Below are 72,089 nucleotides of genomic sequence, written 5' to 3'. Positions count from 1 at the left end.
TAAAATTGCACTGAAGTCTCTCATATGCACACTCATAACTGCTCTTTTCCCAGTTCCACCTCCACTTATTGTAATTGAGTCTCACTGTTATTGTATCTCCCAATGCTGATTTTGACTCGTGAGCCTTGTTTTCAGATCACTCAACACAGAAAGAAGAGTTGAAAGTTTTAAAGTGAATAGATATAGAATTATGTTGTGAATTTAAAGAGATAACAAGCCAGCTGTCATGTTGATCTGTGAGCCAAGTGGCCACTGTGTATCTCTTAGCATGCTTGCAGTCTCTTATTCCGGCATGGTATTAATGGGACAGTCATCGGAAATCCTCACTGAAATTGCAATTACTAAATACAGTAATCTCCCAGTGCAGTCCATTAGGGTCTGATTCCCATTTGTACAGAGCACTATAATAGGATGTGTCTTGAACCAACAAATACACAGCAGCAAGAAGACGGACCCCAGTGCACTGAGTTTTTTATTCTGATCGGAGGGAATTTGGATTCTCAACAAAGGAGCTTCTGGCCTTTCTATGTCAAAATAGTTTAAAGACAAAATAGTTGGTTGGTAGTGTTTACAGAAACTATTTGCTTTGGAGGGATGATCCTAAGGCTTAATGTTATCATTATGGTGAGGACCTTTCGCAGTGATGATAAGAAAGACTGTTCATATAAAAGGTCGTTAAAATCTTAAAATCTGGAATTTTGTCCCCACAAAGAGCAGCCCAAGTTGTTGTTGGACAAAGGCTTTATGTGTTTTGAGGGGTAGGCAGAAAGCTGAAGTAAATATACAGATATTCATGTTTGACTGATTGACAGAAAAAGCTCGAGAAGTTGAATGGTCTCATGTTAAAATATCACACAGTCCCTGTATTAAGCTGTCACTGAATCACTTCAACTATCAAATACATAAACCCTTCATCTCTGTGGCTGAAACTGCAGCTGAAAGTCACCTAGACTTGAACAACTGCTGTCATTCGTCTTTGTGTAATGGCCTGATTTGTATTGTTAGGTGATCTTTTAAAAAATTTATAGACATATTCAAAGGGGAGAAGGGATTTTTCTTGGTCACTAGATCAACTGAAGAAAATTAAAGAAACTTGGGCTGGTTATTTATGAATCGAGCCGGACCTGAACACTAGCGTTAGTCTATGCAAAATTATAAGGTAATTTATTCAGTGAAGTGCTTTGAGACATTTTGAAACTACAAGGTGCAGTATAAATACAGGAATTATTACCTGCTGACATTAAGCCTTATTTTAAAAGCCCATTTATTATTTATTACTCTCTGGAATCTGAGTACTGTAGATTTTTTGATTCATCAGAAAAGGTTTGAATAACACTCTTGGCAGGTATGTGGCAATTATGACAAGACTATATGTTAACAGTCAGCTTTGAGAGGCCTAATGAACAAGAAAGCTATTAGTTTCTTGAGAGACCCCATATGGAATTAGATTCTGGAATCAGTGTAGTGATACTGGAAAATCACAAATGTCTCCAAAAGGCATTGCTTTCTAATGGATCTACATGTCTAAATTTGTTTTCTTCAGCTTTTATGTTGAGAGCAGATTGGAGGCCACACACATTGCAGACTCCTACACCCCAAACAAATCAGTGTATTTTAAAGCTGCACTGCGAGAGCTTGATCTTACCTTACCCAGTTTTTTGCAACATAAGATTAACATTGTTGAATGCTTCATCCTTTGATCACACACACATTCACATCTATCCATGGCAGTGTTTTGTAAATGAGATTTACATTTTCAACTTGGTCCTGATTGGATTTTTTTGGCAAGTTGGAATGAATGGTCTTGTTGGACTTGTGTTGCACAGGTAATGATTCATCATCTGCTTCTTTGGTATTTTGTATCTTGGATGAGCAGTTAGTTCCTCTGATTCATTTTTGTGAAAACCAAAGTTGTTGATTTGAATGCTTGCTATAAATTCCATTTCCTGGCCCCTGGCTCTATTCTTCATCCTTGGCTGACATCTGAAACCAAACTGTTTCCCTCAGTTCTTTAAGGCACTCTACATTTCTTCACATTTCACCACCAGGTTCAAGAACAGTTACTACCCCTCAACCATCAGGTTCTTGAACAAAAGAGGATAACTACACTCTTGTCCATTCATTGATATGTTCTCACAAACCACTTTAAGGACTCTTTATCTCATTATCTCGTGTTCTTGGTATTTATTGCCATTTATTTACATTTGCAGTTTGTTGTCTTCTGCACTCTGGTTGATCTTTTATTGATTCTGTTACTGTTACTATTCTACAGATTTACTGAGTATGCCTGCAGGAAAATGAATCTCAGGGTTGTATATGGTGACAAATACGTACTTTGATAATAAAATTTACTTTGAACTTTTAAGTGGTTCCCTAAACTTTCAGTAATTCTCCTCATGTCTCTTTATCCATGTCAGGGTCAAATTTTAAATGATAGCACTTCCATGTGTTTGGTTTCTTGTTATATTAGTGGTGTTTTTTTACTTATAAGGTGCTGTCACTTTCAAGCTCCATCATGAATGTTGTCAATAGATCTGGGTTTGGCTTTTATTTTCTCCAGCCTGTGAACTTGCACTTGTCATGTTACCTCTGGACCACTAGTTGGAGCTGTTGTGCTATCTGCAGACTTCACCTTCAGTAGCCGTGGGAATATTTAACTTTCCGTATTTCCCATAATCAGACTGACATTCACTGAACTTAAAAATAGTCCTGAGTTGTATCTTCTTCACCGTTAATTTTGAGTTGCACATCAATAGCTATCAGTCTCTTGCAGAACGCAATTTTATGTCAGCTCCCTAATCTAGCATGCTGCTGATATTGTGAGGTAGCTGTGCTTAATTTGGAATGAGGGCCACATTATATCCACAACGTATGCTGCATTCAGTACATTTAATTGTGCAGTGAGGTTCCATTTCTGCACTAATTGCACAGGGATCATTAGATCAAATCTCACCATTAGCATTTGAAGAATTTGAATCCAGCTAAACATCTGTGACTGTGACATGAAACTGTTGTAAAAACCTAGTGTGTGCAATAATCTTGTTTGGGGGAGAAAAAAATCTTGAGAGTGCTCATGAATAACTCCAGTCCTACACCATGGTGATTGAAATGATCTGGAAAATCCTCACTTATAAAAACAGCAGCATTCATTAACACTACAAACATCTCACGGTATTTCATGATTCAGTACTTAAAATTTGGTGAGGTTTAGGGAGCAAGTTCCAGCAATTATGGCCAAGTTTTTAAAGGATGGCATTTATGATGGGGCGATTACATTCCTTGCTTTGTCATGACATCCACCAACAACACCCTGAAGTCGACATTTAGGAACTTCATGCAGAAAGGAAAAGGTGTTGGTGTAGCACTATAAATAACAGAGGAATTCAATGCAGTGCTGAGAAGCAACATAGATTTGACAGATTCAGAATGGAGTTAATTTTGGTTAAGTACTAGCTAAGGGCTGAAAACAGTGGTAGGAGTTTCTCATAGCCCACAAAATAATAGTTTCATTATTATGCTTGGCATCAATCAGGAAACTGGTGCCAAGCCCAATTGGGGTACTACAGTAATCATGAAAAATTTTAACCTACATATAGACTGGACTAATCAAATTTGCTGTAATTGAATGGATGATGAATCCAAGGAATGTATATGAGAGGATTTTCTAGATCAGTATGCAGAAAAACCATCTAGGGAAAAAGATATTTTGAATCTCTTTCAAGTTCAAGTTTAATTGTCATTCAACCATACATGAGTACCCATGAATGCAGCCAAATGAGACAGTGTTACTCCAGGGCCCAGTGCAAAGCACAGTACCAGCAGTTACACACAGCACAAGGCAGATAGAGCACATATAAGATAGCAAGCACATAAAAAATATCAGTAAAATACAGTTACACAAAAAAATGTAGTCCAAAACCCTGAGTCCATGAATGTTGTAGCAGTCTGCAATCGAACACAATACAGCTTGTTTTCTGCTGAGTGGACACTGGGGCCAGCACCGACTCCGACGCCTCTCCCCTGGCGGCTGGAAACAGGTAACCATAGCTTGAGGCCACGCAGTTCTCCCACCTTCTGCCAATAAATCAGTGAATTGGACTTGCAGCATTCTACGTTAATAACGTCCGACAGGGTCTTGTGATCACAAGTGACTAAGATGATCACTTGCTGGTAGACTACACACTGTCTTTGTGCACTGACTCCTCCGACACCTCTCTGATGCAGACAGCAGACTGATCCACACCATGTCCAGCTCCTTCAGTTTCTCCGCCAATGAGCTACACGTTGATGGGGTCAACCTGCAGTACTTTGAGTTCTTAATGTCCAGCAGGGTCTTGCAATCATAAAAAAAACAATTATAAGACAATAGCACCTCTTATTGACCTGTAGAAGCCACTGCAATTGAATGTGCTTGTTTTGTGCTTTGCAGTAAGATTAATAATTGATAGTCTTGTCAAGAGGCATTTGGGGCAGAATGAATATGATATGATAAAATTTTACATTGAATTTTCAAATGATGCAGTTCAATGCAAATTGTAGGCTAAATTGTGCCATGGTAGCATAGTGATTAGCACGACGCTATTACAGCTTGGGGCATCGGAGTTCATTTCTGGCACTGTCTGTAAGGACTTTGTATGTCCTCCCTGTAGACTACATGGGTTTCCTCTGGGTGCTCACGTTTCCTCCCACAACCCAAAGACATACTGGTTAGTAAGTTACTTGCTCATTGTAAATTGTCCAGCGATTAGTCTAGGGTTAAATCGGGGGTTGCTGGCGGTGCAGTTTGAGGGGCTGGAAAGGCCTACTCTGTGCTGTATCTCTAAATAAAATACAGGAAATTTTAAAAGTACGAAAGGAGATTTGGCTGCAGTTGATTGGGAAAGTATATTGAAAGTAGACAAGCAATGAGCAACTACTATATAAAAAATTCAGCTTAAGTTGTAAAGAAAAAAATTCAGGCATGAATAGGCAAAAGGAATGGTGATTCATTCATGGCTATTAACTAAGATTAAAGATAGCAAAAAATCAAAAGAAGAGACTTAAAAGTTGCCAGAAATAGCAACTGGCTCATGAACAGGGAGCAAACACTGCAGAACTCAGCTGAGGAGATTTAAGAAACTGATGAAAAAAAGCAAGATAGACAATGGTGTGAAACATAAAATCACATCAATTCAATTCAAGTTTAATTGTCATTCAACTATACATGAATACTCATGAATATAGTCAAATGAGACAGCATTACCACAGGGTCAAGGTGCTAAAACACATTACCAACAGTCACACTCAAGAACACATTCACAGAATAAAAGAGTCCCGATATCCCCCTGCGAGACACCGTGGCGTGATGCCCCATCCTTTCACATACAAGTCAACAAACCCATATGAATATCAGTAAAACTCAACGATGCAGAATATGCATGTATATAGTACAGACACCCCCCAGCCCACCAAGATCATCTGTTCACCCAACCAGATGCTCGGCAACACTGCGGCTTACAGGCCCAGTCCTTGCAGTTACAAGTCCTTGCACGTATATAATTCCGAGCCCCCAGACGACCGAGATCATCTCTGATGCACCATCAATAACTCACGCTGAGACTTAGGAAGTGAGATATCGGCTTTTATTGACTGGAAGAATAAACAGCACTACATCCTGGGGAAAATGAGGGAGAGCAGCAGCCCACAGTCGCCTTTATACAGGGGTCTGTGGGAGGAGCCACAGGAGCAGTCAGAAGGGTCTGTGGGAGGAGCCACAGGAGCAGTCAGACAGGTATATCTAGTTCACCACATTCACCCCCCCCTTCGTTTAAAAAAAAATCCCCAAGTACATTTACAGGTTAAGTCTATCAGGTGGTCGAATCGTTCGCTGCGATCTACGTAGCTCCGGCTGCAATTGCACAGGTGCCGAAGGTGGTGTTTGCACCGGAGGCGGAGAGTGGGTTGGTTCTGTCCCAACTGGAGGTGTCAGGGATCCCTCGTGTGTGAGCGAGGTCCCTGGAATAGACGCGTACGAGATGCCCGGTACATGAGCGTCGTGAGGAGTCTGGGTGTGGCACGGTGTGTGCGGTGTCACCTCGGGTACAGGGTGCATAGTTACCGTGGAATGTTCGGGGTAGTGGTCTGCTGCTCCGGCGGGTGCCAGGTTGCGGACAGAGACCGTGTCCTCCCGCCCATCAGGCAAGACCACGTAGGCATACTGGGGATTAGCATGCAGGAGGTGAACCCTCTCGACCAGCGGTGAGTACTTATTACTCCTCGCATGTTTACGTAGCAGCACTGGCCCCGGGGACGTCAGCCAAACTGGTAGGGTGGTCCCAGTGACAGACTTCCTGGGAAAAGAGAATAGGCGTTCGTGAGGGGTGGCATTAGTGGACGTACACAACAGGGAGCAGATAGAGAGGAGTGCCTCAGGGAGGACCTCCTGCCATCGGGAGACCGGCAACCCTTTTGACTTAAGGGCTAAAAGTGTGGCCTTCCACACTGTGGCATTCTCCCTCTCCACCTGGCCATTCCCCCGGGGATTATAACTCATGGTTCGACTAGTAGCAATGCCCCTAGCTAGCAGGAACCGGCGCAACTCGTCACTCATAAAGGAGGACCCTCTATCACTGTGGACATAGCAGGGATATCCGAACAGAGTGAAGAGCTGGCGCAGGGCTTTTATGACCGACGTGGTAGTAGTGTCGGGGCAGGGAACGGCAAAGGGGAATCGCGAGTACTCGTCAATAATACTGAGAAAATAGACATTGCGGTCGGTGGAGGGAAGGGGGCCCTTAAAGTCAACACTCAGTTGCTCAAAAGGGCGGGTGGCCTTGACAAGCTGCGCAGTGTCAGGATGGTAGAAGTGCGGTTTGCACTCAGCGCAGATCTGGCAGTCCCTGGTCATCGTCCTGATGTCCTCCAGGGAGTACGGCAGGTTCCGGGCTTTAATGAAATGGTAAAATCGGGTGACCCCCGGATGGCAAAGTTGGGCATGAAGGGCATACAGCTGGTCGAGCTGGGCACTAGCACACGTTCCCCGGGATAGGGCATCAGAGGGTTCATTGAGCCTGCCAGGCCGGTACAGGATATCATAATTGTAGGTGGAGAGTTCTATTCTCCATCGCAAAATTTTATCATTTTTGATTTTGCCCCGCTGTTGGTTGCTGAACATGAATGCAACCGAGCGCTGGTCGGTCAGCAAGGTGAACCTTTTGCCGGCGAGATTGTGCCTCCAGTGCCTAATAGCTTCCACTATGGCCTGGGCTTCTTTCTCCACCGCAGAGTGCCGAAGTTCAGAGCCTTGAAGGGTACGAGAAAAAAACGCCACTGGTCTGCCTTCCTGATTGAGGGTAGCAGCCAGCGCGACGTCAGAGGAATGGAATGGAATGGTCTCGTCCACCGTATGCATCGTTGCTTTGGCAATGTCCCCTTTAATGCAGCTGAAGGCCGCGCGGGCCTCGGCAGAGAGGGGAAAAGTGGTAGACCTGACCAGGGGGCGGGCCTTGTCTGCGTAGCACTACATCCTGGGGAAAATGAGGGAGAGCAGCAGCCCACAGTCGCCTTTATACAGGGGTCTGTGGGAGGAGCCACAGGAGCAGTCAGCAGGGTCTGTGGGAGGAGCCACAGGAGCAGTCAGCAGGGTCTGTGGGAGGAGCCACAGGAGCAGTCAGACAGGTATATCTAGTTCACCACAATCTCACAACTGGCCCTGATGCCCACTTGGCGATAGTGTGCCTTAGAGTCCCAGTCCTCGCACATAGAATATTAGTAAAAATACAACCAGACAAATGTATGTTAAGAGCCTTTAAGAGGGCTTACAACAGCAAATGTGGACCCTCTATAGAGAGAGATGAAGATATTTATAATGCCAAGTAAGGGTAGAGGCAGAGACATAAAGCCTGCTAGATCTATTAGAGAACCAAAGGTGTAACCAGGATGAGGAACTACAGGATCTATTAGTCATAAAATTTGGAGAGTTTGATAGCTGATGAATCTCAAGGATCTTATGAATTGAATTGACTTTATTTCTTACATCCTTCACATACATGAGGAGCAAAAATCTTTGTGCTACATCTCCATCTAAATGTGCAATGTGCAATCATAGTAATTTGTAATAAATAGTATGTACAACAGGACAGTCGATATAGCATAGAAATACAATTGTATCAGTGTGAATTAATCAGTCTGATGGCCTGGTGGAAGAAGCTGTCCCGGAGCCTGTTGGTCCTGGCTTTTATGCTGTGGTACCGTTTCCCGGATGGTAGCAGCTGGAACAGTTTGTGGCTGGGGTGACTCAAGTCCCCAATGATCCTACAGGCCCTTTTTACACACCTGTCTTTGTAAATATCCTGAATCATGGGAAGTTCACATCTACAGATGGTTGTCTGTACCACTTTCTGCAGAGTCCTGCGATTGAGGGAAGTACAGTTCCCATACCAGGCAGTGATGCAGCCAGTCAGGATGTTCTCAATTGTGACCCTGTAGAAAGTTCTTAGGATTTGAGTATGCGTACCAAACTTCTTCAACCGTTTAAGGTGAAAGAGGCGCTGTTGTGCCTTTTTCACCACACAGCTGGTATGTATAGACGACGTGAGGTCCTTGGTGATGTGGATGCTGAGGAACTTGAAGCTGTTTATCCTCTTAACCAGGTCCATTGATGTCAATAGGGTTAGCCCATCTCCATTCCTCCTGTAGTCCACAACTGGCTTCTTTGTCATTGAGGGAGAGGTTGTTTTCTTGACACCACTGCGTCAGGGTGATGACTTCTTCTCTGTAGGCTGCCTCGTTATTATTTGAGATTAGGCCATCAGTGTAGTATCATCAGCAAATTTAATTAACATATTGGAGCTGTGGGTGGCGACACAGTCATAGGTATACAGAAAGTAAAGGAGGGGGCTTAGGACACTGCTGTGAGGGGCACCTGTGTCAGAGGTGAGGGAGCCAGCTGCTGGCGATCTGACAGGAAGTTCAGGATCCAGCTGCATAAGGCCAGGGTGAAGGCCAAGGTCTCTGAGCTTTTTGTCAAGCCTGGAGAGAATTATGGTGTTGAATGCTGAACTCACATAAGCATCCTTCTTCTCCAGGTGTGTAAGGACAGTATGTAGAGCTGTGGCTATTGCGCCATCTGTCAATTAGTTGTGTCAGTAGGCGAATTGAAGGGGGTCCAGTGTGGATGGTAGCATGCCGCAGATGTAGTCCTTGACCAGCCTCTCAAAACATTTGCTTATTATTGAGGTGAGTGCGGCAGGACGCCAGTCATTCAGGTATGTTACCTTGGTCTTTTTAGGTACAGGAACAATGGTGGATGTTTTGAAGCAGGAGGGCATTCTACACTGGGAGAGGGAGAGATTAAAAATATCAGTAAACACAACTGCCAGTTGTGCCGTGCACATCCTGAGTACCCACCTTGGAATGCCATCCAGTCCCACATTATGATCTACATTCTGTAGATTTGAATGAGGTGACATTCACGATGGTGGTTGCTTTAGTTTTCTGTGAAATCTGGGATTGGTCTTATGGATTGGAGGATGGCAAATGCAACTCCGGTGTTTAAGGAAGGTTATAGAGAGAAAACATGGAATGTTAGAGCACTAGAGAAAATCTTTAATAAAGGTTTAAATAATAGAACTCTTTGAAAGGATCAGTGTTAACACAGATTAATGAAAGAAAAATCATGTTTGACTAATTTTTTGCAGGTCTTTAAGTGTGTGGCTAATAGAATAGATACTGTAAAGGAGAAAGCACTGGATAAGATGCCTTGGGAATTCTGGAAGGTTCCACATTGAAGATTCATCTACATTGAAATGAGAGGTATATATTGCTTTGGATTGAGAATTGTTTATCAGACAAAGAGTGGGGATAAATAGATCATCCTCATTTGGTTGGCTATGACTCATGAGGTACTGCAGGGATTAGTGCTTGGGCCTCAGGTACCTATGATCTATATCAATTATTTATTTGAAGGTAGAAAACATCATGTTTTTCAGTTTGTTCTTGATATGAAGCTATGTGTGTTGGGAGTAAGGAGACAGAGGTAAAGTATCTTCAAGGGGTGTAGCGGCAAAACTAATCCAAAATCAAAACAAAACAATTGCCTGCGCCCACCACAGGGTTGTTATATTTGCATGACGCACCCTGAGCTCCAATGAAATGATTGTTCCAAAGAGTCGAATCCTTTATTTATTTTTTATTGAAATACAACACAGAGTAGGCCCTCCTAGCCATGCTGCCCAGCAACCCCTGATTTAACGCCAGCCTAATTACAGAACAATTTACAATGACCAATTAACCAACCGACCAGCACGTCTTTGGACTGTGGGAGGAAACCGGAACACCCGGAGGAAACCCATGCAGTCACGGGGAGAACATACAAACTCCTTACAGGCAATGGCAGGAATTGAACCCAGGCCACTAGCGTTGTAAGGCATTTTGCTAACCACTATGCTACCATTTGCCCCAATTTCAATTCTTTATTACCAATTAGCAAACATACAATCTTGAAGCAATGAACTTAAGGGTACTTAAATGGAAGCTAAGGGTTATTCAGTGATATTAAGTGGTCAGCAAAGATATGACCTCCACCGGTCCCAAGCTACAAACTGCAATGAAAATAAGCAAGAATATGTAACTTATTCCCTTCACTTTTACTACATCTCCACTGATGTGAGTAGTTACCATAATGCACATAATAAACGTACACCACAGAATATAAAGCAGATAGAGAACAGATACATGGCTCCTACAAGAGTATATGGGCAAGCTAGGAGTCTGGGACAAGGATAGAAGAATGTGAGATCATCTACTTTGATGCACATAAAAGAATAATATTTGTTAAGTGGTGTGAGCTTGGATAGTGTTGATATTCAAATGGACCAAGATATGGTTGTATAAATTTGCAGAAGGCCAACATGCAGATGCAGCAGATGCATGGGGGGGGGGGGGGGGAACAAATATTCTGTTAGCCTTTATTCTGTGAGGATTTGAAACAGAAGGAAAAAAAGTCTAACTGCAAATGTATAGGGCTCTGGAGAGACTGCACCTGGAATGCTGAGTACAGTTTTTTTCTTACCTGCCATAGAGGAGTGCAGTGAAGATTCACTAGACTAGTTCCAGGAATGATGGATTTTGTGTAAGGGGAGAACTTAAACTGGGACTGTTCTCTGTAGAGTTTAGAAAACTGAGAGGAGATCTTATAGAAACTAGCAACATGCTTAAAAGGCTTGACAGGGAATATATTTCCCATGGCTGAGTAGACTCAGACTAGGAATGAAGTTTAAGACTGAGGTAAGGAGAATTTTCCTCTCAGAGAGGGGCAAATCCTTAGAGGCCTGGAGAGCTCAGATGTTGCATTGATTCAAAACAGAGGTCAGTAGATTTCTTATGGAATAAAGGGAAATGCCAACTGTGCTAGAGAATGGCACAGAGGTATAAGATTAGCCATGATTTTTGTGAACAGGAGAGCCAGATGGCCTAATGAAGCTACTATTGTCACATTCATACTTCTAATGGGCTTTAGATTTCTCACATAGCCAATACCACTCATTGCTTCACCTACCGCAATCCAAAGTAGTTTTAAAGACATTAACTGCCAATTTTCATTTTAAGTGATCCCAAATCCAGTTCTGGATTTCCAGGATCATGGAGCAAGCAATTATCACAGAGTTTGCCCCTGTGCTTGCCAACTATTTAGTATTTTTCGAAGACCTCTTCCCAGTGCACATGAAGTAGGAAGCAAAAATATATTGTGAGGAAAGTGAGTGGTACAGGAAGATAGGCATTTCTAAGGAATTGATTTTGCAATGTTATGTGTAGCTGAAGACGCGTTGTCTCTTCATCTGGTTATTTCATTTATTTATGTATTTATTATTTAGGGATACAGCATGAATTAGGCACTTCTGGCCTTTCGAGCCGCATTGCCCAGTAACCCTCAACAACTCCAATTTAACCCTAACCAATGTCCAATTAACTACCCAGTACATCATTGGACTGTGTGAAGAAACCAGAGGACCCAGAGAAAACCCATGTATTCCACAGGGAGAATGTACTGAGACTCCTTACAGAGGATGCAGGGATTGAACTTCGAACTGCGATGCCCTGATCTGTAATAGCAATGCACTAACCGCTACTGTGCCTTTGAATTTTAATTCTACGTTAATGAGTTGTGTAGAATTTTAATTCTCTTTACCTGGTGTGATATGAACCAGTTTTCATCAAAGTGGCATGAATTACGTTGATTATATCCTCTTACCATTTTAATCAAATACATTTTTATGATATGTTAAAAAGCAATTCACTGATGTGTTAATAAGGGGATGTTTATTGAATGTATTATCAGTCTGTTTACATAAGGCAACTGTATTGATGAATCTCTGTTATACATTGATTAAATATTTTAATCTTCTTTGTAAATTGTTGTGTAGCAAATGTAGAAATTGATTTCTTGTAATTAAATGTGTCCAGTACTTTTGCGTTACAAACACCACCCTGAATGCTTGGTGAAGAGCTTCTTACTGCCTATGTGAAGTGATGTAACAGAGGTGAAAAGTGCAGGACAGAGCTGCATTGAAACTTTGGATTTTTAGTGCATCTCCTCTCTCTGAGGGCAATCACCAATAACCATTTCTGACACATCCCTCCCCTTTCTCGATCTCTCCGTCTACATCTCTGGAGACAAAGTGTTGACCCACATCTTTTATAGATCTACCAATTCCAGCGATTATCTTGCCTATCCCTCTTCCCATGCTGTCTCTTCTAAAAATGCTGTTCTCTTTTCTCAGTTCCTTTGTCTCCACCACATCTGTTCCCAGGATGAGGCTTTCCTTGAAAGAACAGAATTTCTTTCCTCCACCGTTACTGCTGCCCTCACCCGCATCTCCTCCATTTCCTGAACATCTACTTTCATCCCATCTTCCTGCTGCCTTAACAGGGATAGAGTTCCTTTTGTCCTTACCTACCATCCCATGAGCATTTGGATCCAGCACGTCATTCTCTGCGACTTGTGCCATCTTCAAAGAGGTCCTACCACTAAACACATCTTTACATTCCTCCTTCTCCCCACTTTCCGCAGGGATCACTCCCTTAGCAATTTCTTTGTCCATACGTCCCCACCAACTAACCTCCCACTTGGCACATATCCCTGCAGGCAGCCTAAATGCTATGGCTGTCCATTCACCTCCTTCCTCATCTCCATTCAGGGCCCCAAGCAGTCATTCTGGGTGAGGTAACACTTCACCTGTGAATCTGCCGGGGTCATCTATTGTGTCTGATATGGCCTCCTCTACATCGGTGAGACCAGCAGAACTTCCTGGTGGCCAAACATTTGAATTCCGATTCCCATTCCTGTTTTGACATGTCAGTCCATGGCCTCCTCTTGCGCCATGACGAGGCCACCCTCAGCGTGGAGGAGCAACACCTTGTATTCTGTCTGGGTAGCCTCCAACCTGATGACATGAATATTGATTTCTCCTTCTGGTAAAAAAAATTCTTTCCCCTCCCTTCTTCTATTCCCCACTTTGGCCTTGTATCTCTTCTCACCTGCCTATTACCTCCCCTTGGTGTCCCTCCTTCTCTTTCTCCTGTGGTCCACTCTCCTCTCCTATCCAATTCCATCCTCTCCAGCCCTTTACCTTTTCCACCTACCTGGCTTCACTTATCACCTTCTAGCTATCCTCCTCCGCCCCCCCCCCCCCCACCTTTTTATTTTGGCATCTTCCCCATCCTTTCCAGTCCTGAAGAAGGTTCTTGGCCCGAAACATTGCCAGTTTATTCATTTCCACAGATGCTTCCTGACTTGCTGAGTTCCTCCAGCATTTTGTCTGTGTTGTATTGGATTTCCAGCACCTGCAGAATTTCTACTGTCACCAAAGACAGCCATACTTTTTACCCTTATGTCAACCCCTCAATCTTATTTTCTCCACCAAGAATATTTTCATTCTGATGACTACTCTTCGTGCTTTGAAAGAATCAAACAAAAAGTAAAAAATTATTGTGATATAGTTTTTTGTAATTGAGCACTATAAAAGAACTATTGATCATTGACTCCACCAGTCCTGCTCCCAGTATATATAGTTCGGACACTTTTATCATAGATTCTTTGATTTAATTTCTATCTGCAGTCCATTTACCATGTATCATTAATTCTAGCTAACCCTGAAATAATGTTGTTTGATTGCAAATACTGTATAGTCAACAAGATTGTAAAACATTCAGCCATCTTAAGAGATGCCAACTAATTGTCTAGAACTTGGGGCATTCCTCATAAGCCTAACAATCTTTTGCTTATAGAATATTCCACAGGATATTAAGAAATGTTGCAATGTCAACTTTGAAATTTTCTACATTGAGAGGAAACTGTCTGATTTAATTAGTTATTCAGTGAAAGAATTCTAATAAAAGATTCAAATATAAGAAGAATCAAGTTTAAAAACCATACTTATCTATAAGATATTAGGGAGCAACATTCTAAATCAAAGAATATTGTGATAATATATTTATACAGCCTACTCTAGTAAACCTTTGGTGAATGCTTTGTTTTTAAAAACAAGCTCCTCTCCCAATTCAGCCTTTTGTAACTTCTGTCCAATGGGAGAGGGGAGAAGAGAGAATTTCTGTGGTGGATGAGGTCTTTGATTGTGGTGGTTGCTTTACTGAGGCAGAGAGAAGTGTAGACAGAGTCCATAGAGGGGAGGCTGGTTTCCATGATGTTCTGATCCATGTCCACAGCTCTCTTGAGTTTCTTGTGGTCATAGGTAGAACAGTTGCCATACCAAGCTATGAAAGGTCAGGAACAGGCTGAATCAGGGCAGCATGAACCTGGCCTCAGAGCATATTGAAGCAAGTGGACCTGATTTTGGACAACGATTCAAGCGCTGGGCCAAATTGGAAATGTCGGATACAGGCTGAATCAAGGAACGTATTGAAGCAACAGAACCCGATGTTTGGCAGCAGGCCAGATAGAAAGGGTCAGGGTGTCGGGTCTGAGGTGAGGGACAGGCTGATTCAGCTTGCTACTCTATGATGTTTATTTGGCTCTGCACTGAACTAGGAGTCTCTCTTCATGGACTTCAGTTCAGAACATTATTTGCTTGTGATTATTGTTTGCATGATTTGTTTTTTTCTCTATCTCTCTCTGCACATTGGATGTTCGATGGTCTTTTTAAAACTTTTTTGGGGTTTCTTTTTTTTGGGCTGTCTAAGGAGACAAATCTCAAGATTGTATAATGTACACATACTTTGATTATAAATGTACTTTGAACTTTGATGCATCCAGATACAATGCTTTCTGTGGTGCATTGATAAAAGCTAGTGAGAGTCAAAGGGGGACATGTCAAATTTCTAAAGCTTCCTGAGGAAGTAGAGGCGCTTGTGAGCTTTATTAGCCACAACAACATGGTTGGACTAGGACAAGCTATTGGTGATGTTCACTCCTTGGAACTCGACCCACTCAATTTCAGTACCATTGATATAAATAGAAGTATGTGCATCGTTCCCCCTTCTTAAAGTCAATAATCAGCTTTGTTGTTTTGCTAACATTCAGGGAAATGTTGTCATGACATCATGTCACATGGCTCTCTTTCTTTTTCCTGTACTATACTCTGACTCATCATTACAGTGGTATCATCTGTAAACGTCTGAATGGAGTTAGAGCGGAATATGGCCACACAGTTGTTAGTGTATAGGCAGTAGAGTAGGGTGCTGAAGATGCAGACATGTGGAGTATTAGTGACGAGGATAGTTGTGGAGGTGTGCTTGTGCCCTGTTTGCAAGGAGGTCAAGGGTCCATTTGCAAAAGGAGGTGTTGAGTCAAGGTTTAGGAGTTTGGAGATGAGTTTGCTTGGGATTATAGTATCGAAGGTGGGTCTGTCATCAATCAACAACAATCTAACATAGGTGTCTTTACTGTCCAGATACTCAGGGATGACATCTGGTGTCTGAACTGCTAAGTGTTTCCAGCAGTTTTTTTTTTGTTTTTAAATTATTCAGAACGTTTTATTCCTGCCCTTTTATCTCATCAATGGAATTTAAGATGTTAAACATCTTTTTGTTTTACGGTAAATAATTCAAGCACATATTTTACATTTCCATTGTGATTTCTTACATTAAAACGCTGACTTCACTTCAAAAGTACTTCATTGGCTTCCTTTCTTCTCCCTTTCTTCCTTTCATATATTTAATTTGTTCTTTTTCTTCTTTTAATCTCCCTCATCTTAAAACTTAATTAGATGTTCTGTTTTACCTCCGAACAGTTTTCTGGTATTTTCAAACACATTCTGTCTATTCAGAGCTTGTGTGACTTGTTACAATTTCAGAGAATAAGTGGGTTTTGAAGGCTGGAAAATGCGACCTCTGTGGTTTTCCCAAAGAAAAGATGGGCAGTTGATTTGATTGACAATCATGTTTTCCACTGTTCTGAATGTCTCAGACAAAACTCACCTGTAAGATGCAGCACTTTCAATATATTAAAGGGTTCAACATTGTTGATCAAAGTGTTGCTGTATACAGAATAAATTGCTATCTTTTGCTGTTAAAGTATGTTTTCTTTTAAAGTGTCCCTCATCCATTTAAATGGTGAACTTTTGAACATTTTTATGAGTTAGTCCTGTGATTGTGGACATTTGTGTAATCTTTTTAAAGACTTTATGCAATGCTTACTACATTGCATTTTCCATTTGAAGTTGTTACATTACTTTTCTATTGCACCTACCAATACTTCTGTGGCAATCCTGCCTACTCATTTCTACAGCTTCTAAATCTCGGCTCACATTTCCATTTGAGTTGTAAATAATCTTAGCAAATATGATCAGAATCTTTGGTCGAGCATATGGAGGAAATTTGTTCCCGTCGTTCAGAAAACTGCTGATTTGAATCATTGCGCAGTGAAAGTCACAGTGCTGTCTTATCTTCATTGCTCCTGATGTTGACAGCAGTAACAGAATCCAGCATTGGGACACAGATCATTTTTGAAGAACTAATTTTCATTTCATTTTCTTCATCAATATTTATAAAGCTTTCAGCATTTTCACTATACCTTTTCAGTGTATGAAAAATAGGGGTAGGACTAGCCGCGGGGTCACACAAAACTGATTTTGAAGGCTGTTTTGAAAAGGTCGGGCGCAGGTTGAAATTTAGCGGCAAGGTCCAGACCCAGAATGTACTGAAGTGACAGGGCCTGGATCCGAGAGCAAGAAACGACCCAATGTTTGGACGATTTAAATGCCGGGCCAGATTGAAAAGGCAGGATGTCGGGACCAGAGGCAAGGGTCGGGCCTGTTCTGCCCACTGCTCCACAATGTTTCCTCAGCTCTGCGCTGAACTGAGGCTGTGGCCTGCTCCTGAATTGGCTGAAGTGATGCCTGCCTTTGTGAATGCCATTTGCTTACTTTTATTGCTTGGTTTGTATTGTTTTTTCTCTCTGCACATTGGGTGTTCTTTTTTAAATGGGTTCTTTTGGGTTTCTTTGTTTTGTGGCTGCCTATAAGGAGACAAATCTCAAAGTGTATAATGTATACATACTTCGATAATAAATGTACTTTGAACTTTGAATTGCTTTGGCATTTACTATCATGGTCAAATCTTCTACCACAGCTCCACAATTCCACAATTCCACTCTGTCCTCATACCCTATATACCCTTGGTATCCAAAAATTAATCAATTTCAACCCCTTGGGATTGAGTTTAATTTACAGTACTTCCACTCTGGTTTTGTAGTTAATGATGTGGGTTAATGAGGCCAATGTGGAAACTGCAGACTTGCTCACAGATCGGCCAGGTGGTGTCTGACAGGTAAAGTGAGTGGCTAGTTTGTAAAATGGTCTGCTCCTTCCACTGCCTACATGGGTCTCTCTGCAATCCCAACAAGTGGGCTCTTAAGATTGCAAAAAAAAAGTCCCAAATGCTGCTTCTCCACATTAAGTGGTCATGAGCCAGAGATTCCCAGGAGTCACGCAGAATGGACTTTACATTTCTTCAATGAGGCTTTTGACAGCACCTCTGTCCACCTCATAGTATTTTAGTATGCCAGAACTTAGAGAAGGATGTCAACTTTGGATAGCTGGTGTTGTCATGTGGGTGACATGACTTGCCCTTTGAGTGGAACTAGGATCTTGTTACTGGGGACGTTAGGCTGACCAATGACACTGAAATTAGTTTGTTTGCCCTTCCAGGATATTCTGCAGATGGTTTTGGTGTATGTTTCCAGTTCAATAACTTGCCTAAGTTTCAGAAGGGCAGGATCACTGATTTTGGTAGACCATGCTTTTAGTGCCACATTTGAGGTTTAGACTCAAGAATGAGCATTCACAGAATTTAGGGGTGGCGAGTTCTAAAGATTTACAACCTTAACAACATTGAGAAGATACTTCTGAATCTAGAAGTATCTTCTCAATGCAACTGTAAATGGCAAAATGTTTATCATGAGATTATGACCCTCATTTCTGAAATTTTCTCCCACTGGATACATGTTAAATCCAGTTAATCCTCTCAGATTTAGAAGAATCTCTCATCCTTCTCCTCCAGATAATTTTGACCCACATGCTCTCCTCATAGAGCAATCATCTCATTCCCATATTCTTTATCTGGAGAGTAATTTTGATCTGGAGCTCAACACCTGTAGGGTTTATGGAGAGATGTCAATAGTACCTTCATAAAGGAATTGGATAAGAATGTGAGAGAAAATGTTCTGCTGGGCATATGGAAAGAAGGAGAATGGGACTGATGAGACTGTTATAACATTATCAGTGTTTATGAGACCATTATGCTGCAAGTTGGCATAGGTTGGATGGGCCAAATGGCTACCTTCTATGTGGTAATAAATTGATGAATCTATATTCCAAGTAGGCCCCTTTCTTATCCAATCACTGAACTGGTTTGTAAATTTTTGTAACCTTCTCACATCCTCCTTGCACTTCATTTTCAGTTGACTTTAAGCATGCATTTTATCACCATAATTGAATATGTCCAATGAAAAAAACTCTTTCACTCAGATATAAAACTGATCATGAAAAGTTCTTAAAGATTCCCAATGAGCCAGCATTGATGTAACCAAGGACCTAATGCCTCTGCTCACTGGTTCTCAATCAATACTGGTTTCTGTCAGATATCTTGCACTCTGCATTGAGCTCCCAAAGAGAACAGACAACAATTGCAACTCAATCATTTCTTAAAGTTTCCAGTTTGTCATGGGAAAGAGAAGATTTCAAGTTGAAGAATCCATCACAACTCTGCTTGGCGCAGTGAGCCGATGAACTCAGTAAAATTTAGTTAGCAGTTACTCTTTGGGAAACAGATACAATAGTGTCACACATACAGCCCCAGGACCAAGGCAGCAGTCTTATCCCAGCTCATTGTCAGAAGGGCGATACATCAGCATGACGGTAAAACTGATTCCTCTGATTACCGACGACTCTGCACCAATAGAAACATAACTAACAACATCAGTGATTTATCAAGAGCAAGGAGCATGAAATTGAGTCTTAACTTCTAATAAGTCTGATTTAATTTGGAAGTGTACCACAAATAGTTTGCTTTTAGATGTTTGTTGAAAGTGAGGCAGACAAGAGAATTCTCAGAAGCTGAGGTGTAAGCATTGAGATAGAGGAAAAAATGTTGTTAGGCATTAGTCAGCAATGAACCTAAGGGATCTATCAGGGGCTAGTTTCAGACAATGTCATTTGATGCAGTTATGAATTTCAACCGATTTATCCCAGTGTTTCCTCTCATGTTATTTTCTATAATCCATTTTTCTCTTTGTTTCCTCAAAATGTATCATCTTTGTTTTCCTTTCTATTTCGGATGCAAGGCATGATCTAGTATAGTTTGATGGGGAACCTGAACCTAGAGGCTTGGAGGTTCCAATTTGTAATTGATTGTGGCGAATGTGCAACCTGAAATTGTCCACATCATTTTTCACACTCCCTTTCCTCCATTAAACTCTTTTTTAACCTGCTCTATATCCCCTTTGCTTCTTTCTTATCACCCAGCTTCTACCATCTTTCCCCTTTGAACTACTAATTCAAATTGGTGCATTCCTGCTCTCAATATCCTTCCATCTTCTCCATTCATTTTGCTTGTTCTTCTCAAAGATGGGTGGCATGAAATTCAGATCTCTCACACTCACCATCAACAGTTTCGCCTCTCATCCTGTTCCCTTATTTTTCCCAGGTTTTTTTTCAATTTTTAATTTAGTTGTGTTGCTTTAATAAAACACATATTCAGTGTGTGATTAACATGAAGGTAGCATGCACAAAATGCTGGAGGAACTCAGCAGGCCAGGCAGTGTTTATGGAAATAAATAAACAGTTGGCGTTTCGGGCTGAGACCCCTCATCAGGACTGGAAAGGAAGGGAAGAAGTCAGAGTAAGAAGGTGGGGGGGAGGGAAGGAAGAAGTACAAGGTGGCGGGTGATAGGTGAAACTGGGAGTGGCAGGGGTGAAGTAAAGAGCTGGGAAGTTGATTGGTAAAGGAGATAAAGGGCTGGAGGAGGGGGAATCTGATAGGAGAGGACAGAAGGCCATGGAAGAAAGGGAAGTGGGGGGATCAGCAGAGGGAGGTGATAGGCAGGTAACAAGATAAGGTGAGAAGGGAAAAGAGGATGGGGAATGGTGGGGGGGGGGGGTGTATTACTGGAAGTTCCAGAAATCAATATTCATGGCATCAGGTTGGAGGCTACTCAGACAGAATATAAGGTGTTGCTCTTCCACCCTGAGTGTGGTCTCATCGTGACAGTAGAGGAGGCCATGGATGGATATGTCAGACATGAAGGTACTTGGTTGTACTATTCTTTCTCCTCAGACAGGATGAAGAGGTCAATACTCCCCAATGCCATTAGGCTTTACAATTCAACCGCCAGGACTTAAGAACTTTTTAAAAGCTATTATTAATGCTTTTTGAGATAGTGATTTAGATGCATATCATATTTTTTTATTGAGTTAAGTATTGTATGTAATTAGTTTTGCTACAACAAGTGTATGGGACATTGGAAAAAAAGTTGAATTTCCCCATGGGGATGAATAAAGTATCTATCTATCTATCTATCTATCATTGCTGTGTGCTTTCTTTTCAGGGATATTAGCAGTCACATTTTACATTTTATAGATTATAAATTAAAGATCACTAATTGCAGAGGGTTTTTGTTTCAATATCTGGCAAAACTGAAATTACAAAGATTTTTTTCCTCATGCATTTTCTGAAGTTTGTAGAATGTCACGCCGGCTGTTGTGAAATGTGTAATATTTGGAAATCTTAATTGAGTTTCCTAATGTTTAAATTATGAGGCTAAAATTGACAATCTCCTTTTCCAGAAAATGCCTCAAGTGCTTGTGAGATAACACAATCTTATGTGATGCCTTGACATAGAAACCATAACGTTCTATCGAATCATTTACTGGGCACATTGTAGGGAACAATATCTTTGGCATTTTCATTTCAGGAGCCTGTACTCTCTCCACCTCTCCTCCCCTTCCCCCCAGCACTTTAATCCTAAACTAAAGATTGCACACACTCACACAACTGCCCCTAACCCTCCATGGGAAATTAACTCCAATGTTGTTTTAATATAACATTTTTATCATTACAGTAAGGTGCAACCTTCCAGGGACTGCCTCAGGGTCCTCAAAAATTAAAGAATAATTTCCCACTGTATGCCGATATCCGAGAGATATGTCATAAACTCAATTAAAACAAAAATATGAACATCTTTGCTTATCAAAATATCTAAAATGGGGATTAATGATTGTTGAATGACAGGAAAGAATCATATAAATTTAGAATTAAATTTTTATTGGCTAATCTGTGTAAGACTAATCTGTTGAAGATGGACCTGAATAGCAGGAGTGGGGAGTGTGTGAATAACAGGACATTTATCAGGAGCAGGGCCCTTAGTATTATTAAGGATCCCACCGATCCATCCAGCATCCTCTTTGACTTTCTACCATCAGGTAGGAGACTCTGATGCATAAAGACGAGAACGGTTAGGATGGGGAACAGTTTCTTCCCTCAGGCCATTAGGTTTCTGAACTCCCTGCTACATCGCATTTGAAGTGTCACTGGGTAATTTGTTCTGTACCCTACAATATTTAATTTATGCACTTTAGTTTGTTTATTTATGCATAATTTTTTTGTAGATTTTATCCTAAATTATTGTGTGTTATATGTATGTTATGTGTACTACTGTGCTTTACACTCTGCTCCAGAGAAACATTGTGTAACATGCTGTAGGGTTTCACTGCTGTGTAACATGCTGTAAGATTTCATTGATATGTAATGGTTTCTCTGTAGCACCAATGTTTGGGTTATGACTAGAGATAATGAGGTTTGGAATGCTGTTGTTCTTTCTTGTGAGTCTGGAAGAGAGATTTTTCCGGACTTTGGAGAAAGAAGGAAGTGAGATGGAGTGACAGAGTGCGAGGGTCCGAAGGGCAGCCACAATTGGAGGAGGTCGATGGTGGATGATCGACTTATCAGTGAGCTCGAACATTGCGCAACAGACTGATTAATAAGATTGGGACCTTTTTTTCTTTTTTTTGTTTCTTTACAAACCATATAGTCAAAGCAAGAATTATAAAGCTTAATTGTTTAATTGCATATTGTGTACTGTTTGTTATTTCAGGGTACTGATTTGTAACAGAGACACATCGTGCAGCATCCATCCAAACAAGATTTCTTAAGTTTGGCCGGGCCGGGGGCTATTACCCCCTCTATTAAGCTGCTAGCCAAAGCGAGAGTTACAATTGTCTCCTTTGACGGTGTACGTACAGGTATGTAGTTAAATGACAATAAACCTGACTTGACTTGACTTGATCATGTGATGAAACCTCCAGAAGTACATGCAATCAGAATTTATAACCTTACGTTACAAGTGTATGATATCATGCTTCGAGAACATGCAGATATCAAATAGCCTTCTGTGTTTTAACTAAATAATTCAGGAAATGATGGTATAGACTTCTTTCCCTGAAGCTTTTCACATTTTAAATCATTGAACATAATATGATTTTTAAAAATTACTTCTGAAAGCATAATTCTATTTATCTTAAATTATGCTATGACGCTGAGATTGTATGCTCTATAGCGCCAAAGGTAAGTTGCTTGTTAACATTCCCTCCCTAGACCTACAAAGAGAATAGGAAATGGAAGGGAAGGTTTTTTTTGTATTAAATTGCGCAATATAAAACTCCTGCAAATTTCTGCTGTAACTTGCTGCCAAGTAGAAATGAATCTCACGGCAGGCAGGCTTGCTGCCAAACATGAATTGGCTGCACTTGATCTCTGTATCTTTGGTTGCAACTTCCTGTCACCATGCCTGTGATTGAGCCTTTTGGAAACACTGCGCAGTTTTAATATTTCCTGCCTTCGCTACTGATTCTGTTGGCGATCAACAAGTGTGAATTGAGGTGTAAAAAGATAAATGTCAGTGAGGGCATAAGTAATGACAGAAAGCAAGCAAAGACTGTGACGGTCGTCAGTGGAATCGCTCTACATGAAACAGTGACGGCAAAATTGCTTGTAATTTCAGAGACGTATTCCAGTTTGTTCTGGATGATTCTACTGAAATTTACAGCAAACATTGAACTCATCAGAAGACATGAGGTACTGATGTCCTTGTTTGTCAAAAGAGCAAACATTCAGTGGGATACAGGGAGATTAGAGTTTTCCATCTCCCTGTTTCACAACTGCACAGATTACCCAAATGTTGAAAACACTAGACACTATCACAATTGGAACAGATATATTCAAGAGGTAACTGTACACAAACAAACAGGAGAATATCTCAAAGTAAATTTATTATCAAAATATGTATATGTCAGCATCTATTACCCTGAGATTTATTTTCTTGCAGGCATTCACAGTAGAACAAAGAAATACAATAGAATCAATGAAAAACTACATACATAGACAAGCAACCAATGTGCAACATGAAGACAAACTGCGCAAACACTAAAAGCAGATAACAATAATAATAATAAATAAATAATACTGAGAACATGAGATATAGATACCTGGAAAGTGAGTCCATAGGTTGTGTTCAGTAAAGTGAAGTTGTCCATGCGAATTCAGGAGTCTGATGATTATTTTGTAATAAGAGAAGAGAGCATGACCTTGATGATGGATACTGCTTACTTGTGGTAGCACTCCTTGTAGATGTGCTCAGTGGTGGGGAGGGCTTTTCTAGTGATGGGCTGGGCTGTGTCCATCACTTTGTGTAGGCTTTTTCCATTCTTGGGCATTGGTGTTTCCATACCAGGCTGTGATGCAACCAGTCAGGACACTCATGGAATGGAATGAAAGGATACATTGAAGGGATGACATAGAGCAGCACACAGCTAATTAGCAGCATAGGTCCATTGGATGATACACCCTGTCACTTTGCTCAAAGTTGTACAATTCCTTCATGGGAAGTACAGACGCTCAGGATGCCAAACCTCCAACAAGGTTCCTGAAACCTCCAAAAATTGACAGCTCATCTCAGGGCATACCAAGACCAAGGAGAAAATCAATAGGTATTAAACAGAATTGTGGGATGTGGCGAGACACCAGGATATGGAATGTTTTCTTTGGACCTTTTCATTTATTAGTCTAAGGTATCAGGCAGAGGGAAGAGTAAACCCTATTTAATCAAAAAACTGTGATTGATGCAAATTAAATATTGTCCTTTCCCTCTACAAATAAGACTCCTAGAAATGCTAATCAGAAGAAGATCACCCAGTCCCAATAAATCCGTGCCAGATCCTTGCAAGATCACTGCAGCTTATTCCATACCCCTGCTTTTCCTCCTTGGCACTCTTCTTTTAAATAATGATCCAATTCTCTTTTGAAATCCATACTCAGATCTGCCACACCCTTCTGAACACATTCAGAATACAGATTACTCATTATCCAAAGAAGCTAAGTTTTCTCATGTTACTTATTTATTTAGTGATACCAGGGAATAGGCCCTTTGGGCCCTTTGAGCCACACGGCCCCAGCAACCCCACAACCCCGATTAACCCTAATCCAATCACAGGACAGTTTACAATGACCAATTAACCTACCCGGTATGTCTTTGGACTGTGGGAGGAAACCGGAGCACCCGGGGAAAACCCACGCACTCCACAGGGGAAATGTACAGAGACTCCTTACAGAATGGTGCCGGAATTCAGCTCTGAACTCCGGAACGCCCCAAGCTGTAACTGCTATGTTACCGTGGTGCCCTTGCCTGTGGTTGTTTTGCCAGTCACCTGCAATTTCTGTCCTCTGGTTTATGACCTTTCATGTCAATGGGAAACGGTTTCTCTGCAGCCATCTGTGCCTAGACTTTTATTATTTTGAACACATCTATAACATTTCCATTCAATCTTCTCTCAGCCTCAACCTTTCCCTGTAACATCAATCCCTCATGCTTGTAAGTGTCGTAGTAAATCTTTTCTGCATTCTCTCCAGTTCCTTGACATCCTTCTTGAAGAGAGGAGACTAAAGTGGAGTTTTATAAAGGTTCTTCATAACTTTGCAAGACACACAAAATGCTTGAGGAGTCTCAACTGGAAATGTCAACTATTTACCCTTCTTCATAGATGCTACCTCCCTCCTGAGTTCCTCTAGTGTTTTGTGTGCGTGCTTTGAATTCCCAGCAAATGCAGATTTTCTCATGTTGTGATTTCTTCATAACTTTTCACTTTCATATTACCTGTCTCTATTGATGAAGATCGGGGTCTTGTTTGAGTCAGTCACAGAGAAGTGCAGCACTGAATCTGCACCAACCGTCAACTACCCACCATCACCCACCCATCCATGTTAATCCTTTAGTAATTTAATTTTTAACTTTCCACAGATTCTTATTAACTGCCCCCTGATTCTCCCTTTCACCTACCTGCTAGTGGAAATTTACAGTGGTCAGTTAACCTGTCAATCTGCATGGCTTTGAAATGCTTTTTTCAACCTACTGTGTCTTGCCACCATTGGAGATTTGTCCACAGCTGCACATTGTCCTGTATCTGCATCTCTCTGTAGTACTTAACACTTTATGTCATATTGCTTCTGTTCATTCTTCCTTCAACGAGGTGGTTAGCGTAATCGCTTTACAGCAGCAGTGATCACAGATCAAGGTTTGCTGTCTGCAAGAAGCTTGCATGTTCTCCCCACCACTGTGTGGCTTTCATCAGTTTCTTTCCACATTCTGAACTATACAGGTTAGGGTTAGTAAGTTGTGGATGTTTATTGGTGCTGGAAGCATGGAGACACTTGCAGGCTGCCCCCAGCACAATCTTCACTGATTTAATTTGACACAAGTGACACAGTTCACTATAATTTTTGACGTTTTGAATGGATGTGACAAGTAAAGCTAACCTTTATCTAATTTTTGGTGTTTTATTGTTAAGTTTGATCTGTGTTGTCTGCTTATTTGACCAGCCTAGCTATGTCTCCTTGGAGTTCAGATTTCTCACTGTTCACTACACTTACAAGTCTTGTATCCCGTGCACATTCTGAAATTATCCCCTTGAACATTGCTCTTATATTTGCATCAACAATGCAGTCTATCACTCCGAAAGGCCAGGGGTAGGAATTGAGCCTTGAGCATGAATCTGTGGCAGGGAAGTAGGGGAAGAGATGTATCAAGACAGGAGGTTCTTGATTTCCAGGAATGTGCCCAATTGCCATTGCCAACCCTTGCATGGATAGGTCAGAATGCAATCTGACCATCAGCGTTGCAGTCGCATACCAGGAACAACAATGTATTTTGAGGAATTCCTGAGGGCCTTGTATTAATATATCTTGTTGTAATGTTTAAATATTCAGACATCATTAACATATTGCATGTGGGAGGTTTAAAGTTGTCAGTGCAGAATATACAGTAAATTGAAGCTTAAGTAGCACAGCAAAAAACACAATCTGTACTGTGAAAATTAATTGGTATTTGAGTTATGATGATGTCATTTACAAAGTAAAAATGCTGCAAACCATTTTGAAATTCCAAACATTGCCTGTGATCAGTACCTAAAACAAACATTTCGACACTTCCATAAAATTGCATTACATTCTGTGCAGGCAGAGAATGCCTTCATTATTTGCACGTTAGGGCTTCTACTAATCAGACCCTCATTAAGGAAAATTTACATATTGAGAATCTCTGACTGGCTCACATATCGAACAATCAATGGGAAATGTCAGAGCAGTTCGTGCTCAGTGGGAGAAAAATTAACATTCTGCTCGAGCTGTTATTTTACAGAAGCAGACAATTTGTCCTCCCCACCCCTCCAACTATAACCACTGCCTCCACCTCACAGTCAGTACTTTTGTTTGTTCTTCAAACAGCAGCATCTAAATCCAAATGGCTTCCTCTTCCCATGCTACCTTATTCACCCTTTCCTTCAGCATTTCTAACCTCTCCTTAAATGTTGATGCAATCTGCTTCAATCACTATTATTGTGCACATCCTCCTGTTCTCCATTTTCTTACATTTTCATCTTGCTCCTCCAGTCTGTTATTCTAGACCTCTTGATTACAGGAAGCTGTCAATCCTGTTCTCTCGCTTCATAATTTCTAAAGCCTTATCAAATCACCCTGCAATTTTATTGAAACAATTTCCCTGTCAGCCTTTTATGTCTATTTTTAAAACAGCCAATATCTGCACTCCATTTGTAGCTATGGCTCTCATCAGTGCCTTGGTAACTTTCTTATAGTACAGTGTTGAAAATATCTTGTTGCTACCTTTACTATCCTATAGTGTCTTGAATAACTCTTCCTTTGTGATGACCTTACGTTAAGGAAGATGTTGTATAAATGCATTAGAACATAGAACTGTACAGCACATTACAGACCTTTCAGCCCACAATGTTGTGCTGACCCTTTAACTTACTCCAACATCAATCTAGTCCTTCTCTCACAGAGACCTGCAGTTTTCTATCATCCATGTGCCTCTCTAAGAGTCTCTTAAATGTTCCTAATGTATGTGCCTCTACCACCACCTCTGTTCCACGCACCTACCACGCTCTATGTAAAGACCTGCCTCTGCCATTCCCGCTAGATCTTACTCCCAATACCTTAAAGTCATGCCCCCTTGTGTTAGCCATTTACACCTTTGGAAAAAGATTCTGACTGTCCAATCGATCTATGCCTTTTATCATCTTGTACACCTCCATTAAGTCACCTCTCATCCTCCTCCTCTCCAAGGAAAAGAGCCCTAGCTCGTGCAATCTATCCTTATAAGACATGCTCTCTAATCCGGATTGCATCGTGTAAATCTTCTCTGCACACTCTTTAAAGCTACCTCATCTTTCCTATAATGAGGCAACCAGAAAGCAACACAATATTCCAAGTGTGGTCTAACCAGGGTTTTATAGGGCTGCAATATTAGCTCTCTAACACAATCTCATAACTAATGAAGGCCAGCACACCATACGCCTGATGAACGATTTCAGCCAGAAACATCGACTGTTTACTCTTTTCCATTGATGCTGCCTGAGCTGCTGAGTTCCTCCAGCATTTTGTGTGTATTACTTGGATTTCCAGCATCTACAGATTTTCTTGTCTATACACCTTCTTAAGTACCCTATCAACTTGTGCTGCAACTTTAAGGATGTGAACCCCAAGATCTCTTCGTTCCTTCACACTGTTATGAATCCTGCCCTTAACCCCATATTCTGCCTTCAAGTTAACCCTTCCAAAATGAATCAACACTAAACTCTGAAGTTATTCTCTTATCCCACTTTTTGTTTTCCTTTGTTTTTTGTTCTCTTCTGACTTTCATTTGTCTTCCTTCCATTTCTCTTTCCTCAATTCCCTCTCTTTTTATTTATTTCTTCCACAGGCCTCAATTACTCATGTTCAGTCCCGCTATCCTGGAATAAGACCTAGACGGGGCAGTACTATGCTACCTCTCGTCCCAGGACTTACATCTATTATGTCACACAGTCACAGATACAGCAGATGTGGAATGGGATTTGATACTTTCCAATCACACAAAGACAATCAGCACTGTCACAGAGGGGGGTCAATATTTACAGCTCTCCTTAGTGCTAATGCTGAACTTCACGCTTCAGATTTGTCCTGTTACTGAATATTATCACGAGTTGGCACATGCCAGTTCCAGCAGATTTATATTCTCTGTGCAAGAAACTCGCAGCAGCAGTATTACATGGAATTTTGGGCATTGCAGAAGTGAGTTTAACCTAACTCACCAGCTGAGGATTCCACAGCTTTGGATTTAATGACAGCTTTATATTGATATTTTTATTGATTGATTGATTTTTATTGTATTTACACAGTTTGTTTTCTTTTGCATATTGGTTGTTTGTCATTGATTCTATTGTATTTCTGTCACAGCGGGCGCTGGCAAGGACTCGACCCAGGTGTGGAGGGATGGCAGACTCTGTCACGGTGAGCGCTGGCAATGACTGAACCCAGGAACGGAGGAATGGCTCCTCCCACTCCATGAAGAGAAGGAACCAAGAGGTTAGACATAGGAATATCAACAGAGCATCGGAGGCACAACCAAGCGACACCGCAAGACAAATCATTCTCCACAAACACACAAGAACTCTGCCCTAGTGCTAAATGAGAGTCACCTTTAAATAATCATAGAATGCAGAAAACCTGTGCCAGTCTCAATTAACTTGAGAAGATTCGACAGAAAGTACCAGGGCTTAGCGGCTCTAATAATTGGTCAGTACAGGAGCTCAAAAAACCTAGAAGCCCAACCGCAGGGCTCGTGAGAATTTCTTTGTTCTATCGAGAATGCCTGCAAGAAAATGAATCTCAGGGTAGTATATGGTGACATATACGTACTTTGATAATATATTTACTTTGAACTTTGATATCCTATATTGATTTCAAAGGATTAAAATCAGGTAGTGTTCCTGAGAAACGAATTCAATTAAAATTATTATAAATGTATTAAAAGCCTGTTATCCCTAATTTATGCCACTGCACAAACAGTTGTACCTACAGTTGTTCAAAGTGTAGGTACACCATCATCTCAGGCAACCAGATTTGGACACTAAATGCTAGCCTCCTCCATATCTCATGGAAATATAAAAGCTTTGTGAAATAGTTTAGACTTAATTTCCTTCAGATGGTAGCTCTAAAAGTATTGTGCAAAATTGCCCTCCCCACCTTCCTTTTGAGTCCTGATGAAGGGTCTTGGCCCAACTGTTTTTCATTTCCATAGATGCTGCCTGATATGCTGAGTTCCCCCAGCACTTTGTGTGTGTTGCTCTGGTTTCCAGTATCTGCAGAATCTCTTGTGCCCAATCAATATGTCAGTGTATAGAGTGTAAATGTCCTTTCATCTGTTTGGACTTCCCCTAATGCAGTTACCTCAAAATGCAATCACAGATCCCTTTCTTCCATCTCTCCCCTAAACGTGAGCTCAAGATCATTAGCTGGGTTATCTATTATTCATTTATGTTGCTTATATTTATTACTTATTTATTATTCTTGTTTCTTCTTTTTGTATTTGCACAATTTGTTGCCTTCTGCATACTGGTTGAATGCCCAGTTGCGTGATCCTTAATTGACTCTGTTATAGTTATTATTCTATAGTTTTGTTGAGCATGCCCCACAAGAAAATGAATCTTAGGGTTGTATATGTTGACATAAATGTACTTTGATAACAAATTTACTTTGAACTTTGAAAAGTTTTGAAGGCTGGATAAATGAGAGGGAAATTCTAGCCAACACCTTTATTATCTTTCGACTAACAAGCAGTTCAATCCCCATGCTCACTCATTTATCCAGGCTCTCTGTCATCAAGCTGGTAAACATGTTTTCTTGAACAATGCCAACTGCAATATTTAATTGCATTTCAAATATTTTGGAATATTTTGAGATGTGTGAAGGTGATCCAGTTATAAAACTTTTTTTCTAGAAATGGACTTAAGGGTGGCACAGTAACGTAGTGGATAGAGCAAAGCTATTACTGCACCAGCTGTAAGGTTGCGGTTCAATTCCCACCACTGCCTGTGAGGAGTTTGTACATTCTCCCCGTAACCATATGTGTTTCCTCAGGGTGTTTTGGTTTCCTCCCATATTCCAAGGATGTACATTTTGGGTTAGTGAGTTGTGTGCATGTTATGTTGACATGCAAGCTGCCCAGCACAATCCTTGCTAATTTGATTTGATGTAAACACCACAATTCATTGTATGTTTTAATATACACATGACAAATAAAGCTAATCTTTATCTTTATATCTAAATGTCCTGGTGCTATTCAATAAAATCTTGATTGACCTTCTTCAGTTCTATCCCACCATATTCCTATTACCTTAAACAGTCAGACCAATAACCTGTAGACTCTGTTTCTCAACTCAGACCATATTTCATGTCAATGTATACTCTGAAAGGAATTTGCCTGTCTGCACAGTACAGGTATCAGTTAGCCAATCAGCAGTTGTTCACATTGTCTGAATGAGGAGGAGGCCGCAAGCTAGGTTTGTCCTAGTTATCCTGCCACCAAGGGCTAGTGCAAGGAGTTCCATAGTCTAATGTTATCAGGTACTAATCTTAAAAATTGAGGACCTGAGGGCAAGAATCCTGTATCGGAGGGAAATGAGGAATTGTTGTCTTCCATGTCTGAGTGAAATTTGGCTTCCTTCCACTGCACCAGATACAGCGATCAAACCAGAGGGCTTCTTGATTTACCGAATGGACCAAGCTGCTGGTTTGTAAAAGGAGGACATTGAACACCTAACAGTCAAATGCCATCCATTCTATTTACCTCAGGAGTTCTACTCCATAAATCTGACTGCAGTTTGCATACCACCAGCAGCAGACTATAATCAAGCGCTTAAGATACTGCAGGATGACAGCTCCAAACAAGAAACAGTCTATTCTGATGTATTTCAAATTATAGTAGGCGACTTCAAACAGGCTTGTTTGAGGAAATCCCTGCCCACTGACCATCAGCTATAACCTGTAGCACCAGAGATCCCAACATTATACTAAGACCGCTGCTATACTAAGATAAGGGATGCCTACCGTTCCATGCCCAGTTGTATTTTGGTAAATCGGATCATTTGGTTGTCCTTCTCCTACCCATATACGGGCAAAGGCTAAAGAGCAAAGCTTCAGAGATTAGGACAACAAAGAAGTGGTCGCAGGAGGCAGAGCGGCTGCTGGATTGCTTCAGGTCTGTGTGTCAGGGCCGAGCTCAAGGACTCATCTGTGGATCTGAATGAATTCACAATGGTTGCCATGGACTTTATAAAAACCGTTGTAGATTAGTGTGTCCCCACAAAATCACTCAGTCTTCTCCAACCGGAAGCCTTGGATGAACCATGAGATCCTCTATCTGCTGAGGGCCAGATCAGAGGCATTCAAGTCTGGTGACCAAGGAAGTTACAAATGGTTCTGGTACGATCTTCGGAAAGTGATCTCATGGGTGAAGTGGCAACTCTGAACTAAACTTGAATTAACAAAGGATGTTCAACAGTTGTGGCAGGGTTTGAATGCTATCACCTCTTATAAAGTTAAATCAAGTGACATAGGTGACAGCAGGGCTTCGCTTCCAGTTGAGCTCAATGCTTTTTACGCTCATTTTGACCATCAAAATGTGGAGAAACCATCACAAACTCCCACAGCTCCAGATGATCCTGTGATTTCAGTCTCTGAGGCCGATGTGCAAGCAGCCTTCAGTAGGGTGAACCCAAGAAAGGCATCCAACACAGACAGGGTGCCTGGCCAAGTACTAAAGACCTGTGCTGATCAACTGGCTGGAGTGTTCACTGAAATCTTTAACCTCAAGCTTCAAAAGGTACCCACCTGCTCAAGCAGGCTTCAGTTATACCGGTGCCAAAGAAGAGCCTCAGTGACAATCACCCAGAAGTGCTAACATCCACAGTGATAAAGTTTTTTGAGAGTTTGGTGATGAAGCATATCAACGCCTGTCTAAGAAGCAACTTAGATCCACTCCAAATTGCCTATCAGAACAGAAGGTCCACGGCAGATGCCATCTCATTGGCTCTTCACTCAACTCTGGAACATCTGGACAGCAAAGATGCATACTTCAGGATATTCTTCATTGACTACAGCTCAGCATTCAATACTATCATCTCCTCAAAAACTAATAAATAAGCCTCAAGACCTTGGCCTTGATACCTCCTTTTGCAATTGGATCCTTGGTTTCTTCACTTGCAGACTCCAGTCAATTTGGATTGGCAACAGCATCTCCTCCACGATCTCTCTCCATCAACACAGATGGACCACAAGGATGTGTGCTTAGTCTCCTGCTCTACTTGCTTTGTGCTTATGACTGTGTGGCTAAGCACAGCTCCAAAGCCATATTTAAGTCTGCTGATGAAACTACTGTTGTAGGCTGGATCAAATTCAGCATACAGGAGGGGGGTTGACAATCTGGCTGGGTGGTGCCATAATATCAACCTCTCACTCAATGTCAGCAAAACCAAGGAGCTGATTACTGACTTCTGCAGAAGGAAACCGGAGGTTAATGAGCAAGTCTTCATTGGAGGATCAGAGGTGGAGAGGGTCAGCAACTTTAAATTCCTCAGTGTTATTATTTCAGGGGACTTGTCCTGAGCCCAGTAAGTAAGTGCAATTATGAAAGGATGCACAACTCTACTTCCTTAGGAATTGGTGGAGATTCGGCATGACATCTAAAACTTTGACAGACTTCTGTAGATGTGTAGTGGAGAGTATATTGACTGGCTGCATCACAGCCTGGTATGGAAGCACCAATGTCCTTGAATGGAAAATACGACAAAAAGTAGTGGATATGGCCCAGCCCATCACAGGTAAAGCCCTCCCAACTGTTGAGTGCATTTACATGAAATGTTGTCACAGGAAAGCAGCATCCATCACAGGGGACCCCCACCACCCAGGTTATGCTCTCTTCTTGCTGCTGCCATCAGGAAGAAGGTTCAGGAGCCTCAGGACTCGCACCACCAGGTTCAGGAACAGTTATTACCCCTCAACCATCAGGCTCTTGAACTAAAGGGGTAACTTCACTTGCCCTATCATTAAAATATTCCCACAACCAATGATCCCACTTTCAAGGACTCTTCATCTCATGTTCTTAATGTTTATTGTTTATTTTATTTATTGTTATTTTTCTTTCTTTTTGTATTTGCGCAGTTTGTTGTCTACTGCATTCTGGTTGAATGCCCAAGTTGGGTGGTTTTTCATTGTCTCTGTTGTGATTATTATTCCATAGATTTATTGAGTATGCCCACAAGAAAATGAATCTGGTTGTATATGGTGACATATACGTACTTTGATAATAAATTTACTTTGAACTTTGAGCACTTCTGCAGCAGTTAATCAGCCAGATAAACTCAATGAGGAGAGGAGCTCCTGACTTAATGGTTTTGTGTTTGATGCCAATCACAGAACAATATCCCAGTAATCAGCAATTGTTTCATTTTGGTGAGTTAAGATGGAGACTAAAATGAAATGTTTGCAGGCAGCAAGCGCGATGAATTCTAATCTGATTTGTGAATATCAGTCTTTGAAATCTGTCATCTCAATGAGTGATATGGTTTTCCACTTTAAATCTGCCCAAATGGTTACTAAGCAACATGTGTTGGCATGTAGCTTTGGCCTTTGTCTTGGAGCCTCACAAAACGATTATTTGTGAATATTTTCTTTGTTTATTTCCTTCAGTGTTTGATTCTTTCTGAAGGTTTTCAACCAGAAGTTTCTCTTCCCAAAGGAAGTTTCTCAAATAAAAGCAAACTAAGTCAATAATGAGGATGTATACTTCACCACAGTCAATGATTTAACATTTATAATTTAAAGACTAATGAAAATGCAATGAATGTTTTCATATCTATAACTCACCTGTGCACAATGTACCCCACACTTGCTAACCTAGAAATCTCAAAAACTGATCATCGTCCATTAACCTTCATCGTCGAAGGAAATCATAAAATCAATTCACTTTCTATCTTGAGTTCCTTGGTGATGAACGCTTGGTGGAACAAGCATCCATTAATTGAAAAAATAATGCCAATTCATATGCTGGAAATCTTGGGATTGTTCAGGCTTTTATATTCAAAGTTGCTGATGCAACCATTCGCGCATTTGGATGTTCCTTCACAATGTGTTGATAACAGGCCATGTTATCTTCACTTGATCTGACCATTGGGACTGTCTGCTTATGATCAGGATACCATCTTAAACTTCAGCAAACTTGAACCTTTATGTATATTTTCTAAGAGGAAAATAATTAAAGCCAATAATGAGGCAAAGGGTTCGGAGTATTTAATGTACACTCAATGGCCATTCTGTTCGGTAACTATACCTAATAAAGTGTCCACTAAGTGTATGTTCATGGTCTTCTGCTGCCGTAGCCCGTCCACTTCAAGGTTTGACATGTTGTGCATTCAAAGGTGCCCTTCTGCACACCACTGCTGTAACCATAGTTATTTGAGTTACTGTCACCTTCCTGTCAGCATGAACCAGACTGACTATTCTCCTCTGACTTCTCTCATTAGCAAGGTGTTTTACCCACAGAATTGCTGCTCACTGAATGTTTTTATTTTTTGCACCATTCCCTGTAAGCTCTGGAGAATGATGTGCATGAAAGTTCCAGGAAATCAACAGTTTCTGAAATACACAAACCGACATAGTTTGGCACCAACAGTTATTTCACTGTTAAAGTCACTTAGCTCACATTTCTTCCCCGTTCTGATGTTTGGTCTGAACAACAACTGAACCTCTTGACCATGTTTACATTCTTTTATCCATTGCGTTTCTGCCACATGATTGGCTGATTAGATATTTGCATTAATGACCAGTGGTACCCAAGAAGATGCCGCTGAATGTATTTCTTGAACCTCCAGGACTAATGGTGTTTACACCATTATTAAAGCAAATGTGACGGATCAGTCCAAAACAAGAATGCTATTTTCTTGCGAGAGAATAGGGGTCCCCAACCTTTTCTTGACATGGACTAAAGAGTACCATTACCATTAACCAAGGAGTACCATTAGCCAACGAGTCCATGGAGCCCAGATTGAGAACCCCTGCACGAGAAGGTGTTTAAGCCTCAGTTTTAATAACTTACCCATTTCTGATCTTCTCCCATTAAAACTCTTGAATAGTGGAGGGAAGAGACATGCGATTAGAAAACATCAGTGACCAAGATGTGTAAAAAGATTTTGGAGAAATATAGGTACAAGGGTGACTGAGACCCTCCAAAGCAAGAGAGGCTCAACTTTCTTTATGCGACTTGTTTATTTTATCTGTATTGCTGATGTGGTATTGGGAAGATGCACTTCCAAGCAATGCGTAGACAAACTAGGTTAGATGTACGAAGGTTATTTCATTCAGCAAAATATAGATTTTAACAACCGTATGTTGGCCTATGCAGCGAATGCTTAGCAGCTAAACTACTTCAACAGTGAGCCTTAAATCATAAACACGAAATACTCTGTAGATGTTGGAAACCCAAAGCCACACAAACAAAATGCTGGAAGAACTCAGAAGGTCAGGCAGCATCTGTGGAGGGAAATAAACAGCCGACGTTTTTGGCTGATACTTTTCTTCAGCACTGGTATTGAAGGGGGAAAGACAGCAGACTAAAAGATAGGGGAGAGGGGAAGGAGTACAAGGAGGGGATGGCGAGACCTCCTACTGTTTATCAGGACTGAAATTGTCTCCTGCTCTGGTTTAGCAGTGCTGCAGTTGTCTCCTGTACTGGTCTATCAGGGCTGGAGTTATCACCTTGAATGGTTAATCAAGGCTGAAGATGTCTCATATACTGGTTTATCTCCTCCACTGGTTATCAGGGCAGGAATTTTCCCCTCTGCTAATTTAACAAGGCTGAATTTGTCTTCTGTACTGGTTTATCAGGGCTGGAGATGTCTCCAGTACTGGCTTATAGGGTTGGAGATGTCTCCTGTACTGGCTTATCAGGGCTGGAGTTCTCTACTATCCTGGTTTACATTACTTTAAGGCATCAAGGTGTAATTACATTGTTTTTCTCCAAAACTAATCAGAAATTTGTTGCTTTTACCCTGGCATGAGTTCATATTGGTGTGATTATACCAAGAACCACCTGAATTGGCTGGTCAGAAGGCCCTTTATATCTGGCATTTTTGATATGTTCCACTTTTCCTGTATTGATAAATGTACGTATGTTGCCTCCCAGGTGCCAGGGTCAGAAATGTCTCAGATCAGGTCCACAGCATTCTAAAAGGGAGGGTGAACAGCCAGAAGTCGTGGTACATTTTGGTATCAATGATGTAGATAGGAAAAGGGAGAGAGAATTTAGGGAGCTAGGTAAAAAGCTGAAAAGCAAGACCTCCAGGTAGTAATCTCTAGATTGCTGCCTGTGCTACACCCCAGTGAGGGTAAGAATAGGTGAACGCATGGCTGAGGAACAGGTGTAGGGGGCAGGGTTTCAGATTTCTGGATCATTGCGATCTCTTCTGGGGAAGGTATGACCTGTACAAAAAGAATAGGTTACAGCTGATCCCAAGGGGAACCAATATCCTGTGGGCAGGTTTGCTAGAGCTCTTGGGAAGGGTTCAAACTAATTTGGCAGGGTGAAGGGAACCAGAGTGACAGGGCTGAGGATGGGGCAGTTGCTACACAACTAGATGCAGCAGGTAGTGAGACAGTGAGGATGGACAAGCAAATGATAGGACAAAATTGCAGTCAGTGGGATGAGTTAAAGTGAAAAGGCTGATGAATACAGGATTGAAGGTGTTATATTTGAATGAACACAGTATATGGAATAAGGTAGATAATCTTGTACCATAGTTACAGATCGGCAGGTATGATGTTGTGGACATCACTGGGACCCTGCAGAAAGAAGATCATAGTTGGGAGCTTAACATCCAAGGGTACACCTTGTATCAAAAGGATAGGCAGGTAGGCAGAGGGGGTGGAGTGGCTCTACTGGTAAAAAAAAATGAAATCTAATCCTTAGAAAGAGGCGACATAGGATTGGAAGATGTAGAATCCTAGTGGGTAGAGTTAAGAAACTGTAAAGGTAAAAAAGACCCTGTTGGGGGTTGTATACAGGCCTCCAAACAGTAACCTGGATGTGGGTCACGAATTACAACGGGAAGTAGAAAATGCATGTCAAAAGAGCAATGTTGCAATAGTCACTGGGGATTTCAATATACGAGTAGATTGGGAAAATCGGGTTGGTTCTGGATCTCAAGAGAGAATGCCTATGAAATGGCTTTTTAGAGCAGCTCGTGGTTGACCCCACAAGGGGAACACTGGAAAATTGCACATGTCACTCCACTCTTTAAGAAGGGATGGAGGCTGAAGAAAGGAAACTATAGGGCAGTTAACCTGATTTCAGTAGTTGGAAAGATGTTGGAGTCTATTATTAAGGATGAGGTCTCAGGGTACTTGGAGGCACATGACAAAATAGGCCAGAGTCAGCATGACTCCCTTCAGAGGAAATCTTCCTTGGCAAATCTGTTGGAATTCTTTGAGGAAGTAACAAACAGGATAGACATAGGAAAGTCAATGGATGTTGCTTAATTGTATTTTCAGAAGGCCTTTGACAAGTTGCTGCACATGAGGCTGCTTAACAAGATAAGAGCCCACAGTATCACAGGAAAGAGGTTAGCATGGATAGAAGATTGGCTGACTAGCAGGAGGCAAAGAGTAGCAATAAAGAGGGGCTTTGCTGGTGACTAGTGCTGTGCTGCAGGTGTCAGTCTTTGGACTGCTTCTTTTCATGTCATACAGTATGCCAATGATTCGAATGAAGGAATTGATAGCTTGGTGGCCAAGTTCACAAACAATACAAAGACAGATGGAGGGGCAGGAAGTATTGAGGAAGCAGGGAGTCTGCAGAAGGACTTGGACAGATTGAGAGAAGGGGCAAAGAGGTGGCAGATGGAATACAGTATCAGGAAGTGTATGGTCATGCACTTTGGTAGAAGGAATAAAGATGTGGATAATTTTCTAAATAAGGAGAAAATCCAGAAATCAGAGGTGCGAAGGGAATTAGGAGTCCTCATGCAGGATTCCCTATAGGTTAACTTACAGGTTGAGTCAGTGATAAGGAATGCAAATGCAATGTTAGCATTCATTTCAAGAGAACTAGAATATAAAAACAAGGATGTAATGCTGAGGCATTATTAGGCATTGGTCAGATAGCACTTAAGGTATTGTGAGCAGTTTTGGGTCTCTTATTTAAGAAAAGATGTGCTGGTATTGGAGATGATCCAGAGGAGGTTCGCGTGAATGACCCCAGGAATGAAAAGGTTAACATATGAGGAACGTGTGATGGCTTTAGGTCTGCATCTGCTGGAGTTTAGAAGAATGAGGGGGGATTTCATTGCAACCTATTGTATATTGAAATGCTTCGATTGGTTGGACGTGGAGAGGATGTTTCCTATAGTGGGGGAGTCTAGGACCAGAAGGCACAGTCTCAGAATAGAGGGAGATCCATTTAGAACAAAGATGAGGAAAAGTTTCTTTAGCCAGGGTATGGTAAAACTGTGGAATTCATTGCCACAGACGGCTGTGAAGACCAAGTCATTGGATATATTTAAGGCGGAGGTTGATAGGTTCTTGATTGATCAGGGCATCAAAAGTCACAGGGAGAAGGCAGGAGAATAGGGTTGAGAGGGATAATCAATCAACTGTAATGGAATGGCAGAGCAAGATTGACAGGCTGAATGGCCTAATTCTGTTCCTATGTCTTATAGTCCCCATCCAAGCTAGTTCAATTTCCCAGTGTTTGGCCCATAACCTCCTGAACCTGTGCTGACCTAACTCCACTCAAGAAATAGACCTTGTCTTTGTATTGGGAATACCTACCTCCCCCTTTCACCTGGACTCACCTGTTACCTGTGCTCTTCTCCCCCTCCCCCCCCATCTTTTTATTCCAATCAGCTTTGTTTGTCACATGTGTCATTTGTGTCAATGACCAATGCAGTCCAAGGACGTATTGGGGGCAGCCCACAAGTGCCGCCATGCTTCCGGCACCAACATAGCATGCCCACAACTTACCAACCTTAACCTGCACATTGTTGGAATGTGGGAGGAAACTGGAGCACCCAGAGGAATCCCACCTGGTTATGGGGAGAATGTATAAATTCCTTACAGATAGCGGTGGGAATTCAACCCCGATCGTCGATCGCCAGAGCTCTAAAGCTTTGTGTTAACCACTACGTTACTATACCTCCCTGCTACCATTCCATGCAGGTTTCTGCCCTCTTCCTTACCAGTCTTGATGAAGGGTGTCAGCCCGAAATGTTGACTGTTTATTTCCCTCCATAGATGCTCCCTGACCTGCTGAGTTCCTCCTACCTCTTCTGTGTGTTGCTTCAGATTTTAACCAGTCTCTTCTATTTTCCAGTTAGTAGTAACAAGTCTGCCAATTCCATCTCCTCTTGTGTCATCTCTTTCTGCTTTATTTCTGTTCACAGCTCCTTTTCCCTTACAAGTTTTACTTGCTCGTCTCACAGACTTTCTTCTCCTTTCTTATCTCCCACACGCTCCCAACACTTTGTACTTAAAGGCCATCTCTGAGGGAAGGCCATTGACCTGAGCTTCTATCTCCTCGGATGCTGTTGACCTTGTGATGCTTCTGGCATTTTGCAGTCTTGCTGGTTCAATTGACATGGGCTTCAGTCTAAGGAGGAATTTTCTGTTTAAAGCTGATGTTTCTGGCTTTGATGTTCGCAGTAGTGTTAGATAATGGGGGCAATGTTATCTGTATTGCATTAGTGAGCTGGTAGACAGATATGTTAATTTACACAGCTCTGCTAGAGTCAGTAAGAGTAGATTTTGACCTTATATGATAGCATAAATTGAGCTGCATCAAATCAAATTTCTCATTTTTATTTCCAGTCATTAAATTCAGCATCATTGGCAAGGATTCACATTCAGTACATTTGCAATCTCTGAATACAAAGATTAAAATAACAAACATGAAAGTTTGTTTAAACCTCTTTGAAGCTAGCTCTTTTGTATGTCATCAGTTTTGTTTTGTGTGTCATGTTGTTATAAGACTACAGCTACATGAAATGGAAACAGAAATTATGAGCCAATTTCTTGCCCCTTGCAATTTATATAGCACCTCATGACATACCTAATAAGTGCTCTGCAATTTGTGATATTCTTTAGAAGTGTGGCTACTTTTACAATGTAGAAAGCATAGCAGATAATTTGCAGCCAGCGCAGTACTACAAACAGCTGTGAGACAAATGAGAGCCAAATATTGGCCAAGGGATTTTCTCTAACTAAGAAACTTCCAGACTGATTAAAAAAATGCATCTGGTTCATTAGTGTCCCTCGGGAAAAGTAATCTCCTATGCTTCCCAGGTCAGGTCTACATATAGCTCCAGACTAACCAATGAATCATAAGACCTTTGACATGTATTCTTGCAGCCAGGAATGTGCTGGTGGGCAACGTTCCTCCATGGACATCTCAATGTGCTGACAGACCAAGTTTCCGGCAGAGCAAAGGACGTCTTTCACTGAGCTAATGATCTGCCAGCAGCACTTGACGTTTGTCTCCGTGTGTGTCCCTGGGAACAGCTCATAGATCCGCGAGTCCTCTGCCATGCAGCTGCTCAGGATAAACCATGACACAGGCCTCTGCATCTTACTCTACACCCGCTTCACAAACCCACAATCCGCAAAGAGGTGAGCAACTGTCTCATTCCCATTACAATCATCCTGTGAGCAAAGTACGGTGAGGAGGATAGTCTGGGCATACAGGAAGGACCTGCCTGGGAAGGCCCCTCTCACCGCCAGCCAGGCAAGGTTTTGACGCCTGCTGGTGAAATCTGGCGATGTGCAGCCACTGCAAGGACTTGGTGGGGAAGGACAGAGAAGGAGGGACCAGGTGGGGTGAGGAAGACCCTCAATTATTGTAGTAGTGTACCACCCAAGGGGCCACCTGAAGGGCAATAGTCCTATTGGCTTTAAGGAATGTAATAGAACAGTACTTTTAGAACTAACAGTACTATTATAGAACAGTACATTGACTGTGAATGAAAGAATGAGAAGTAATCACATGATTTATTTGTGTAAATATTTTTTTATCATGAATAAATTTATTTTGATAAAAAAGAGATCGTAAGACCAGAGACTAACTCTTACCAGCCTTTTGAAATATTCCTGAAAGCTACTCAGTTCAATGGGCAATTACAAATGAACATTAAATTCTGTCCATGTCAGTAACGTGAATTAAAAACAAAATAGATGTTTTTCATGCATCTGAGAGAGCAGAGAGGTACTCAGCTTAATGCTCCATTTAGAAGCTGGCAACTTCAATAATGAAGCGCTTTTTCAAAGTTGGAAGTAAACTTAATATCAAAGTACATATATGTCACCATCTACTACCCTGAGATTCGTTTTCTTTCAGGCATTCGCAATAAAACACAAAATCAATGAAAAACTACACACAAAGACTGACAAACAACCAATGTGCAAAAGAAGACAAACTGTTCAAATACACTAAATAAATAAATAAATAAATAAATAAATAGTGAAAAACAAAAGTTGTACAGTCCTTGAAAGTGAGCCTATATGTCGTAGCTCAGTAATCAGTTTAGTCTTGTAGGAGTGAGATATGCCAACTAGTGGAGTGGTGTTGCAACAACAACCTGGCACTCAACATCTGTAAGACGAAAGAGCTGATTGTGGACTTCAGGAAGGGTAAGATGAAGGAACACATACCAATCCTCATAGAGGGATCAGAAGTGGAGAGTGTGAGCAGTTTCAAGTTCCTGGGTGTCAAGATCTCTGAGGAACTAACCTGGTCCCAACATATCGATGCAGTTATAAAGAAGGCAAGACGGGGACTAGACTTCATTAGGAGTTTGAAGAGATTTGTCATGTCAACAAATACACTCAAAAACTTCTATAGATGTACTGTGGAGAGCATTCTGACAGGCTGCATCACTGTCTGGTATGAAGGGGCTATTGCACAGGACCGGAAGAAGCTGCAGAGGGTTGTAAATCTAGTCGGCTCCATCTTGGGTACTAGCCTACAAAGTACAAACGTTTGTAATCAGGACATCTTCAGGGAGAGGTGTCTCAGAAAGGCAGTGTCTATTACTAAGGACCTCCAACACCCAGGGCATGCCCTATTCTCATAGTTACCATCAGGTAGGAGGTACAGAAGCCTGAAAACACACACTGAGCGATTCAGGAACAGCTTCTTCCCCTCCGCCATCTGATTCCTAAATGAACAGTGAACCCTTGAACACTACCCCACTTTTTTTAATATACAATATTGCATGGTTTTTAATCTATTCAATATAAGTATACTGTAACTTATTTATCTATTTATTATTATTTTATTTTATTTTGTTTTTTTTGTATTGCATTGAATTGCTGCTGCTAATTTAACAAATTTCACGACTCATGCCGGTGATAATAAACCTGGTTCTGGTCTGATTCTGGAAACAAGTTGTCATACTGGCTCAGGAGTGATGGTTGTTTCTGAGCCTGGTGGTGTGGGACTAGAGACTCCTGAGGCGTCTGTGAAGTGGGTCTCAGATTGCCACTTGCAACATGGATCAGGACTGTCATTGGTGTCGAGGTTTGAAGATTTGGGAATAGCAACAAGGATAGAAACAATTGAAATCCATGGAATTGGTTGTTTAGAAATGAGGTCAAGTTCTTGCCTTTCAGCTCAAGTATGTAGAGCACAGCTATTAATATTCCAGTTAGCTGCATCTGTTTGAAGCAACTTGCCTGATTTGTGAATAATGCTGCTTTTATTCGACAGGACTCAGTGATGTAATTACAGTGATTTCCTGAAATAATTCTGTTCTTTGCTGATATTTAAAATAATTCTATTACTCAGAATCCAGTATACTTATTGAATGATTTCAGATTATTTTATATAGAAATATTCAATGCATACAGCCTCTTGTTGTAGAACCTTCACACCAAGAAGCAGGTTAACAATAGCAACTGCCATTTACATTAAAATATATTGTTGTTCTAAGGTACAAGAAAGGAGTAATTATAAATAAAATTTGAAATCAAGCCAATGTTTGGAGAGTGGAAGGAAGATTTAAGAAAGAACAGTAGAGAAAGAATTGTTGTGGATGGGAATCACAGAGCTACTGAAAGAGTGGCAGTTAATAGTGGAGCTATTAGAACAGGGAATGTAGAAGAAGCTTGAACTGAATGTACTAAGGCAGGGTGAGTTACATGTTAAGGAGGATTGAGGCCACAGAAAAATTTGGAAACACAGCTTTTAAAATCAAGGTATTGCTGGGCCAGGAATTATTGGAGAGCTCAGAAAGTACAGTGGTGCTCAGAAAGTTTGTGAACCCTTTAGAATTTTCTCTATTTCTGCATAACTATGACCTAAGAGGTGATCAGATCTTCACACAAGTCCTAAAATGAGATAGAGAGCCCAATTAAATAAATAACACAAAACATTACACTTTTTCATTTACTTATTGAGAAAAATGTTCCAATATTACATATATTTGTTGGAAAAATTGGATAGAGAACATTGCAAAGGGTTCACAAACTATCGAGCACCACTGTAAGTCTTTAAATGACACATGTTGATTTCAATGGCATATGTTGCGAGGAGCCTGGTAACTCCTTTAAATGATTCTTAGATGCTGATTATGAGTCTGATTCAAGGTATAGAATATTACTCTGATATACAAGCATTATGCTTCTCTTCTTGGAGAAGTCTGGGGGTACAGAGAAGGAGAACTGCTTCTGACTGGTGGTATTTATGGTTTCCTTCTTTGCTCTCCTCCTGCACTCCCACTATCCTCCATCTCCAATCCCATCCTTCACCCTGCCACTTTTCCCTCCCCCTCCCTTTCTGCATTTCGTCTTTCCCTCTCGTCTTTCACCATCTGCCCTGTCTTCAAGATGTTAAGCAAATCTAAAAAGAACTATATATAGAGAGATTTAGAGAGACAGATTTGGAATTAACAAAGTGGCAAACATTGTGTGCTTGCCTACTTATCATGACAGGCAGCAATGTCCACAGTGCCTGGTCTGAGTTTAGCACTTCGTTTGAAAATCAGGCTCTGAATGATTTACTGCATGCTCTCTGGCCACTAATTTTGGGCAGCACCCCTTTTCTGCTCTCTCTCTTTCTCTTTGTCCTGTGTCTTCCTCCCCCCTCCCCTCTCTTCCTCTCTGTCCCTCTGCCCCATCGTTTCTCTCCCTCTCTGCCCTGATTCACTCCTGCTATTCCTTGATGTTCCTCATCCTACATCATTCCCTACCACCCACCCCTTCCTGTTCTGCTCATCTTGGCCTTATCTCTTATCTTGAGCTCATGCCCCCCCATCCTCCCTATTGAGTCATAGAGCTATGTAGTTCAGAAACAGGCCCTTTGGCCCAACTTATCCATGCTGTCTAAGTGTCCTAACTGAACCAGTCCCGTGTGCCTGCATTTGGCCCATATCTCTCTAAACCAGGGGTCCACAGACCCCTCAGTAAATAGTAGGGGTCCATGGCTTAAGAAAGGTTGGGAACCCCTGTTCTAAATCTTTACTATCCACAAACCTGTCCAAATGCCTTTTAAATTTTGTAATTGTATCTGCCTGGACCACTTTCTCTGCCAATTCATTCAAGGTCCCCACCATGCTCTGTGTGAAAAAGTTGCCCTTTTAAATATTTCCCCTCTCACTTTAAACCTATAGTTTCTCGTTTCTGACTACCCTGTCCCTGGAAAAAGACATTAGCTATTCACCTTGTCTATGTCCCTCATGATCTTATAAACCTCAGTATGCCTTCTCAGGGAAAAAAATATCCTAGTCTATATAGCATCCCCTTATAACCCACACTCTCCAGTCCAAGTAACATGCTCATAAATCCTTTCTGCACCCTTCACAGCTTAATGACATCCTTATTAAAGCAGGGTGACCAGGATTGTACACAGTATTTCCAATGTGGCCTTACCAATGTCTTGTACAACAGTAGCATGATGTCCCAACTCCTTAATTCAATATTCTGACAGATAAGGCAAGTATGGCAAATGCCTTTTTCACCACCTTGTCTGCTAGTGTCACCACTTTCAAGGAACTGTGTACCTGTACCTCTAGGTTTCTCTGTTCTACAACACTATCCAGAATCCCACCATTTCCAAGATGGCGTTAGCAAACAACGTTATCAATGGCAACATCCTCAAGACGGTTCACGAAGTAACTTCTTTTACATCTTTTTATTTCAGTTGTAGTTCTGCTACTGTTGGAGCCTGTTATCCACATTCTGGCAGTATGTTTTAGGGCCGAACGGTCAATCTAACTCTGTGCTGTCTCTGAGAGGGTTCCACGAGGCTGTGACCAAAAGCATGTGATATGGAGGCCAGGAAGCCTGGAGACGGGTGCCAGACCATGATCGACTCCATTTCTCACTGATCTCACTGATTAAAGTGCCGAGGAAGATTGAAATCGTTGAGGCAGGTGTGATGGGCACACAAGTGTTTAGTGCCGTCTACCAGCCTCTCGCTTGCTGTTGCCGGGGGGAGTTGTCTGTGTGTGATGGTCTCTACCTCCCTCTCGCTCACTGCTGCCAAGGGAAGTCCTTGCGTTGAGTGATCTCTCTCCCTCGATGCTGTCAGGGCAAGGTTTAATTGACAGGGTTTGTGGATTAGACTCTAATTCACGTTTATGATGTGTTCTAGTTTCTGGTCACTCCTTTATTTGTTGCTGTTTTTTTGGACGATTTTTGAATCAGGATGGCCTGCAGATAACAAACACTGAGCTGAACTGACTATGCCTTTTGATTTTGTGTTTTATATCCTGTGTTTTTGCTTGTTTTTTCTGGTGTCATTTGCACGGTTTGTTTTTTGTGTGTGCGTGTGGGGGGTGAGGTGGGGGAGTTGATGTTTTTTGTCTTTGAATGGGTTGGTTCCATGGTTCTACTTTGTTTCATGGCTGTCTGAGGGAAGACCAATCTCAGGGTTGTATACTGCATATGTACTTTGACCTTAAATGTACTTTGAATACTTACATTTATCTTACCAAAATACAATATCTTACATTTATCTGAATTAATGTCACCCACCATTCCTCATCCCACTGGCCCATTTGATCAATATGCCATTATAATCTTAGATAACCTTTTTCACTGTCTACTATACCACCAACTTTACTAAATATGCCATCTACATTTCCATCCAAATCATTAATCTCTCTCTCTCTATCACCATCCCGCTCTACTCCTTTCTGCACCCAACTCCTCCTCTCTCTATCCCCTTCAAACACACTCCTCCATTCTTCCTCTGTCTAGACTCATTCCTTACTTACTGCCTGTTACACCGCTGGAGCTTAGAGCAGCTATGAAGGTCCTCCATCTCTGACAGTGTTCAGGGCTTCCTTCTTCATGTCAGTAGCTTCCTCTCAGTTTTCACAACTGTCAGTCACGCAGTTTCCAGGTAGAGGCTCAGGAATACCATCACACTCACATATAGAAGGATTCTTCTTTGCTGTTTCCGTAACAATCTTGCAGGGTTGTTAACCCTGAGCTGAACCCCTGAACCTGGAGGACTGGTGGACCACTCTGAGTCTGTCCTCTACCCTGTGACCTATTTGGCATGGGTGACCCTACCAAGAGCCAAAGCATAAAGCCTGGACTTCAGCCAACATAGCTCTCCAGGTCATTGAGGCATGCAAGCCTCCAAGCCATGACAAGATTGTGGTCCTCTTGGAAGTGCACCCTCTTTATAATCCCTCACACTCGACACCTCCCTGCCAAAGACAAAGTGTTTATCTCAATCAAATTTCAAAAATATTGGCATTCCATTATTGTTTTTACAATGTAATTGAAACACCATTAACTCATGGATTTTTATATCGTGTATGATTAATTTTTTAAAATCGCTTGTCATCTCTGGTTACATGCAAGATGTTGATAATATTACATTACTTTGCAGTGCTATAATGCTAATGAATATAGCAACCGTTAAAATCAATTTTTTGCCGATTTCAATTAACAAACTGGTTGGTTCTATATTTTGTTTAATAACAAGTATAACTGTGTTATAGTTATAATTTGAAAGCTGCTTTTTGAATCATTGAGTATCTTAAGGATTTGAAAACTTTTGTGTATAAGTTGGGCTCAAGAAGGGTATCAGGTCTGTTAATGAGCACACTTCCTGGCAAACATTGGAGATTTTTAGCCCATTTGCCACCCAAAGAATGGGTGAATAAATCCTTTGGCTGAGAGGCAGGTGAGGTCAAAGCAATCACATCCTTCCTGAGGCCAGTTTTTGAAGATTCATGCTTTGAGTCAACAAAGCCTAGATTAAAGTAGATTCTTAAAGTCAAGCTGTGCCTATCTGTAGGAGAGTGATAACAGAGGTGAGACATAGCCTTCCAGCCAGAATGGATCATAGATCACTCTTCCCACTGAACGTGAGTTTTATAAATAGATTTTAGAGTACCTGAGACCTGACTGTGTTTCTGCTGTAATTCTTATTGATTCACACTCTGCATTTTATCTGTGCTTACCTTGCCTCTCATTACTGTTCTGCCTTGGATTAACAGTGAGGTTGTGGCACAGTGGTATAGATACTAGATCTATCTCAGCTCCAGTAACTTGGGTTTAATCCTGATCTCTGGTGCTTTATGTGTGGGTTTACACATTCTCCCTGTGACCATGTCCGCTGGTTGCTCTGGTTTCTTCCCACATCACTAAGGCATATTGGTAGGTTAATTGGCCAATGAAAATCCCCAGTGTTGCAGGGTGGTAGAATCTGTGTACAGTTGATGGGAATGCAAAGAAAATTAAATGAGTAGCGTAGAATTAGTGTAAATGGGTGTCTGATGGTCAGAGTGGATTTGACTGACTGAGGGACCTGTATCCCTGCTGGGTGACATGTACAGAAATAACACGCTCAGGTTCAAGTTTAATTGTCATTCAACCATACACATAAATACAGCCAAACAAAACAGCGCTCCTTTGGGGCCAAGATGCGAAGTACAGTACCAACAGTCACGCATTGCACATATACACAAGGGATTCTGAAGATGCTGGAAATCCAGAGTAACACACACACACACAAAATGCTGGAGGGACTCAGCAGGTCAGGCAACATCTATGGAAATGAATAAACAGTCGACGTTTCAGGCCGAGACCCTCAATCAGGACTCAAACAAAGCACTTATAGTTAGGACGACAGAAAAACATACAGTCACAAAAAAATAATGTAGACCCAAGTCCCTGAGTGTCATGGCCTGTAGATTGATGGTGCCTGGGATGTTGTCCTGGAGCCACGTTTCTGCAAGAACAAGCACGCAGCAGTTTCTTATCACGTGCTAGTGCAGCTGCAGACGAATGTAATCCAGCTTGTCTTTCACTGAGTGAACACTAGAGGGCAGGAGCAATCAGTCTCTAACCCAGCATGGATTCCAGCGTGCCCTGGTAACCTGGTAAACAATGGAAAGAAGATATTCAGAACATTTGATTCAAACTAACGAACTGACTTCACTGCTTTGGCATCTTGTGGCAGTTTGGTAAATTCTCTGATGGATAAGAAGTGAGCTAAAGTAGGTGAATCAGTAGGTTTAGGGTATGTGCTGAGTTAACGACTTCAGGAATCAGTCCCAGGATCTCTTTTCTTTAATTTACATGAGTTATTTGGATTGAAAGCCCAAATGCAATTGATCAGATTTGTAGAAACCAAAATAGACTAGGCTGCTGACTTTGGAAACCACAAATGTGTTCGACAGAATCACTAAGTGGGCAGATCGATAGCAGATGATATTTAATACAAACCATAGCAAAGTACTTCACCTAGGAAGATAAACTGAGAGTCAGTCAAGGATGTAGATGAAAGAGACCCAGGGGTTTTACTGGATATAATGAATATGGCCACTCCTCCCATCTTTATCAATCTTTCCTCAACAATAGTTCAAGTTCAAGTTTATTGCCATTCAACTGCATACATGTATACTGCCAAACAAGACAATGTTTTTTCAGACCAAGATACACAACACAGTAGTTATAGCTCACAGACGTAACGCATAAAGTAATATTACCACAAATAAATTAACAAATAATAAGTTGCATATATGATACAAGTTCAAAAGTAAACAGTATAACACTACTGTCGCTTCATACGTGCTGAGACCTGGGTGGTGGCAGAGAGTTCAGTAGTCTTTCAGCCTGGGGGAAGAAGCTGTTTCCCATCCTAATAGTCCTTATCCTAATGCTACGATACCTCCTGTCTGATGGTAGGGGGTCAAACTGATTGTTGGACAGATGGGAAGGATAATTGACAATCCTAAGTGTCCTGTGTATGCAGTGCTCCTGATAAACATCTTGGATGGATGGAAGAAAGACCCTGATCATCATTATAGCAGTCCTCATAACCTTTTGTAGGAACTTGCGGTCAGATGCTTTGTGATTCTCGTATCTGACGGTGATGGAGTTGGTCAGGACACTCTTGATGGTGCTCCTGTAAAAATTGGTTAGAATGGTGGTGGGGAGCCTCACTCACCTCTGTCTCCTCAGGAAGTGGAGACACTACTGTGCATTCTTTTATTTATTTATTGGTAATTTATTTTTTATTGAAGTTCATCATCAAACAAACATTTCCATAAGATGTATTTCAGACATCATACATATATATCATATAATCATATATATCACAAATCTCCACATCGTATTTATCTGAGGTATACACTTATAGAAAAGAGTGGAAAGAAAACACAAGCAAAAGGAAAGAACTATGTACAAGTAGGGAGTGATCCTTTTTTTTTACAACAGATTCATTGATTTGTGAGAATAAAATCAGGCCCATGAGGCATCATGTAGTTAAATCATTTTTCCCAGTATGAATCAAACCGTTCAAAATTGGATAAAATTCTCTTATGTTTGATTGGATTTAATAGCCCATTGACATTAAAAGAAATGAACTTTACCTTGTCCTTAGCCATCTGTATTTATCTGTCAATGTATCATTGAAATTAGAATAAAACTCAATCGATCTACTCCCTGAACAAATACGAACCAAGAAACGCAGATAATAACAAAAATGGCAACGAACATGTGATTCCAAGGCTGAGGTCTCTAGTAAATGACCCTGCGTTGAGCTAGAGGAAATGTCTAGCTGTGGGGGATAACCCCTCCTACTTGTGAGTTGAGGGCCCCCAATGCAGTATTCATAAAAGTCAGTGAACAAATCCATTACACAGAAAAGACTTCCCTGTGTACTCCTCCTATAAATATATACATATACACACACACACACACACACACACACATATGTTACACATATATATATATATTCTCATTTTGGTGGGGAAAAAGGAGTAAGTGAGCAAATAAAGAATAACAACTAAGTAATATAAAATCCACATTATAATAAGTATTTCTCGAGATAGGTATATCACCGTGTACTTTTGCTTCCGTTTAGCTTCTTGACATTTTTAAAGTTAGCCAAACCTTATGGCTCTTCTGAAGGGGGTGAGGACTGTCTTTAGGAAACTCCCGGTCTCTTCCTGATATATTTCTCTCGGCCTCCTCCCGTCTCCTGCCTTCTCGTTTCTCGCACTATTTCCCAAGCCAAGCGGGACAATTCCTCAGCCAGGCTTTCTTTCGTTTTGGTCAAGCTGACGGGCAACCCTCTGGCCTTCATGTCTGTAGTCGCCTCTTCCACTGTCTGGTACAACTGCGTTCCATTGTCATAAAAAACTCGAAGTTTAGCAGGGTACAGAGTTTGAAATTTAATATTTTTTTGCTTTAGTACTTGCTTTACTTCAGAGTATTCTTTGCGTTTCTGCAGGACCGTGGGGGGGGGGGGGGTAATCTTGGTCGAAATATATTAATTTATCATCGAAAAACACTCTCTTCTTACCCCAGGCCCTTCATATAATCTCCGCCTTGGTGCTGTACCGAAGGAATTTAATTATTATTGAGCGTGGCTTTCTGTCCTGGGTAGGTTTTGGGACAAATGCGTGGTGGGCTCTTTCGACTTCCAGCTTCATAGCCGAGAGAATATCCAGCGCGTCCTGCAGTAACTTTCCGACAAACGCGATCTTCCACCTTCTCAATGCGAGTCTCTGCCACCGCTATTTTTTGATTGTCGCTGGCGAGCTCTGACTTAATATCACGGAGCTGCTGCTTTATTTCTTTCTGGACCTCCATTATTTCTTTCAGGATTTTGAAGATATTTGCCGCTTCATCTGAATGAGGCCCAGCGTCTGCCTCGCTAGCACGTGATCGGGTGGGAGAGCCGCTTGCTGCACTCCTCTCGGACGCAGGCTCTGCAGTGTCGCTTTTTTTATTTCCATTCTTTTTCCCCATTCTTGCCTCTCCTTTCAGTTCAAATATTTTTTGAAAAATATTATATTTGATGGGATAATGGTGCTTAATACGCATTTTTCCGGAGGAGCTGGTGACTTAAGCTGCCATTCTCGACAATGATGTCACCGGAACCCCACTACTGTGCATTCTTGACTAAAGAGGTGGTGTTGAGGGACCAGGTGAGATGGTCTGTTATGTGCACTCCCAGAAACTTAGTCTTCCTAACTCAATCAATGGAGGAGCCACTTATGCGCAACGAGGAGTGATTTGATTGCATGTTCCTAAAGTCCACAATCATCACTCTAATCTTGTCCACGTTGAGACTCAGGTTGTTGTGCATGCACCATTTTTCCAGCCACTCTAACCCCTCTCTGTGCACTGCCTCATCATTGTTAATAAGGTCAACCACTGGTGTGTCATCAGCGAACTTCGTGATTCAGTTTGAACTTGATCTAGCAGTGTAATCGTGCTTCAGTGGCATGAACAGCAGGGGGCTGAGTATGCAGACTTGGGAGCACCAGTGGTCTGCGTGATGGAGTTAGAGATGTTGCTAAAACAAAGACTGACTGCAGCCTTTCTGTCAAGAGGTCCAGGATCCAATTACGGAGGGAGGTGTTGAAACTCCACAAGGACAGTTTACCCACCAGCTTTTGAGGGGTGATTGTATGAACAGTGTCCTGATGAATGATGCACCATTTTCCAGGTGGAACCATACAGAGTGGAATGCAGAGGCTATGACATCATCAGTAGACCAATTTCAGCAATAAGTGAACTAGGAAAGGTCCAATGTAGCAGGAAGATGGGATTTAATGAGATCCATAACCAGTTGCTGAAAGCACTTCATTACTGTTAAGGTCAGTGTCACTGGACGGTAGTCGTTGAGACAGGTTACTATTGCCCTCTTGGACACCAGGATACTGGTAGCTGTCTTGAATCCTGAGGGGATAGTGGGTTATTCCAGAGAGATGTTGAAGATGTCTGCTAGGACCTCTGTTAACTGGGCTACACAGTCCCTCAAGCATCCGACCAGGTACGCTATCAGGTCCTGCAGCTTTACGTGAGTTCACCCTGGCTAGGGTCTTCCTCACATCAGATGTGGCCAGAGTACCTGCTCCTTGGGGGGAAGGGGTCCTACTTCGTTGGCACATCATTCTGTGCATCAAACCGAGCATGAAAGACATTCAGCCTATCAGGAAGAGAGGCGTCACTGTCATTGAACTTGTGGACTTATAGGCCATTATGTTCTGAAAGCTCTGCCACATGCGCCTCACATCTCTGGTGTCACAGCAATGTCTGTATATTCTCTGAGAATCATTCCATTTTGCCTTCCTGATGGCGGGGGAAAAACACAGCTCTTGCTGCCTTCAGAGTCATATGATCCATTGATCTGAATGCAGCATCCTGATCTCTCAGTGGTGCCTGGACCTCTGCTGTCAGCCATGGCTTCTGATTTTCCCTCACGTCGTTGTGTTTGATTACGGTGACATCCTCAATGTACTTCTCTGTGTAGCCAGTCACAGATCCCGCATATTCATTGATGTTAATGTGATGGTCATAGGTAGCCACTTCCATGAACATGCTCTGGTCTGTGTTTTCTGAGGTTGCTCCTTCTGGCCCAGGTCTTTATCTCCCTTTGACTGGTTTGACTTGTTTAATCAGTGATCTGTATGCAGGAATTAATGTAACAGACTAATGGTGAGTGCACCCAAGGTGGGGGGCGGGGAACATCCTTGTATGCTCCATGGAAGTTCGTATAAACCAAGTGGGCTGTGTGCTTATCTCTGAGAGCAAAGACAACCTGCTGATAGAATTTAGGCAGGACTGTTTTTAAATTAGCATGGTTGAAATTGCCAGAAATAATAAAGAAACCAGAAAGGTGTATGGCTTGGAGGTCATTGATGCTACCATAGACCTCACACAATACTTCCCCAACACTAGCACAGGGGGATGAATATAGCTATAATCTCAATGGCAGAGAACTCCCTCAGTAAATAGAAGGGCTTGCACTATACCGGTAAAATCTCCACCAGTGACAAATAGTGGGTTGTTACTACTGAAGCGTTCACATACCAATTCTTATTAACAAAGATACACACTCTTCCTCCGCAGGTCTTACCAGAGGTTGCAGGATTTCTGACCACCTGAAAAGAGATGAAACCCTCTAGCTAGAAGCCCGCTTCAGGGGTGGTATTCTGGAGCCATGTTTCCATCAGGATGAGTGCGCAGCCGTCCTTCATCTCACACAGATTCAGAGACAAAGGTAACCTAGTTTATTTTCTGGTGATCAAACGTTTGAAAGCAGAATCAATGGGAGAGCTGGCCTACAGGGTTTCACTGTTAATCTCACACAAATATCAGTGTGCTTACCGTGTTTCTTTTTTCTTGTGCACTGGTTCTGATGCCATCTTCCCTGTGTGACAAGACTGTTGGAGCAATTTTTGGAGTTTGCACATGTAGCAAATAACTTTAACTGACTTCAGTCACTAGCCTTCAGATTCAAATAAGAACTGTGGATTAGCTCTAAAATGCAGCTCTGCACAATGGGTTCCTAAGAACCGTGAACTGTGGAAGAACAGATATGTTGATTTCAATTCATTACTTGTGTGTATTTATGTGTCTGTAATATAAGTACAAACAGGGATGTGTGTTGGTGGGAAGATCCAGGAATTTTAAACTGTTTCAAAGGAAGCATTTTAAAGAAGGATTTGTTTGAATTATCCTGAATTTTTCTTTGATCGTTAGCATACAGAATGTTGTGTAGTGTTTGGTCAAGAAGATCTCTCTCTCTCTCTCTCTCTCTCTCTCTCTCTCTCTCTCTCTCCCTCTCTCCCTCCCCCTCTCCCTCCCCCTCCCCCTCCCCCCTCCCCCTCCCCCTCTCCCTCCCTCTCCCTCTCCCCCCCTCCCCCTCCCCTCTCTCCCTTTCCCTCTCTCTCCCTCCCTCCCCTCTCTCTCTCTTCCCCACAGTCTCTGTCTCTGTCTCTCTCTCTCTCTCTCCCCCCCTCCCGCTCCCTACTCCAAAGGCTGTCAGTTTATTTATGATATTTTGTCGAATAAAGAGACTGCTTTATATCTACCAGTACTTCTCTCCGGTGACTTCATTCACGCAACAACATTTGGGGGCTCATCTGGAATATGAACTTGGGACCTCTTCTGATGTCAGCTTCCCTGTGTGGCTATAGTAAGGTGACACCATGGTATGCAATAAGCCCATTCTGTGCAGCTCCTTTGCAATCCAACAACTTGGTAGTAAGTTAGACCTCTAGTACTTGATGTTCTTAATATCCAGCAGTGTCTTGCGATCATGAGAAAGATGTAAAGCATGAACAATTACACCATTAGCTCGAGCTGGAGTGGCTGCTGCAACTGGGTGCTCCACCATCTTGAGCTAGGTCAATAGATTGAGACTCGGTGAGCTGAACAGCCTTTTCTGCTGTTAATATACCTTATGTTCTTTAATGTTGGAGAATGGAGCTAAATGACCTTTTTCATCAATAACTTGATTTTGTTTGAAAATTTAAGTCCAGTTATTACAGTGCAAATGAGCTGACAGTTATGTGAATCAAATGTTATACAGAGCAATTAAAGTCCAAGTTTTGTCACAAATTAAATGCCAATCTATTAATTGGAAAGAAATGCACTGATAACTTTCTAGTTCAGGAAAAAATTGTATCAAAAAGATATGCTCTCCATTCTCATTTGCATTTTGTGAATTTACTGGTGATGAGAACTAGAAATGCTCCACTTGTAATGATGCCCTCAACTTTAACAACATTCAAGTAGCAGAAGTGTATTATGATATATGAGTATCACTAGCTTCTAATCTTGGAATTTAAGGATAACTTGTCAGTTACAGATTTGGGTATGATTTATGCAAAATGCTTTATATGTAATCTTGGCCAGGACTGAACTAAATGATTAACTGAAGCTTCAGTGCAAGACACGATCTCAGTGGAGGAGCTGAAGCCAATGTTAGGAAGAGAAACCAGAAGCTCATTAAGTGGCCAATTTCTGGTCAAAATCCCCCTTATTAAAGAGGCTTTGTAACATTTTGGTTTCTGGTGCTTTAACTAATACCTTCTCCTTATGGTAACCAGCTGCTTTAGGCAATGAATACAACAATGATAATGATTTAAAGCACTCCTTAAAGGGATTCTCAACACTTCACACTTAACTGATGATGGTATTTTGAAGAGGCCCTCAAAAGTACATAAGGAGTCCTTCTGGGACTTTATTAAGAATTGCCTAGCCTTCTAGAAACTGTTAGTCTGGAAATTCTGGGTTTCACTTACTAGTGTCATGTACTCCATTTTGTTTGCACACAGTCTATGAGTCTCAAGGAGAATGGGAATGTTTGGCCTTGGGCAACTTTTTAGGAAATGGAAGGGAAGAAAATCATAAGGTTAGATAGAAGAGCATTATCAACACTGCTATTGGGAGGCACAAAGGGTGGGGAGGGTCCTATCCTCATGACCATCACTTTCCTTCGGGATTTATGACACGACCGTGGTGTGTCTCATCAACAAGAACGACGAGTCAGCATACAGAGAGGAGGTGCAGTGGCTAACGGACTGATGCAGAGCCAACAACCTGTCTCTGAATGTGAGCAAAACAAAAGAGATGGTTGTTGACTTCAGGAGGGCACGGAACAACCACTCACTGCTGAACATCGACGGCTCCTCGGTAGAGATCGTTAAGAGCACCAAATTTTTTGGTGTTCACCTGGCGGAGAATCTCACCTGGTCCCTCAACACCAGCTCCATAGCAAAGAAAGCCCAGCAGCGTCTCTACTTCCTGCGAAAGCTGAGGGAAGTCCATCTCCCCCCTCCCCCCCATCCTCATCACATTCTACAGAGGTTGTATTGAAGGTTGTACTGTGTTGTTTTTACGGAGTTCAGCCTAGTTTTTGTACTGTTTCATGTAGCACCATGGTCCTGAAAAACGTTGTCTCATTTTTACTGTGTACTGTACCGGCAGTTATGGTCGAAATGACAATAAAAAGTGACTTGACTTGACTTGATATGGTGCTACATAAAGGAGTTTCATCTTTGCTTTTTGAGCCAAACTCCAATGTACCATCTCAGGCAGTCCACGCCTTTAGGGGAGTTAGTTATGTAGAGGCCACAGATACCATTCCACAAAAATATACCCAGTCAGCACTCATTTAACTACTGAACCTTCAGGCTTCATAATAGATATTAATGATTGGGACTGAATTTTTGTATTAAATCCTGCTTTCAAAATGGCAAGTGTTATCATCATTATCTTGCTTAAAAAAGTCTTCAAACCTAAAATGATAACTCTGCACTGATTCTGCCTGAAATAATAAATTTCATTATTTTCTATTTTGCTTTACCATCCCAGTTTCTGCAGTTATCACCATCATTACTGTCACCATTATTAGTCAAGCAAATATACCTCCTCTACCTAATAAATTGGCCACTGATTGTATGTTTGTGCTCTTCTGCTGTTGTAGCCCATTACTTCAAAGTTCATTCAGAGATGCTATCTGCACATCACTGTGGCTTTTGGAGTTACTGTCACCTTCCTGTCAGCTTGAACCAGTCTGGCCATTTTCCCTTGACCTCTCTCATTAACAAGACGCTTTCGCCCACAGAACTGTGCCTATTGGATGTTTTTGCTTTTCATACCATCCCCTCTAAACTCTAGAGACAGTTGTGTGTGAAAATCCCTGGAGATCAGCAGTTTCTGAGATTCTCAAATCACCCTGTTTGACATCAACAATCATTCCACAGTCAAAGTCACTTAGATCACATTTCTTCCCCATTCTGATGTTTGGTTTGAACAACAACTGAATCTCTTGACCATGTCTGCATGTTTTTATGCATTGAGTTGCTGCCACATGATTGGCTGATGAGTATTTGCATTAATGTTCAGATGTACTGTATAAATTGGCCACTGTGAGTATATATGTGCATTTAATTTATTGTCAAAATAAGCTTCATTTCTTATTTGTGTACGTTCCTCTCATTCTGTAACCTTGCAGAATCAATAATTATTCAACATAATGGCTGTTCACTATTCAATTGCATATTTATTTTATTCAGATTTATTCTTGCTTATTATTCATTGTTAATTATAGGCTGCCCAAACAATATTAAGAATTAACTGCAGCTAGAATCACATAGTCAGATAGTATAAGAATGGCAGACTTCCTTTCCTTAAGACAAAGGAGATGATAGTGGATTTCAGGAGACATCCCCCCGCTATGTCTCCCCTCACAGTCCTCAGCAGCCCTGTGTCCACCGTGGAGAACTTCAGGTTCCTGGGAACCACCATCTCTCAGGATCTGAAGTGGGAGCAGAACATCAGCTCCATCCTGAAGAAGGCCCAGCAGCGGACGTATTTCCCGTGGCTCTTGAGGAAATACAGTCTGCCTCAGGAATTGCTGCTGCAGTTCTACACTGCAGTCATTGAGTCTGTCCTGTGCACCTCCATCATTGTGTGGTTTGGAGCCGCCACCAAGCAGGATAGAACCAGACTACAGCGCACAGTGAGGACTGCCGAGCGCATGATTGGAGCCTCCCTGCCCTCTATTGTGGACCTGTACTCTTCCAGGTTGAAGAAGAGGGCGGGGAACATCATTAAGGACTCCTCCCATCCTGCGCACGGACTGTTTGATCTGCTTCCGTCTGGTAGGCGCTTCAGATCCCTCCAGACTAAGACTAATAGGCACCGGAGAAGTTTTTTCCCTACTGCGGTCACTTTGCTGAACAGTTAACTGCCGGTTAACTGTCGGCTAACTATTACTTGGATTGCACTACTTGTATGTATAATCTATATTTTCATTTATATTTATCATTATTATTGTTATGAGCAGAGAGACAACATCTGCCGGAAGTAAATTCCTTGTATGTGCATAGGTACTTGGCGATTAAAGTCTGATTCTGATTCTGATTCTAATATTAGATAAATAATTAGATTTTTATTACAATAAGCTTCTAACAAAAGGGTAATGATTATTTTTTTTCTGAGTCAGCTCATATATTGTACAGTTTTATTGAATTTCACTGTTAGTGGGATTATATATTTGTAGTTCTGTATTCCTGAAAATACTGCTGCCTTGTCCCATGCTGATGGAAGTCAGTGTCATTTCATGATTATGTAATCCATACATTCATGAATTTCATCATGTCTGTTTCTTCACTTTTCTGTTTATATTTTATGTCATAATGGAAAATATTTTCATGGATTCATATTCACTAAGTGACACTAAGTTTGAAAGGGTTAACTTAAGATGTGACGTTGTAAGACCATTAACAGAGTGAGCTAATTTAGGTTTTGATAGGGTAGCCTGGTGGGGGTTCGTAATCACTATCAAAGGGATGTTATTGCATAAATTAGTATGAGGTCATTTGAAGATGAAGGCAGGTGGTAATAGAGGAATTCTGCCACTCTCTCTCAAAAAGCTTTTGAGCAGGTAGCCAATTGAACATCCAGATTCATAGGCAAGGTTATTCAGTGTCACGGAACCAAGTCAGGTCGATAGAGTTAAGATTTATCTTGTAGCATCTGTAGCCTCTTTGGTGTGGCTGATTCCAAAGGAAAATGACCGAGGTTAAAACTACCAACAAAACATCCCTTGTCAAAGGCAATCAGCTCCCAACAGCTATGGCTGGTAGAACAACGAATCACAGATCATAGCACATGGTACATTCATACTCATAAATATCATGCAACTTCCCCTTAAAAAAACAAACCCATCTGAAAATCAAATGCTACAGATATGGAAATGGGGAAATCTGAAATAAAAACAGCATGCTGTATAAACTTAGCAGATCAGACAGACTGTGGAAAGGGAAGCAGTTTCAGGTCCTTTATAAGAATTTATTTTGTGCTTAAGCTGTCCCTCAGGATCAAGGGGATCTGGCATGAGGCATACAAGGGAGGTCTGTTCAACAGAGCCAGCTGAGTAACTAGGGCCTTGGTGCTGGCGATGCTTGCCTGGAAGAGCACATTGATATTGCTTTACATATCCCTGCAGTGAATCTGGAAAATTTAAAGATAAACCTTTTAAAGTTCAATTTCTAGATTGTTTAATGTCATTTCCTGTACACAAGTGAAAAGAACAAAATAATTGTTATTCCGGATCTGATGTAGCACAAAATAACACAATATGATAAAGAACACAATAATAAAAAAACTTAATAAATATAAGTATGTAAGATAGCATAAATATATAGGTTGATTGTATATCCATAAAGTTACGCTAGGCACAGGAGTGTCTGTACATAAGGTGACTCTGACAGGGAATGATAAAGTAGTGCTGATAAAGACTGATGTTATTTGTCACATGTGCATTGAAATATCAAAGCATACAGTGAAATGTGACATTTGCGTCAGCATCCAACACTGTCCAATATGTGCTGGGGGCAGCCTGCAAATTTCGCCACACTTCTGGCGCCAGCATAGCATGCCCACAACTTACTAACCTTAATCTGTACATCTTTGGAACGTGGAAGTAACCCGGAACCCGGAGCACGGGGAAGAAACCCACACAGTCAGGGGGCAATGTACAAAACTACTTATAGGCAGCGGTGGGAATTGAACCCCGAGCACTGATCGTTGGCACTGTAAAATATTACGCTAACTGCTACGCTACTGTGCTGCCCCATGTTATTTTGCAGAATTGCAGATAGGTTTTGCAGAAACAGGATTGTTCTAGTGGTCTGTGTATGTATGCAGAAGCAGGGATCACTACTGCCAGTAGACCAGGGGGCTTGTTCCAGCTCTGAGATGGTGATCTTCAAACATGCTTTTCCTCAACCAACCAAAGGCTGTGCTGATTGAAGGGAATGTGAATTTCATTATCATTGTCTGCCTTTACTAAGAGATGGCTCCTGAGATATGAGAAGTGGTATGCATTTTCTAGGGTCCTGCCATGAATCTTTATTGTTGGAGGACTTTGCTGCACAATGAAGTCAGGCAGGTGGAAAGCAATCTCCTTGCAGATGTTGCACGTAAAACCCATCCTCATATATGCTTCAGTGATGCAGTTTGATGGTAACAAGGAGCGTGATCTCCAAGCACACGTAAGCACCAGCATTATCAGTGAACTGCAGGTCAATTATTTAATTTGCAATGCCCTTTGTACTCTAGTGTATTCAAAGATTCAAAGTACATTTATTATCAAAATATGTGTGCAGTGTACAACCCTGAGATTCATCTTTCCAAAGACAGCCATGAAAAAAAAGAAAAACCATGGAACCCATTCAAAGAAAATCATCAAAACCCCTCCCCCACATGCAAAAACAGCACAAATGGCAACAAAAAGAGTCCAGTGCAGCTCAGTGTTTGTTATCTGCAGGCTGTCCCAATTCAAAGTCACTGAAAATAGGAAAAAAAAAGTGAGCGACCAGAAGCCAAAAATACATCATAACATGAACTACAGAGTCCAATCCACAAACCGTGTCGATTAAACCCTGCCTGAGACTCAGAAGTCCAGCATCATCCTCTGACAGCATCGGGGGGGGGGGGGGGGGGGGGAGAGAGAGAGAGAGAGACCATTCAAATGCAGGGACCTTCCTTCGGGAGCAGTGAACGAGAGTGAGAGAGAGACATGTCACAAACAGCCCGCAGTGAATGAGAGACAGGTGGATGACGCTGAACATCTGCTTGCCTTCCTCACTCACCTCAATGATTTCAATCTTTCTCAGTGCTTTAATCAGCAAGATCGGTGAGAAGTGGAGTCAATCACGGGCTCACGCACTGCCTCCAGGCTTCTCGGCCCCGAAGCTGCACACTTTGCTCAAAGCCTCACGAGACACCCTTGGAGACAACAAAGCGCCAGATTGCTCAATTGGCCAAAAACACACCATCAAAATGTAGATCACAGGCTCCAACAGTAGCAGAACCACATTTGGAAAAATACGATGTAAATTGAGCATAGTACTGTGCTCAATTCTGGTCACCTCACTACAGGAAGGACATGGAAATCATAGAAGGGGTGCAGAGGAGATTTATAAGGATGTTGCCTGGATTGGGGAGCATGCCAATCCAGAATAGGTTGAGTGAACTTGGCCTTTTCTCCTTGGAGCGACGGAGGATGAGAGGTGACCTGATAGAGGTGTATACGATGATGAGAGGCATTGATCGTGTGGATAGTCAGAGGCTTTTTCCCAGGGCTGAAATGGTTAGCAAGAGAAGGCATAGTTTTAAGGTGCTTGGAAGAAGGTACAGAGGAGATGTCTGGGGTAAGATTTTTAACGCGGAGAGTGGTGAGTGCATGGAATGGGCTGCCGGCAGCGGTGGTGGAGGCGGATATGATAGGGTCTTTTAAGAGACTCCTGGATGGATGCGTGGAGCTTAGAAAAATAGAGGGCTATGGGTAAGCCTAGGTAGTTCTAAGGTAAGGACATGTTTGGCACAACTTTGTGGGCCGAAGAGCCTGTATTGTGCTGTAGGTTTTCTATGTTTCTATGTTCTAAAAGAAGTGAAATAAGTAGTTTTGTAAACCGCCTGAAGGATGTCGCCTTTGCTTGCGTTGTTGGCTGGTGCCATCTTCATCATTGGTTGAACAGTTTTCCATTAGTTCTGATGATTTGCTCTACTCTTCTGGGATGTTTGTTTAAGTTGGATGCAGCAATATGGTAAAAAAAAATGAAATAAGCATTATAGCAATGACACATCTTATTTGACACCAGTCTTCACTGAGATTGGCTTAGTTGCAAATATGTTGTTTAGGATCATTAACTAGCGAAACACATAAGATCAGCTGTTAACTAATATATGTGAAATTATACAATAATTAATTATTTATTATTAATAGAGACATATATACACAGGTATTTATCTTTTATTTATTAATTCACAGGATGTGGAAATCACAAGTGATACCATAAGTTATTGTCCATTCCTCGTTGTTCTTGAACTAAAAAAGCAGCTATGAGTCAATTACATTGAACTGTGCATTCATTTAGTCAGTCTAATTGTCTTTCAATGACAACCTCTTTATGTTTGTTTTTAACATTTCTATTGTATCCACTCCCAGGTACCGATAATAGTTGCAGTAGTCACTACCCCAGAAAGGCTTTATTCATAACTGAGCTCATTTTCTTTATGCAAGTTTATATTATTTAGTAACTTACTCTCCACCTATCAAGGTTATCGCAAAGTGCCCATGTATTATTGGGTCTATTGGTAAATTGTGGGCATTTCTCCAGAGTCCTGTGGTGTTCGGTAAATGCTGTTCTCCATGACAGGGACTGCATTAGATGTATTATGCTGGAAAATAGTGAAGTATCAATAGCTGGTATGCAGCCTGAGCCAGGGTCAAGAACACCAGGAATCCAGAGTTAGGATAGCTGTGTGGTCAGAGCTAGAGCCTGGAGTGCTCATGTTTCAGCATATTTTGACAAGTTGAAATTTAAATTAAGTAGTCAACCCTATCATGGATATTTCATTGCAACCTTACTGTCATTGCTAGCAGCCTGATGATATCCAGAATTTCTTTGTTATCGGCTGGAATACCATATTCCTATTTCTAGCAAATAACAAGGACTTATTGTGCAACAGTTATTACTATTATCACCTTCATAATTATGCATATCTATTAATATATTTTATTGTGTACTTCCTGTAGATTAATTATTACTATCATTAAAGGCTAATAATGCTTATCAACTACTACTGTGGTTATATATAATATTTAGTACATTACTGGAGTCTATGAAGGCAATGCAGCTTTGGCTGCTTCTTAAGGCTTTTCATCTTTGTACCTTTCCCTTCAATATGCCTTGCATTTTGACTTCCACTCTAATCTTCTATACACATCAGTCATCCCCTCCTTCTTGCTGTCTTTTTTCAAGTCTTAAACGACACTGCCTTTCCTTGCCTGGATTGTCTGCAATACTTGTAGTTTTACCACCGTTATTTTCAGTTTCCCTCTTGTTGCATTCTGGCTGTAGTGTTTTGAGCTGACACCAGTGAGTCCTTGCCTCTTTCCATAACTCTAATGGAATCTTTTGGGTTTTAGCTGATGGTGTCATGGCGTCGGTAGAGTTTAAATCCAGCATGCTGTAACCACGCGGCCTCTTTTGGTTCTGTGGGTTGCTGTAGACCGGGCACTCGAGGGTGCCATGGAAACGATAAACAGTCAGGGTGTGCTGCAGTGAAGCAGGCCTGGGCGCACACTTTAGATAAGTATTTGTGACTGAGTGTAATTTGAAGAGTTTACTAAATGTTTAGTGGCTGTCTTGTCCTGTAAATGAATAGTTATTGGTAGTGAGTGCCTTCTGTCTTCACCCACTGAACCTGCAAACCTGTTTTCACACAGCAATTGGTGCTGCGAGCAAGGTTTGGTGATTGACCAGAAGATGAGTATTTTTAGAATGAAAAATAAGAGAGGAACACCAAACCCCAGGGTAGATCAACAACAGTGCAGGATTTGGGAGTCTTGCCAACCTACTGGCAGACTAGGGAACACCCTTAGACTGATGAGACAAATTAAACTCCCACAGGGTGAAAATGAGACACCACATCGAGTCCGGGCTTAATAAGGTAGGATTCCACAAAAACAAAGTGTGCCAGAGAGGTGCCTTCTGCCTGCTGGCAACCGTAGTAAGGCAGCAGCATGAGATCATCTCACAGAAGAAGAAAGAAGTAGATAGTTTGAGGAAAGAATTGCGAAACCAGTGCTGTGTTACCATGGAGGAGGTTGCCTGGGCAGCGCAGACTTGGGCTAGGGAGTTAGAAGTACAAGGATGACCTGTTGGCTGATAAAGGTGCAGCAGATAGAGGCTGCCCACAGGGCAAAAGACCAACCGCACCCCGTCAAGGTCCGAGACCTGGTGTTGCTGAGGTGACCCTGACACGTGGGTGGGGGATGGGGACACTCAATTAGATGGCAAGGATAGGGAAGAGAGGTTAAAAGACACCCCCTCTAAGTGAGTGTCCTTCCCCCTATGCAGCTGCACCAGTACTGGCCAGACCGGTGGCCACGTGGTCTTAGACCCTGCAAGGGGGCCCGCCTGCCCATAGACACTCCAGCCTCCATGGAACAGGGTAAGGACGAGCAGCAGGCTGGGGGAGAGGGACCTGGGGAGGATAACACTGTGGCTTTCACTCAGATGACCACCATCATGGAATTTTCCACTAAGGAACTGAGAGAACTGGGAGACAGGTATTGGTAGAAGCCAAGAGAGCCTCTGCCCGTATGGTTGCTCAGGATCTGGGAAGCAGGGAGTGCTAGAGTGAGTTCATCCAACAGAGAGATGGGTATCCCTGTGGGGGGGGGGGGGAGAGGTGTTGTCATCCAGCCATTCCATCAACAATGCCCTGAGAGTGTTACTCACCTCCTGTGGGGGATGAGGAATCACCAAGGGGCAGACTGATAGCAGGATAGCAGCAGTGAATGTCAGGTATCCCTCACTCTTCCAGTGGGATTTGAAGCACAGTGGTGGAAGAGACCAGAGCTCTTCAGCAGTGGGCTCTGATCACAGGGATCTATCACAACAGTGACGACCCGCCAGAGGGTCATAGGTTAACCTCAACCATGGTAGAGTATTTAGTTAAAGCCGCAGTTCCCAGTTTAAAGAGAGAGGTGCTCCCCTTATTCGGACCAGCCCCCTAGACACCACCGTCATATTACTGGAGGGATCAGAGTAGGTGGGGGCGTAGCGCGACTGGGGAACACAATATAGTCTGTCTAAATATGCAGCGACTAACCAGGAGGGAATGAGTTTTTGTCTCCCTATATCAGAATGGCAAAGTGGTGGATCCTGATGCCAGTGGCGATGATGGTGGTTGTTGTGAGACCCTATAACACATTCCTATGGATGGTGGACAAGTATGTGAACCACATAAACACTTCAGGCTATTGGGTCATCACATGCTGCAGAAGGGGTGCTGCTGATACCGATCCCCCTTAATGAAGATGAACAGGACTGTTGGAGGAACTTGTCCAGCTTCTCGGGCTTTGTCATTCAGCTCTGAGGGAGTAGTCCAGTCCAGCCAACCTCGCCCCATGGTTTGGGAATGGCCTTAAAGAACCAGAGTCTCAGTAACCCTCGATGGAGTAAGTGTTTTAAGGGCCGATACTTCCTTACTTATGATTTGTCTCATCCCAATGTCCTGACTCGGAGAGTAATCCCTCTGCCAACAAGGAAGGAGAAGGGGTGTTGATGCAGGTGGTATGATGAGCATAGGCCCTACCTGTCAGTGGGGCACAGCAAGCGTGAGCGGGAGCAGTATCCTGGGATGACTGTGTCAACACTTAATGGTGCTGTGAAGGAGGTCACACCCTGGATGCTAAATGGTACATACTGTGGGCCCCGGGGTCTACCCGTGTTGTCCCACGGCTGCTGCTCTCTGGGGTGTGTGGTATCACACAACACCGCCTCAGCAACTTGAACCAGCATCCTTCCCATGAGGGTCGGTGCAGTAAAAGGCATATCACAGAGGCAGAAAGGTTTTGGATGATATCCTTTCCCCTGTATCGTGAGGCCAGGCCGTGCAACTGATATGCACGGTCTCTGTGATAGAGACGCTGGCCAATGAGGCAGCCATAGGAAGCACTGACCAGAGTGCCAGCTGAAACGATGGCTATTCGGATGGTGGCCTTGCACAATTGGATGGCCTTGGACTCTACCTCTTCATGGAAAAAATGGCATCTGTGCTGTGATTGGTTAGGTGTGCTGCACCTACACCCCTGACGAATCAGGAAACTTTACTCATTGGCAGTAAGGAAATCAGGGAACCAGCCCCATAACTACTATATCCTAGGGGAATGTTCGTGGTCTTTTAGGGTGTTGAGAGGCTAGTGGACTACTGCAGTATACTGGGTAGGAATTGGGCTGATAACTCTGCGTATTATTATGTTATGCTTTGTGTGTAGTATAGTGGGGCGTCTACGGGATTGTACTAGCCTGCGAGTTGAGTGACATGGTGTTGTGCCAATCCGAAAGATGGAGTGTCACAGTGAGTGTCTAACTTACCCACTCATCAAAAGCCACTCCTCAGTGGGAAGAAAGGACTGGCCTTTGTAAGGAGCACTGCAGTCCCTCCCACTACCTGCCGTTTAGCTGATGATGTCATGGCAACGGTAGAATTTAAATCTAGCACGCATTAACAATGCAAGCTCTTTCCGCTCTGTGGGTGGCCATGGTCCAGGTAGTCGAGGGTGCCACGGAAACTGTAAACATGGGGGAAGGGAGGAGGGAGGGGGATGTGCTGCAGTAAAGAGGGCCCGGGCGCACATTTTAGATAAGCGTTTGCCGCGGTGTGTATGTTTAGTGTCTGTTTTGCCCGAGTGCTCCATTTAGAAATATCTGCAACCAAGTGTAACTCAAAGAGTTCACTGAATGTTTATCCTTTCAATAAATAATTATTACTGGTAGTGAGTCCCTTCTGTCCCCACTCACCAAACCCATTTTCACACAACACCAGTCTGCACACTAAATAATCTGGAAATTGCAGTCTTTTGCCAGTGTTTTAATTTGACCACGACATTGCCCAATCTTTCCTCTGCTCCCAGGTGCACCCACCAAAGTTGCAACTCTTGTAAATCCCTGAAAGTGCTTGAGTAAACTGTACCTTCAATGTTTTTATGGTTTCCTGATAAGAAACCTAGTCCATTAATCATTGCACTTGCCTACTCCTGGCAGCCATATTACCTTGTCTTTTATATCCAATTGCTATGTTCTGTGTCCACACCTAGGACACCAGTGATATTATTCACTCTGAGGAGCGTTTGCACATATTCCATATCCAGGACAGTTAGTTCAGACTGTTTTTTTGAACCCACCAATATAGTTACCACATCCACTGAATACTATCACATCAGGAGATTCCCATGCTTGGCTGTTATCCTCCTAATGTGCTGCCAAAAATCTCTTTGCTGTTTCTGCTTACTTAGGCAAATGACATGGGTAGAGTTAATAAATAAAAAAATCTTTATTGAAGACAATTAACTCCCAATTGATAGCAGGGACTGGTACAACAATGTATATCATAAATTACACCGCATAGTACAGTTCTACAAGACAGCTAAATGATTTCCTCACAGCTATGTTCATATGCTGACTTTTCTTTCTACAGATATAACAATACTGCAGGGAATTTGTTACTCCATGTTTGTTTTTACATTTGAAACTCTGGTGGACTTGGCTCACAACTTAAGGCTTTCACCACTTAAAGGTTGAGGGTTAAGATGGTAGATCATGTGAAAATGAAAAGTTGATCTGGCTTGTTGTGTGCCTTTAAGAAATGGTCGTGATGCACCATCAATAACTCTCAGAGATGTGAGGCAAGATATAGGCTTTTATTGGCTGGAAGAAAGAACAAGCAGCAATTGACCACCACAGTACATCCTGGAGACTGAGGCTGGGGCTGTGTCTCCAATCGCCTTTATACCGGGGTCCGTGGGAGGAGCCACAGGAGCAGTCAGTGGTGGGGGGGGGGGGGGGGTGTCCAGACAGGTATATGTAGTTCACCACAGGTCTGTTTGGTAAATTCCAAGGATTCGTGGAAGTTATGCAGTTTGTTCTTAGGAAGATCAATGTCTTTGCAACATTCCTCTTTAAGTGCAGAGGCTTGTAAAGATCTTGATTGGGTGATGGCTGCCTGTACAAACAACTCAGAAAAGTTTAAGAAGTTTCAAGATTCACATGATCTTTCCAAGAGGTTAAATGAATTATCACTGATGCCTCTAAATACTATTTGATCTGAGAGTTATATCTGTATCATCAAAGTGATGAGGTCTTTATTATTTTGTAAAACTCAGCAGTAGGGATTGTACCTTGCTATAAAGATAATGGTATGTTACAGGGACACACCTGCATTACTGTGCAAATCCAGCTACCTAATTCAGAAGAAGAAATTTACCATGGGTTGTTCAGAACTTACTGGTTGATTTATGCTACTCTGTCAATTGCTTCATATAAACACCATCTAATTCTCAGCCTCTTCGTGTTATTAAAAATTGGCTGCACATGTTATGTCTAGTAACTAGCAGTATAAGTAGTCCTTAAATGATGAGAGTGCTGTTAATGCAATGCCAATTTATCTCTCCAGCCCAGAATGAAATCAGTTCAAACCATTGAATTTTATTCCTTAAGGTAGTAAATTCTTCTTGAAGACTTTAAAAATGTCAGATGGCCAGAATAGATTGTGCCAAAAAATGGATGCTGGGATTGTGATGCGCAATTAATCTGAACCCATTTCACCAGGCAAAGACATGCACAAAATTAATTTCAACATTCAGGCAATGCAAACCATACACTATTCCCTTAACAGATACCCATGGGATCTAATTTGATTAGCAGTTGTCAGCATCTGAAGTTAGTTCAAGCTCACTGAATTTGTGCCTAAACTTTCCCATTGTCTGCAACAGGTGATGGGGGTAATAATTTTGCAGATTTTGGAAGACTGGAACAAGTAATGGCAGAAGGTTTCAATAGAGCAGACACTCCAATGCTCTGGATGTCATGGTGGAGAGAGAAGAATGTGACTCCACTCACAGTAGCCAAAGAATGCCATTTTCTCCATAGTCAAGCAGTAAAATCATGAGGTCGTGTTTGAAGTTAGTATCAAGGTTAATTCCCGGAATGGCGGGACTGTCATATGTTGAAAGATTGGAGCGACTGGGCTTGTATACACTGGAATTTAGAAGGATGAGAGGGGATCTGATTGAAACATATAAGATTATTAAGGGATTGGACACGCTGGAAGCAGGAAACATGTTCCCGCTGATGGGTGAGTCCAGAACTAGAGGCCATAGTTTAAGAATAAGGGGTAGGCCATTTAGAACAGAGATGCGGAAAATCTTTTTCACCCAGAGAGTGGTGGATATGTGGAATGCTCTGCCCCAGAAGGCAGTGGAGACCAAGTCTTTGGATGCTTTCAAGAGAGAGTTAGATAGAGCTCTTATAGATAGCGGGGTCAAGGAATATGGGGAGAGGGCAGGAACGGGGTACTGATTGTGTATGATCAGCCATGATCACAGTGAATGGCGGTGCTGGCTAGAAGGGCCGAATGGACTACTCCTGCACCTACTGTCTATTGTCTATTATCAGGGCTAAAGGATATAAATCCTGAGCATCAGGAATCTTAATAACCTCATACACCTTGAGAATGTCAACTTGTATCTCCCAACATCTTCACACATAGCTTCAAACTGCTCCATGTTTTATAACACGGACATAAACCAAACAATTGTACCTATCAATCATAGCTCTTACCTAACAGTCAGTTCAGGTACTTTCCAAACCCCCAACCCTTACATCCACTTCTCACATATTGTGAGCCATTCAATCCATGATTGAATCTGGTTAGCACTGCTTAAATTTTGTGCATGTCTTCATCTACTCACACTGGTTCAGACAAAGACCTCATCACTTATTTTTGTTTATTTTGTATATTTTGTTTTTGATTTTCAATTTGGGGTTTTTTTCCATCTTTTTATTTTTTTGTACCTTGTTTATATCAAGGGTTTGGGAGGTCTATTATATTGGTGTTACCTATAGTTTTTACTCACGTGTTAATTGCCACAATGTAATCTCACTCCCTTTGTACTATTATGACTGTTATGTATCTGTTCTTGAAAAATTCAATAAAAAGCTGGAAAAAGAAAGATTGCTAGATACTAATTAATGCATTTCACCCCCCCCACCTTATCTGAAAAAAGGCATTGTGTGGCTGACACTAGCTAGGAGCAGCAGTGTGCTAGCTAGCAAAGCATCCAGCAGCACCATAGAAACTATTGAGTTTGACCTAGTCATTATATCCAATTTCTCCCTCATCCCATAATCTCATCTAATTTACTGTATGTGAATTTCTACTTCTCTCAGAAGAACAGAAATCCACTTTGCCATTTGGCAAGGGGACAGCAAAGAAGAATGAACAACATTACTTGATCTGACACTCACTGGCAATAGCTCATACACTTGGAGAGAGGTTCAAAGGTGGGATCTGCAATGTAGATCTGGAAATACAGATCTGCACATGTAGAGATGCCACCCATGAGAAGCCTGGAGCTAGGGCAGGACAAAAAAATCTGTCTTCACTGCAGAAAACAAAACTGATGTAGCAGAAGTGAAGAACTAAATGCCTAATGATAGTGGGGAACTTCATCATTAGTAACTCTGAAGAGTACGTATTAGACTATAAACAAATAAATCCTCTGAGCCAACATCCCAGAGTTTCAAAAGATGTGATTGCCGAGATAAAAGAAACATTGGTGATGATGTTCCAATATTCCCTCAGTTTTGTAGAAGAGTCCACATGAGAATTACCATCTCAGCATCCCTTTCAATCCCAAAATGCTCAAACTCTTTGTCAGTACCTCCAGTTGAACTTTGTCTTTTTGTGTGTTCCCCCACACCCCCCCCAGCCGTCAGTCTGTGGTTTTGTATTGCCGTGTGATCTTGTTTGCTTTCATGCCCCATGTGCTCCTGTCCCCGGTCCTGCTCTACTCGGGCCCCTGTATCACTGAACACTCTGTCTCTCACCTGTTTCTCATTATTACTTGTTTTGCTGCCACTTCTGTGTCATTGTGTTCCACCTATCATCTGCCTCTCTGTTTATTGCTCAGTGTGTTTCAGTCCTGTGTTTTCACTGTTTGTTGCCAGATTGTGCCAATGAATTTTTCTGAGCCTTTCCAGCATTTGTAGCTGTACTCTGTCTGAATATCAACTTGGCCTGTTTCCGGTTTTTGGATTTCTCTGGATGTTTTGCTTTTTGCCTGAACTTTGACGCTGACTTTATTTGTACCTCAGGATTTGTTGCTCAATTAGTATCACTGTGTGCACAGTACTGGGTCTGCGATTGGATCCCTGCTCCAGTGTCCTGACACTCTTTTTGGATGTAAACCCCTTCAATGCAGGAACCTGCTCTGAACTGGTTTCATTTCAACTCATCCTTTCAAATTGAGAGCAGGTAGTAATCCTGTCTCACCGGTACCCTTACAGTTGCATGTAAACTCCCCTAATTATATACCA

The 72,089-nt window shown here is 41.9% G+C and overlaps 1 long non-coding RNA gene across 1 annotated transcript; it reads left to right on the top strand.

The window, feature by feature from the left end:
• The first annotated feature begins 22,596 nt into the window (after nucleotides 1–22,596).
• On the top strand, nucleotides 22,597–54,531 carry LOC140716701 (uncharacterized). The gene is made up of 3 exons (XR_012096357.1): nucleotides 22,597–22,733; nucleotides 29,275–29,403; nucleotides 54,247–54,531. It is a non-coding gene; the product is annotated as an uncharacterized lncRNA (long non-coding RNA).
• The last annotated feature ends 17,558 nt before the right edge of the window (nucleotides 54,532–72,089 follow it).

This window comes from Hemitrygon akajei, chromosome 26, assembly GCF_048418815.1.
Source record: "Hemitrygon akajei chromosome 26, sHemAka1.3, whole genome shotgun sequence".
Taxonomy (NCBI): Eukaryota; Metazoa; Chordata; class Chondrichthyes; order Myliobatiformes; family Dasyatidae; genus Hemitrygon; species Hemitrygon akajei.
The sequence above is the reverse complement of the archived record's forward strand: the minus strand, read 5'-3'. Positions and strand labels throughout refer to the sequence as shown.